At 42.8% G+C, this 71,855-nt stretch overlaps 4 protein-coding genes and 1 non-coding gene across 5 annotated transcripts; 3 read left to right on the forward strand and 2 right to left on the reverse strand.

The window, feature by feature from the left end:
• Positions 1-25,168: 25,168 nt before the first annotated feature.
• On the reverse strand, positions 25,169-25,361 carry LOC124705107. Its single transcript, XR_007003949.1, has one exon. It is a non-coding gene; the product is annotated as a U2 spliceosomal RNA (small nuclear RNA).
• A 7,568-nt stretch (positions 25,362-32,929) lies between these two features.
• On the forward strand, positions 32,930-36,371 carry LOC124701619 (ADP-ribosylation factor-like protein 8a). Its single transcript, XM_047233712.1, has 5 exons — positions 32,930-33,104; positions 34,848-34,929; positions 35,001-35,155; positions 35,858-36,019; positions 36,105-36,371. The coding sequence occupies exons 1-5, from the start codon at positions 33,067-33,069 to the stop codon at positions 36,220-36,222; spliced, it is 555 nt and encodes a 184-aa protein (XP_047089668.1). The 5' UTR covers positions 32,930-33,066; the 3' UTR covers positions 36,223-36,371.
• A 988-nt stretch (positions 36,372-37,359) lies between these two features.
• LOC124696114 (surfeit locus protein 1-like) lies at positions 37,360-42,008 on the forward strand. The gene is made up of 6 exons (XM_047228889.1): positions 37,360-37,509; positions 37,603-37,706; positions 37,810-38,054; positions 39,693-39,870; positions 40,529-40,812; positions 41,584-42,008. Exons 1-6 carry the CDS (start codon positions 37,374-37,376, stop codon positions 41,651-41,653), a joined length of 1,017 nt encoding a protein of 338 aa, XP_047084845.1. The 5' UTR covers positions 37,360-37,373; the 3' UTR covers positions 41,654-42,008.
• Positions 42,009-48,999: 6,991 nt separating this feature from the next.
• On the forward strand, positions 49,000-52,729 carry LOC124701620 (protein NPGR1). The gene is made up of 5 exons (XM_047233713.1): positions 49,000-49,263; positions 49,352-49,628; positions 49,864-51,080; positions 51,164-51,311; positions 52,151-52,729. Exons 1-5 carry the CDS (start codon positions 49,060-49,062, stop codon positions 52,483-52,485), a joined length of 2,181 nt encoding a protein of 726 aa, XP_047089669.1. The 5' UTR covers positions 49,000-49,059; the 3' UTR covers positions 52,486-52,729.
• Positions 52,730-66,054: 13,325 nt separating this feature from the next.
• Positions 66,055-68,179, reverse strand: LOC124701621 (40S ribosomal protein S3a-like). Its single transcript, XM_047233714.1, has 6 exons — positions 68,059-68,179; positions 67,856-67,961; positions 67,033-67,170; positions 66,768-66,953; positions 66,479-66,679; positions 66,055-66,382 (listed from the first exon to the last, which is right to left on the reverse strand). The coding sequence occupies exons 1-6, from the start codon at positions 68,115-68,117 to the stop codon at positions 66,284-66,286; spliced, it is 789 nt and encodes a 262-aa protein (XP_047089670.1). The 5' UTR covers positions 68,118-68,179; the 3' UTR covers positions 66,055-66,283.
• Between the last annotated feature and the right edge of the window lie 3,676 nt (positions 68,180-71,855).

Raw genomic sequence — 71,855 nt, forward strand, 5'->3', positions numbered from 1 at the left:
GATGAACCACATAGCTACGGTAAAGCCCTCAACCCCGGGGGAGAATTACTCCCTCCTCATCATGGAGACTGCGATGGCGGTTGATGTCTACTCACACTTCTTTTCCTGTAGACAGTGTTGGGCCTCCAAGAGCAGAGGTTTGTAGAACAGCAACAAGTTTTCCCTTAAGTGGATCACCCAAGGTTTATCGAACTCAGGGAGGAAGAGGTCAAAGATATCCCTCTCAAGCAACCACCGCAATCACGATACAAGGAGTCTCTTGTGTCCCCAACACACCTAATACACTTGTCAGATGTATAGGTGCACTAGTTCGGCGAAGAGATAGTGAAATACAAGTGGTATGAATGTATATGAGCAGTAGTAACGGCTCCAGAAAATAGCTTGCGGCGTGCGGTTGATGGTAGTAATATTGCGAGGAAGTAAAGATGCGGTAAAACGAGTAAATTAGCGATGATTGCAGTATTTGGAAACAAGGCCTAGGGATCATACTTTCACTAGTGGACACTCTCAACATTGATCACATAATAAAACCACTCTACACTCTCTTGTTGGATGATGAACACCATTAATTGTGTAGGGCTACAAGAGCACATCAATGCCGGAGTTAACAAGCTCCACAACATTCGATATTCATATTTAAATAACCTTAGAGTGCATGATAGACCAACGCAATTATACCAAGTACTAACATAGCATGCACACTGTCACCATCAGGCTATGAAAGGAGGAATAGATCACATCAATACCATCATAGTAATAGCTAACTTCATAATCTACAAGAGATCGCAATCATAAACTACGCCAAGTACTACATGATGCACACACTGTCACCATTACATCATGGAGGAGGAATAGAGTACTTTAATAACATCACTAGAGTAGCACATAGATGAATAGTGATACAAAGCTCATTGCAATCATAAAGGAATATAAATAAGCACTTCACTATGCTATTCTGAATTACTCTACGGCAAGATAACATCCAACTCAAATCATAACTCGGTGAATAAGTATTCACGTGAAATATAGCCTAAGAGACCCACACGGTGCACACACTGTCACCTTTACACACGTGGGACAAGGAGTCTCCGGATATCACATAAGTAAAATCCACTTGAATAACATAACGACATCTAGATTACAAAGCATCATATGGATCTCAATCATGTTAAGCAGCTCATGAGATCATTGTATTGAAGTACATGGAGAGAGAGATTAACCACATAGCTACCGGTACAACCCTTAGCCTCGATGGAGAACTACTCCCTCCTCATGGGAGACAGCAGCGGTGATGAAGATGGCGGTGGTGTCTATGGAGATGCATTCCGGGGGCACTTCCCCGTCCCGGCGGTGTGCCGAAACAGAGACTTCTGTCCCCCAGATCTTGGCTTCGCGATGGCGGCGGCTCTGGAAGGTTTCTCGTACCGTGGCTTATTCGTATCGAAGATTTAGGTCAGGGGGCTTCTTATAGGCGGAGAGTCGGAGTCGGAAGGGCTGCGGTGGCTCCACACAATAGGGGGGCGCGCCCCCCTGGGCTGCGCCGGCCACCTGTGTGGTGGCCCTGTGGCCCTCCTCTGGTCCCTCTCGGGTGTTCTGGAAGCTTCGTGGAATTTTAAGATGTTGGGCGTTGATTTCGTCCAATTCCGAGAATATTTCCTTACTAGGATTTCTGAAACCAAAAACGAGCGAAAACGAGAGCCGGCACTTCGGCATCTCGTCAATAGGTTAGTTCGGAAAACACATAAAATCATCATAAAGTGTGAACAAAACATGTAGGTATTGTCATAAAACAAGCATGGAACATCAGAAATTATAGATACGTTGGAGACGTATCAGCATCCCCAAACTTAGTTCCTACTCGTCCTCGAGTAGGTAAACGATAAAAGAATAATTTCTGAAGTGACATGCTACCAACATAATCTTGATCCAATAATGATGTAAAGCATATGAACTGAGATCAAATCACTCAAAGCAAATGTCTATAGTTGATATAAGAGATGATAATGCAAAAGTTAAACAAGCTAGAAGTTTTCATGAACTATTGCTTCAAAGACATGAAACCGTACAAAGTTCATTAAAGATGTGTTAAGTATTCAGCGTAGAAGTTCTATCCTTCATTCCAAGCATCAAGTAAATTTTCACAACATAAGAAGGATTCGGTCAAGTAAACATAAACATGAACGTCATGAATCAACTGTTTCGAAGTCTACTCAACCGGTGAGCGCAAGCATTTGGTATTAGCACCAGGATGTTATGGCATAAAGAATGTTAATGGGGGTTTGGAAGGCCAAATGGAAGAAAGTCTCACAAAGCTATAAGTGATCATTAGACAAGAGTAAGTCTTATGATCGAAGCTATGCAAGGAGTAGTGATTTCCATGCAACGGATGGACATAGAGCTATATGTGTATGAAATCTCTCCAATGGAACTAGTGGGGGTGCATCCAACTTGGTTGCTCACGAAGACCTAGAGCACTTTTGAGGAAGCTCATCATTGGAATATACAACCCAAGTTCTATAGTGTAAATTCCCCACGTAGTTATACTAGTAAAACATGAAAACTCTCTCATATGGAGTATAGGTGCTAAACATGAGCACAAATGATGACTATGAATACTGCAGGTGCTAAAACATGAGCACAAGTGTGGATAAAAGATAGTAATGCTGCCCCCTTTTTCTTTATTCCTTTTTTTCTTTTTTCTTTCTATTTTTTTCTTTCTTTTCTTTTTCTCTTTTTGATGGCCTCCATGGCTCTTTTCACTTTTAGGGGCAACATCCTAATATGACAACACACTTTTTGGTACAAATAACTCATAATGAATGAAACATGATGTATAAAACTGTATGCCTCGCGCAGTGTAGCAGGATGTGCAATGATCTAGCGTAACATGGGTAAACCACACATCAGCTGTATAGAATCATGCAAAGCAATATGTAAATAATGAATAACAACAAGTCATGTAATGTACGATGGAAGTTGCATGGTAATATATCTCGGAACAACTATGGAATTGCTGTGGTAGGTAGGTATGGTGGCTGTTTTGAGGAGATGTATGGGCTTATGTGTAGGAGAACAAGAGAAAGTCCTCCCACGGGTTTGGATGTACCGGCGAAGTATGCACAATTCTCAATGTGAGCAAAAGGCAATGCACGAGTACCGAAGAGGCTAGCAAATTTGGATGGTGGAAGTGCCAAAAACCGTAGCTTAACATTAGTAAAAAAGAACTCACAAGCTTATTGCAAACAACTAGCGAGGTTCATCATTAAGAGCATGATTAAAATTTACTCCAAGGAGGGCCGTTCACGGTGGCACAAGTACCCCGCTAGCTCCCTCGACCTTTCAGCACAACTTAGTTATTACGATGAACTCTTAGACATGGAAAGCTATCAAGTCCAACTACACCTTCAACTATTTAAGTAGAGTTTGTAGTACGACACAAGCTTAAAGACAACAATCCACTACTAATTTTAACTTATTTATCCAGCAAGCCTTAACATCCAAATACCTCAAAACGTTTGCAAAGAATCAAGTTATCAAAGCTCAATGATCTACAAGATTATGCAAGTATTTCATTATACCACTACCACATGTAGCATTTTCTGTTTCCAACCTTCGCCATGAACATTAAAAGCTAAGAACACATGTGTTCATATGAACCAGCGGAGCGTGTCTCTCTCCCACACAAGCATTTATTCAGAGGATGCAAATAAAAAACGAAAATAAAAGCACACAGATGCTCCAAGTAAAGTACATAAGATGTGACGGAATAAAAATATAGTTTCAATAGAAGAAACCTGATAAATTGTTGATGAAGAAGGAGATGCCTTGGGCATCCCCAAGCTTAGACGCTTGAGTCTTCTTAAAATATGCAGGGATGAACCACGGGTGCATCCCCAAGCTTAGACTTTTCACTCTTCTTAATCATATATCATCCTCTTCTCTTGACCCTTGAAAACTTCCTCCACACCAAACTCAAAACAAACTCATTAGAGGGTTAGTGCATAATCAAAATTTCACATGTTCAGAGGTGACACAATCATTCTTAACACTTCTGGACATTGCCCAAAGCTTCTGAAAGTTAATGGAACAAAGAAATCCATCCAACACAGCAAAAGAGGCAATGCGAAATAAAAGGCAGAATCTGTCAAAAGCAGAACGAGTCCGTAAAGACAATTTTTTTAGAGGCACCAGACTTGCTTAGATGAAAATGCTCAAATTGAATGAAAGTTGCGTACATATCTGAGGATCACGCACGTAAATTGGAAGATTTTTCTGAGTTACCTACAGAGAACCCAGCCCAAATTCGTGACAGACAGAAATCTGTTTCTGCGCAGAAATCCAAATCTAGTATCAACCTTGCTATCAAAGACTTTACTTGGCACAACAATGCAATAAAATAAAGATAATCACAGTTTGCTACAGTAGTAACAACTTCCAAGACTCAAATATAAAATAAAAGTGCTGTAGTAAAATAAACACATGGGTTATCTCCCAAGAAGTGCTTTCTTTATAGCCATTAAGATGGGCTCGGTAATTTCAATGATGCACTCCCAAGAAATAAGAGTTGAAGCAAAAGAGAGCATCAAGAAGCAAATTTAAAACACAAACCCACTTCCTATGCAAAGGAATCTTATAAATAAACAAATTCATGAAGCATAATGCAACAAGCATAGAAAGACTAGACAAGCGCAACTTCAAGATTTTCAGCAAAAAGAGAGGTGTTTTAGTAACAGGAAAACTTATACAACCATATTGTCCTCTCTCATAAATATTTCCAGTAGCATCATGAACAAACTCAACAATATAACTATCAAATGAAACATTCTTATCATGAGTCTCATGCATAAAATTATCACTCTCCACATAAGCATAGTCATTCTTATTAATTGTAGTGGGAGCAAATTCAACAAAGTAGCTATCATTATTATTCTCATCAAGTGTAGGAGGCATAGTATAATCATAATAAAATTTACTCTCCATAGTAGGTGGCACCAAAAGACCACTATCATTATAATCATCATAAATGGGAGGCAAAGTATCATCAAAATAAATTTTCTCCTCAATGCTTGGGGGACTAAAAATATCATGCTCATCAAAGCCAGCTTCCCCAAGTTTAGAATTTTCCATATCATTAGCAACAATGGTGTTCAAAGCGTTCATACTAATATCATTGCTACTAGCATGCAAATAAGATTCCATAGGTTTTTTAATTTTCGCAGCAAACAATCCATGTCTTAACTCAGGAAATAGCTTCAAAAGCTCACAGTTGCTTTCCATTATGCCTTACTAGTGTAAAACAAGAAACAAAAAGATGCAATTGCAGGATCTAAAGGAAATAGCTTCGAGCACTTACAACGGCACCAGAAAATAACTTAGTTACCTGGGACCAGAGTGTGAGTGCCTTTTACCTTTCCTCCCCGAGCAACGGCGCCGTGAAAATAGCTTGATGTCTACTCACGCTTCTTTTCCCGTAGACGGTGTTGGGCCTCCAAGAGTAGAGGTTTGTAGAACAGCGGCAAGTTTTCCCTTAAGTGGATCACCCAAGGTTTATCGAACTCGGGGAGGAAGAGGTCAAAGATATCCCTCTCAAGCAACCCTGCAATCACGATACAAGAAGTCTCTTGTGTCCCCAACACACCTAATACACTTGTCGGATGTATAGGTGCACTAGTTCGACGAAGAGATAGTGAAATACAAGTGGTATGAATGTATATGAGCAGTAGTAACGGCGCCGAGAAAATAGCTTGTCTGGCGTGCGGTTGATGGTAGTAATATTGCAGGAAGTAAAGATGCAGTAAAACAGTAAATAAGCGATGATTGCAGTATTTGCAAACAAGGCCTAGGGATCATACTTTCACTATTGGACACTCTCAACATTGATCACATAATAAAACCACTCTACACTCTCTTGTTGGATGATGAACACCATTAATTGTGTAGGGCTACAAGAGCACCTCAATGCCGGAGTTAACAATCTCCACAACATTCGATATTCATATTTAAATAACCTTAGAGTGCATGATAGACCAACGCAATTATACCAAGTACTAACATAGCATGCACACTGTCACCACCAGGCTATGAAAGGAGGAATAGATCACATCAATACCATCATAGTAATAGCTAACTTCATAATCTACAAGAGATCACAATCATAAACTACGCCAAGTACTACATGATGCACACACTGTCACCATTACATCATGGAGGAGGAATAGAGTACTTTAATAACATCACTAGAGTAGCACATAGATGAATAGTGATACAAAGCTCATTGCAATCATAAAGGAATATAAATAAGCACTTCACTATGCTATTCTGAATTACTCTCTGGCAAGATAACATCCAACTCAAATCATAACTCAGTGAATAAGTATTCTATGAAATATAGCCTAAGAGACCCACACGGTGCACACACTGTCACCTTTACACACGTGGGACAAGGAGTCTCCGGAGATCACATAAGTAAAATCCACTTGAATAGCATAACGACATCTAGATTACAAAGCATCATATGGATCTCAATCATGTTAAGCAGCTCATGAGATCATTGTATTGAAGTAATGGAGAGAGAGATTAACCACATAGCTACCGGTACAGCCCTTAGCCTCGATGGAGAACTACTCCCTCCTCATGGGAGACAGCAGCGGTGATGAAGATGGCGGTGGTGTCGATGGAGATGCCTTCCGGGGGCACTTCCTCGTCCCGGCGGTGTGCCGGAACAGAGACTTCTGTCCCCCAGATCTTGGCTTCGCGATGGCTGCGGCTCTGGAAGGTTTCTCGTACCGTGGCTTATTCGTATCGAAGATTTAGGTCAGGGGGCTTCTTATAGGCGGAGAGTCAGAGTCGGAAGGGCTGCGGTGGCTCCACACAATAGGGGGGCGCGCCCCCCCTGGGCCGCGCCGGCCACCTGTGTGGTGGCCCTGTGGCCCTCCTCTGGTACCTCTCGGGTGTTCTGGAAGCTTCGTGGAATTTTAAGATGCTGGGCGTTGATTTCGTCCAATTCCGAGAATATTTCCTTACTAGGATTTCTGAAACCAAAAACAGCAGAAAACATGAGCCGGCACTTCGGCATCTCGTCAATAGGTTAGTTCCGGAAAACACATAAAATCATCATAAAGTGTGAACAAAACATGTAGGTATTGTCATAAAACAAGCATGGAACATCAGAAATTATAGATACGTTGGAGACGTATCAGCGGTGAAGATGGCGGTGGAGATCGCGGTGGAGATGCCTTCCGGGGGCAATTCCCCGTCCCGGCAGGGTGCCGGAACAGAGACTTCTGTCCCCCGAATTGGAGTTTCGCGATGGCGGCGGCTCTGGAAGGTTTTCTGGTGTTTCGTCAATCCGTCTCGATGTTTTAGGTCAGGGAGGCTTAAATAGGCGAAGAGGCGGAGTCGGAGGGGCCACAGGCCCCCATCACACTAGGGGGGCGCGCCCCCCGGGCCGCGCCGCCACCTTGTGTGGGGCCCCCAGGGCTCCCCTCTGGTCCCTCTCTGACTCTCTGGAAGCTTCCGGGAGAAATAAGGTTCTGGGCATTGATTTCGTCCGATTCCGAGAATATTTCCTTTGTAGGATTTCTGAAACCAAAAACAGCAGAAAACAGCAACTGGCACTTCGGCATCTCGTCAATAGGTTAGTTCCGGAAAACGCATCAAAATGATATAAAGTGTGAACAAAACATGTAGGTATTGTCATAAAACAAGCATGGAACATCAGAAATTATAGATACGTTGGAGACGTATCAGCATCCCCAAGCTTAGTTCCTACTTGTCCTCGAGTAGGTAAACGATAAAAGAATAATTTCTGAAGTGACATGCTACCAACATAATCTTGATCATACTATTGTAAAGCACATGAAATGAATGCAGCGATTCAAAGCAATGGTAAAGACAATGGATAAACAAATGAACCATGTAGCAAAGACTTTTCATGAATAGTACTTTCAAGACAAGCATCAATAAGTCTTGCATAAGAGTTAACTCATAAAGCAATAGATTCAAAGTAAAGGCATTGGAGCAACACAAAGGAAGATATAAGTTTCAGCAGTTGCTTTCAACTTGTAACATGTATATCTCATGGATAGTTGTCAACATAAAGCAATATGATGAATGCAAATATGCAAGTATGTAAGAATCAATGCACGGTTAACACAAGTGTTTGCTTCTAAGATGGAAGGAAATGGGTAAACTGACTCAACATAAAAGTAGAAGAAGAGCCCTTCGAAGAGGGAAGCATGGATTGCTATATTTGTGCTAGAGCTTTTATTTTGCAAACAAGAAACAATTTTGTCAACGGTAGTAATAAAGCATATGTGTTATGTATAAGATATCCTACAAGTTGCAAGCCTCATGCATAGATTACTAATAGTGCCCGCACCTTGTCCTAATTAGCTTGGATTTACATGGATTATTATTGCATAACATATGTTTTAACCAAGTATCACAAAGGGGTACCTCTATGCCGCCTGTACAAAGGTCTAAGGAGAATGCTCGCATTGGATTTCTCGCTTTTGATTATTCTCAACTTAGACATCCATACCGGGACAACATAGACAATAGATAATGGACTCCTCTTTAATGCATAAGCATTCAACAACAGATAATATTCTCATAAGAGATTGAGGATTGTTGTCCAAAACTGAAACTTCCACCATGGATCATGGCTTTAGTTAGCGGCCCAATGTTCTTCTCTAACAATATGCATGCTCAAACCATTCAACTCATGATAAATCACCCTTACTTCAGACAAGACGAACATGCATAGCAACTCACATGATATTCAACAAAGGATAGTTGATGGCGTCCCCAGGAACATGGTTATCGCTCAACAAGCAACTTATTAGGAAATAAGATACATAAGTACATATTCAATACCACAATAGTTTTTAGGCTATTTTTTCCATGAGCTATATATTGCAAAGACAAAGGAATGGAATTTTAAAGGTAGCACTCAAGCAATTTACTTTGGAATGGCAGATAAATACCATGTAGTAGGTAGGTATGGTGGACACGAATGGCATAGTTTTTGGCTCAAGGATTTGGATGCACGAGAAGTAATCCCTCTCAATACAAGGCTTAGGCTAGCAAGGTTGTTTGAAGCGAACACAAGTATGAACTAGTACAGCAAAACTCACATAAGAACATATTGCAAGCATTATAAAACTCTACACTGTCTTCCTTGTTGTTCAAACACCTTTACCAGAAAATATCTAGACCTTAGAGAGACCAATCATGCAAACCAAATTTTAACCAGCTCTATGTAGTTCTTCATTAATAGGTGCAAAGCATATGATGCAAGAGCTTAAACATGATATATATGAGCACAACAATTGCCAAGTATCAAATTATTCAAGACATTATACCAATTACCACTTGTAGCATTTTCTGTTTCCAACCATATAACAATTAACGAAGCAGTTTCAACCTTCGCCATGAAAATTAAGAATAAAGCTAAGAACTCATGTGTTCATATGCAACAGCGGAGCGTGTCTCTCTCCCACACAATGAATGCTAGGATCCAATTTTATTCAAACAAAAAAAAAACAAAAACATACAGACGCTCCAAGTAAAGCACATAAGATGTGATGGAATAAAAATATAGTTTCACTAGAGGAACCTGATAATTTGTCGATGAAGAAGGGGATGCCTTGGGCATCCCCAAGCTTAGATGCTTGAGTCTTCTTGAAATATGCAGGGATGAACCACCGGGGCATCCCCAAGCTTAGAGCTTTCACTCTCCTTGATCATATTGTATCATCCTCCTCTCTTGATCCTTGAAAACTTCCTCCACACCAAACTCAAAACAACTCATTAGAGGGTTAGTGCATAATCAAAAATTCACATGTTCAGAGGTGACACAATCATTCTTAACACTTCTGGACATTGCTCAAAGCTACTGGAAGTCAATGGAACAAAGAAATCCATCCAACATAGCAAAAGAAGCAATGCGAAATAAAAGGCAGAATCTGTCAAAACAGAACAGTCCGTAAAGACGAATTTTTTAGAGGCACCAGACTTGCTCAGATGAAAATGCTCAAATTGAATGAAAGTTGCGTACATATCTGAAGATCACTCACGTAAATTGGCAGATGTTTCTGAGTTACCTACAGAGAACCCTGCCCAAATTCGTGACAGGCAGAAATCTGTTTCTGCGCAGTAATCCAAATCTAGTATGAACCTTACTATCAAAGACTTTACTTGGCACGACAATGTAATAAAATAAAGATAAGGAGAGGTTGCTACAGTAGTAAAAACTTACAAGACACAAATATAAAACAAAATTGATGTAGTAAAATAAAAACATGGGTTATCTCCCAAGAAGTGCTTTCTTTATAGCCATTAAGATGGGCTCAGCAATTTTAATGATGCACTCCCAAGAAGTAAGAGTTGAAGCAAAAGAGAGCATCAAAAAGCAAATTCAAAACACATTTAAGCCTAACCCACTTCCTATGAAAAGGAATCTTGTAAATAAACAAATTCATGAAGCATAATGCAACAAGCATAGAAAGGCAACACAAGCGCGGCTTCAAGATTTTCAGCATATAGAGAGGCGTTTTAGTAACATGAAAACTTCTACAACCATATTTTCCTCTCTCATAAAATTTTTCAGTAGCATCATGAACAAACTCGAAAATATAACTATCAAATGAAACATTCTTATTATGAGCTTCATTCATAAAATTATTACTACCCCAACATAAGCATAGTCATTCTTATTAATTGTAGTGGGAGCAAATTCAACAAAGTAGCTATCATTATTATTCTCATCAAGTGTAGGAGGCATAGTATAATCACAATAAAATTTACTCTCCATAGTAGGTGGCACCAAAAGACCACTATCATTATAATCATCATAAATAGGAGGCAAAGTATCATCAAAGAAAAATTTCTCCTCAATGCTTGGGGGACTAAAAATATCATGCTCAGCAAAACCAGCTTTCCCAAGCTTAGAATTTTCCATATCATTAGCAACAATGGTGTTCAAAGCGTTCATACTAATATCATTGCTACTAGCATGCAAATAAGATTCCATATGTTTTTTAGTTTTCGCAGCAAACAATCCATGTCTTAACTCAGGAAATAGATTAAAAAGCTCATAGTTACTTTCCATTATGCCAAACTAGTGAAAATAAAAACAAGAAACAAAAAGATGGAATTGCAGGATCTAAAGGAAATAGCTTCGAGCACTTACAACGGCGCCGGAAAATAGCTTAGTTTCCTGGGACCGGAGTGTGAGTGCCTTTTACGTTTCCTCCCCGGCAACGGCGCCAGAAAATAGCTTGCTGGCGTGTAGTTGACGTGGGGGTTAGAAATCTTATTCCTTCACGTCCCCGGCAACGGCGCCAGAAAATAGCTTGATGTCTACTCACGCATCTTTTCCTGTAGACAGTGTTGGGCCTCCAAGAGCAGAGGTTTGTAGAACAGCAGCAAGTTTTCCCTTAAGTGGATCACCCAAGATTTATCGAACTCAGGGAGGAAGAGGTCAAAGATATCCCTCTCAAGCAACCCTGCAATCACGATACAAGAAGTCTCTTGTGTCCCCAACACACCTAATACACTTGTCAGATGTATAGGTGCACTAGTTCGGCGAAGAGATAGTGAAATGCAAGTAATATGGATGTATATGAGTGGTAATAGCAATCTGAATAAAATATGGCAGCGAGTAAACATGCAATGAACGATAAATAAACAGAGATTCGATGTTTGGAAACAAGGCCTAGGGATCCTACTTTCACTAGTGGACATTCTCAACATTGATCACATAACTGAAACTACTCTACATTCTCTTGTTGGATGACAAACACCATTAATTGTGTAGGGATACAAGAGCACCTCAATGCCGGAGTTAACAAGCTCCACAACATTCGATGTTCATATTTAAATAACCTTAGAGTGCATGATAGACCAACACAATTATACCGAGTACTAACATAGCATGCAAACCGTCACTGACAGACTATGAAAGGGGGAATAGATCACATCAATACTATCATAGTAATAGTTAACTTCATAATCTACAAGAGATCACAATCATAACCTATGCCAAGTACTACATGATGCACACACTGTCAACATTACATCATGGAGGAGGAATAGAGTACTTTAATAACATCACTAGAGTAGCACATAGATGATATTCAACTAGATCACAAAGAGAGAGATGAACCACATAGCTACGGTAAAGCCCTCAGCCCCGGGGGAGAATTACACCCTCCTCATCATGGAGACAGCGATGGCGGTGAAGATGGCGGTGGAGATGGCGGTGGAGATGCCTTCCGGGGGCAATTCCCCGTCCCGGCAGGGTGCCGGAACGCAGACTTCTGTCCCCGAATTGGAGTTTCGCGATGGCGGCGGCTCTGAAAGGTTTTCTGGTGTTTCGTCAATCCGTCTCGATGTTTTAGGTCAGGGAGGCTTAAATAGGCGAAGAGGCGGAGTCGGAGGGGCCACGGGCCCCCCTCACACTAGGGGGGCGCGCCCCCCCCTGGGCCGCGCCGCCACCTTGTGTGGGCCCCCGTGGCTCCCCTCTGGTCCCTCTCTGACTCTCTGGAAGCTTCCGGGAAAAATAAGTTTCTGGGCATTGATTTCGTCCGATTCCGAGAATATTTCCTTTGTAGGATTTCTGAAACCAAAAACAGCGAGAAAACAAGAATCGGCACTTCGGCATCTCGTCAATAGGTTAGTTCCGGAAAACGCATCAAAACGATATAAAGTGTGAACAAAACATGTAGGTATTGTCATAAAACAAGCATGGAACATCAGAAATTATAGATACGTTGGAGACGTATCAGGATCATACTTTCACTAGTGGACACTCTCAATAATGATCACATAATTGAACAATTGGATAACTTCTCTTCACTTGTGCTACTCTGAATTACTCTCCTATTGGAATCACTAATCATCACGTAGTGGCTACGAAAGCTCCACTCAAAGTTCATCAAGTACTTGACAAACACCAGTCATAGGGATATCCTCATCAAATCATAATCCAAGATAATACCATTGCAATTTAGACCGAGTACTAACATAGCATACACACTGCCAGGTGTGGGGCCGCGCCCCCCTATGGTGTGGCCGCCTCGTGGCCCCTCTTCGTCTCCTCTTCGGTGTTCTGGAAGACTCCATGGAAAATAAGACCGTGGGCTTTTGTTTCGTCCAAGTCCGAGAATATTTCCTGTGTAGGATTTCTGAAACCAAAAACAGCAGAAAACGAGAACCGGCGCTTCGGCATCTTGTTAATAGGTTAGTCCCGGAAAATGCATAAAAATGATATAAAGTATGAATAAAACATGTAGGTATTGTCATAAAACTAGCATGGAACATAAGAAATTATAGATACGTTGGAGACGTATCAAGCATCCCCAAGCTTAGTTCCTACTCGCCCTCGAGTAGGTAAACGATAAAAAGAATAATTTCTGAAGTGACATGCTACCAACATGATCTTGATCAATACTATTGTAAAGCATATGAGATGAATGAAGTGACTCAAAGCAATGGTCTATAGTTTGTTAACAAATAGATAATGACTAAACAACTGAATCATATAGCAAAGACTTTTCATGAATAGTACTTTCAAGACAAGCATCAAAAAGTCTTGCATAAGAGTTAACTCATAAAGCAATAGATTCTTAATAGAAGGTTTTGAAGCAACACAAAGGAAGATTTAAGTTTCAGCAACTTGTTTCAACTTTCAACATGTATATCTCATGGATAATTGTCAACACAAAGTAATATGATGAGTGCAATAAGTAAGCATGTAAGAATCAATGCACACAGTTGACACAAGTGTTTGCTTCTAAGATAGAAGAAAGTAGGTAAACTAACTCAACATAAAGTAAAAGAAAGGCCCTTCGCAGAGGGAAGCAGGGATTAAATCATGTGCTAGAGCTTTTCAAGATTTGAAATCATATAGAGAGCAGTAATAAGTCATAAGTGTTATGCAGAGGTGTTCTGTATGTTGTCAAGCGTAATGCGTCAGTGGGAACTCTAACCCACCTTGTCAATTAGTCGGACTTTCAAAGAGTGGCTCTCATTGAAGGACGTTATCTCTACCAAGTGTCACAAGGTAGATCATCCCTCTTCTCTTTGGTTTACGGATATGTCATTTTGAGTTTTCAATTTATGGATAGACACTCAACTCCCAGGACCTCTTTCTTTCACAAGCCATGGCTAACCGAATCCTCTTGGGTGCCTTCCAACATTTCACATACCATGGAGGAGTGTCTATTTGCAAAATTAAGTTGCTTCACCGATGAATCGTGGCGAAAAACATGTGAAGCAGAATTATTAATGAAAGTCTAATTAATTGTGTTTGGACGAACCTGCATAGCAACTCACATGATATTGCAACAATTATTGGATAAGTTGATGAAGTCCACATAATCCATTGGTGAAAGTCTCATACAAGCAACGTATATGACTAAGATACAAAGCACCACATACTTACCTCATGAGCTATTAAACTACTTGACCACAAACTAAGTATTGCATAGATAACTTTTGAATTATTTAAAGGTAGCACATGAAGTATTTACTTGGAGTGGCAGAGAAATACCACATAGTAGGTAGTTATGGTGGACTCACATGGCATAGGTTTTGGCTCAAGGTTTTGGATGCATGAGAAGCATTCTCTCTTAGTACAAGGCTTTGGCTAGCAAGGTTGTTTGAAGCAAACACAAGTATGAACCGGTACAGCAAAACTTACATAAGAACATATTGCAAGCATTATAAGACTCTACATTGTCTTCCTTGTTGCTCAAACACTTTTACCGGAAAATATCTAGACCTTAGAGAGACCAATCATGCAAACCAAATTTCAACAAGCTCTACGGTAGTTCTCCACTAATAGGTTTAAACTACATGATGCAAGAGCTTAAACATGATCTACTTGAGAGCTCAAAACAATTGCCAAGTATCAAATTATTCAAGACAGTATACTAATTACCAGATGAAGCATTTTCTGTTTCCAACCAAATAGCAATAAATGCAGCGGCTTTCAACTTTTGCCATGAACACTAAAAGTAAAACTAAGAACACAAGTGTTCAAATGAAAAAGCGGAGCGTGTCTCTCTCCCACACAAGCATGATAGGATCCGATTTATTCAGAGAACTAAGATAACAAAACAAAAATAAAAGCACACAGACGCTTCAAGTAAAGCACATAAGATGTGACAGAATAAAAATATAGTTTCACTAGAGGTGACCTGATAAGTTATTGATGAAGAAGGGGATGCCTTGGGCATCCCCAAGCTTAGACGCTCGAGTCTTCTTGAAATATGCAGGGATGAACCACGGGGGCATCCCCAAGCTTAGACTTTTCACTCTTCTTGATCATATTATATCATCCTCCTCTCTTGATCCTTGAAAATTTCCTTCACACCAAACTCAAAACAATCTCATTAGAGGGTTAGTGCATAATAAAAAATTCACATGTTCAGCGAGGATACAATCATTCCCAACACTTCTGGACATTACCCAAGCCTACTGAAATTTAATGGAGCAAAGAAATCCACTCAAACACAGTAAAATAGGTAATGCAAAATAAAAGGCAGAATCTGTCAAAACAGAACAGTCCGTAAAGACGAATTATTTCGAGGCACTTAACTTGCTCAGATGAAAAAGCTCATATTGAATGAAAGTTGCGTACATATCTGAGGATTACTCATGAATTTTTACAGAATTTTTAGAATCTCCTACAGAGAGAACAGCTCGAATTTGTGACAGCTAAAAATCTGTTTCTGCGCAGAAATCCAAATCTAGTATCAACCTTCTATCAAAGACTTTACTTGGCACAACAATGCAATAAAGTAAAGATAAGGAGAGGTTGCTACAGTAGTATCAACTTCCAAGACACAACAAAACAGTAGTAAAACAAATAAAAACAACATGGGTTATCTCCCAAGAAGTGCTTTTCTTTAACGCCTTTCAGCTAGGCGCAGAAAGTGCAAATCAAGTAACATCAAGAGATGAAGCATCAACAGAGGTGTTTAGAGTTTTCTCAACTATGCATTGTATCTTATCTATGTAAGAAACTCCTTTTTCATCACCTTTAGGCTTACTATCCTCCTCAAATAAATTTTCAGGAACAATCCAATCAAAATTCTTTTCTAATGCCTCATGCATTCCTTTGAGTTTATAAGGTATTGGTATTTTAATCTCCCCCTCACAATTGGCTTTATTAGTGTATTTTAGCCTATCTTTTTCCCTCCTTTCAAGGATATTTGCAAAATTGGTACAAAATTCTCTAAGAAGGGTTTCTAAAGCAAAATATTTCTTCTCTCATTCTTCCATATCACCGAGTGTAAGAAACATATGTTGCATTATTGGATTAAGATTAACAAATCTAGCTTCCAACATGTGCACTAAAGATGCAGTAGCAATTTCATAATTAGGAGCAAGTTCTACCAAGGATCTATCTTCAAAATCTTTAACTCTACTAACATGAGTGAAAAATTCTTCTATATTATCTCTTCCAATGATAGACCCACTTCCTACCGATATATCTTTCAAAGTGAACTTAGGGTGAAACATGATGAAATAAACAAAAGTAAACTGATAAAATAAAGTAAATGCAAGTAACTATTTTTTTTGTGTTTTTGATATAAAGAAAGCAAACAAGACAGAAAATAAAATAAAGCAAGACAATAAACAAAGTAAAGAGATTGGGTAACGGCGCTAGAAAATATGTTGTTGTCGTGGGAGTTGGAAATCCCTGGGGTGTGACTTTTCTTTAGATCCCCGGCAACGGCGCTAGAAAATATGCTTGATGACGCGTGAAGCACACGTCCGTTGGGAACCCCAAGAGGAAGGTGTGATGCGTACAGCAGCAAGTTTCCCTCAGTAAGAAACCAAAGTTATCGAACTAGTAGGAGATGAAGGCCACATGAAGGTTGTTGGTGAAGGAGAGTAGTGCGGCGCAACACCAGGGATTCCGGCGCCAACGTGGAACCTGCACAACACAATCAAAATACTTTGCCCCAACTTAACAGTGAGGTTGTCAATCTCACCGGCTTGTCTGTAAACAAAGGATTAAACGTATGGTGTGGAGAATGATGTTTGTTTGCAAGGAACAACATAGAACAATGATTGCGATGAGGTTGTATTTCAGATGTAAAAGAAAGGACCGGGGTCCACAGTTCACTAGTGGTGTCTCTCCAATAAGATAAATAGCATGTTGGGTGAACAAATTACAGTTGGGCAATTGACAAATAGAGAGGGCATAACAATGCACATACATATCATGATGACTACTATGAGATTTACTTAGGGCATTACGACTAAGAACATAGACCGCTACCCAGCATGCATCTATGCCTAAAAAGTCCACCTTCGGGTTAGCATCCGCACCCCTTCCAATATTAAGTTGCAAACAACAGACAATTGCATTAAGTACTATGCGTAATGTAATCAATACAAATATCCTTAGACAAAGCATTGATGTTTTATCCCTAGTGGCAACAGCACATCCACAACCTTAGAACTTTCTGTCACTGTCCCTGATACGTCTCCGACGTATCAATAATTTCTTATGTTCCATGCCACATTATTGATGATATCTACATGTTTTATACACATTATATGTCGTATTTATGCATTTTCCGGCACTAACCTATTAACAAGATGCCGAAGAGCCAGTTGCTATTTTCTACTGTTTTTGGTTTCAGAAATCCTACAAAGGAAATATTCTCGGAATTGGACGAAATCAACGCCCAGGGTCCTATTTTGCCACGAAGCTTCCAGAAGTCCGAGGGAGAGTCGAAGTGGGACCACGAGGTGGCGACACACCAGGGTGGCGCGGCCCAGGCCCTGGCCGCGCCGGCCTGTGGTGTGGGCCCCTCGCGTCGCCTCCTAACCTACCCTTTCGCCTACTTAAAGCCTCCGTCGCGAAACCCCCAGTACCGAGAGCCACGATACGGAAAACCTTACTGAGACGCCGCTGCCGCCAATCCCATCTTGGGGGATTCTGGAGATCACCTCCGGCACCCTGCCGGAGAGGGGAATCATCTCCCGGAGGACTCTTCATCGCCATGATCGCCTCCGGAGTGATGAGTGAGTAGTTCACCCCTGGACTATGGGTCCATAGCAGTAGCTAGATGGTTGTCTTCTCCTTATGTGCTTCATTGTCGAATCTTGTGAGCTGCCTAACATGATCAAGATCATCTATCTGTAATGCTATATGTTGTGTTTGTCGGGATCCGATGGATAGAGAATACTATGTTATGTTGATTATCAATCTATTACCTATGTGTTGTTTATGATCTTGCATGCTCTCCGTTATTAGTAGAGGCTCGGCCAAGTTTTTACTCTTAACTCCAAGAGGGAGTATTTATGCTCGATAGTGGGTTCATGCCTCCATTAAATCTGGGACGGTGACGGAAAGTTCTAAGGTTGTGGATGTCTTGTTGCCACTAGGGATAAAACATTGATGCTATGTCCGAGGATGTAGTTATTGATTACATTACGCACCATACTTAATGCAATTGTACTGTTGTTTTGCAACTTAATACTTGGAAGGGGTTCGGATGATAACTCTGAAGGTGGACTTTTTAGGCATAGATGCATGTCTGGATAGCGGTCTATGTACTTTGTCGTAATGCCCAATTAAATCTCACAATACTCATCATATCATGTATGTGCATTGTTATGCCCTCTCTATTTGTCAATTGCCTGACTGTAATTTGTTCACCCAACATGCTATTTATCTTATGGGAGAGACACCTCTAGTGAACTGTGGACCCCGGTCCTATTCTTTACATCAATACAATCTACTGCAATACTTGTTCTACTGTTTTCTGCAAACAATCATCTTCCACACAATACGGTTAATCCTTTGTTACAGCAAGCCGGTGAGATTGACAACCTCACTGTTTCGTTGGGGCAAAGTACTTTGGTTGTGTTGTGCAGGTTCCACGTTGGCGCCGGAATCCCTGGTGTTGCGCCGCACTACATCCCGCCGCCATCAACCTTCAACGTGCTTCTTGGCTCCTCCTGGTTCGATAAACCTTGGTTTCTTTCTGAGGGAAAACTTGCTGCTGTGCGCATCATACCTTCCTCTTGGGGTTCCCAACGAACGTGTGAGTTACACGCCATCAGTCCCAGATTCAATGGAGGCATGAAACCACTATCGAGCATAAATACTCCCTCTTGGAGTCACAAGTATCAACTTGGCCAGAGCCTCTACTAGCAACGGAGAGCATGCAAGAACATAAATAACACATATATGATAGATCGATAATCAACTTGACATAGTATTTCATATTCATCGGATCCCAACAAACACAACATGTAGCATTACAAATAGATGATCTTGATCATGATAGGCAGCTCACAAGATCTAAACATGATAGCACAAGAGGAGAAGACAACCATCTAGCTACTGCTATGGACCCATAGTCCAAGGATGAACTACTCACGCTTCAGTCCGGAGGCGGGCATGGTGATGTAGAGCCCTCCGGTGATGATTCCCCTCTCCGGCAGGGTGCCAGAGGCGATCTCCTGACCCCCCCCCCCCCGAGATAGGGTTGACGGCGGCGGCGTCTCTGGAACTTTTCTCGTATCGTGGCTCTCGGTACTAGGGTTTTCGCGACGGAAGGAATAAATAGGCGAAGGGGCAGAGTCGGGGGACGCTCGAGGGGCCCACCCCATATGGCGGCGCGGCCAGGGGTGGGGCGCGCCCCCCTATGGTGTGGCCGCCTCGCGTCCCCTCTTCGTCTCATCTTCGGTGTTCTGGAAGGCTCCGTGGAAAATAAGACCGTGGGCTTTTGTTTCGTCCAATTCCGAGAATATTTCCTGTGTAGGATTTCTGAAACCAAAAACAGCGAGAAAACAGGAACTGGCGGTTCGGCATCTTGTTAATAGGTTAGTACCGAAAAATGCATCAAAATGATGTAAAGTGTATATAAAACATGTGAGTATTGTCATAAAACTAGCATGGAACATAAGAAATTATATATACGTTTGAGACGTATCAGCAACCAAAACCATCCAGTAAAAGGCTGCCGAGTTGGGCCATCCCAAGCCCGAGAAACCTCCCAGGGGCCCAAAGGAGATAAAGATCCATCATCAGAAAGAAAACCATTCCCCTAAGAAACCTTTCCTGTTTTCTGCTTTAGATTCTCCTTTCAAACTGATGCAAAGGACATATATTATCTCCCACCAAAATCAAAAAATTCATATCCGTTTGTCCCTTCAACCTGTCCTCAAACACCTTGGGACAACCAACCAAATCAGAGGGTCTAATGGGAACCATGACTTTGATACTTACTTAAGAATTGTGTTAGTTATTAGTATGAAATCTAGTATGCTTGTTAGTTGTGTTCTATGTTACATGTGCTGTGTGCTAGCTGCGTGCTATGGTAAGCTCACCAAATTTGAAAGAGGTGGGCATATACCACTTGTGTGTTCCCCAAATGGAAACAAGGTGGCAATCAAACACATGTGTGTTGCGGAAATTCAATTTGTAGGCAACCAAACAAAGTAGCACCTGCCAGCAAACAAACTTAAAAACATGGCTTAAAGGCCATTTCACATGGGCTATGCTCCTCGAGGCCTCCCCGGGGGTGTAAAAATAGGCCCTAGGTCTCTAAATTTTCCCTCTTGGTCCACTCTTCTGCACTATTCTTTGTGCCACTTCCTTTTCCAATACCATGATGAGTGGAAGCAATTGACTTACAGAGAGAGGAATATTTGCTTTATTTACCGGTGTGCTAAATCCCTCCATCTTTCAGCTGAATTTGCAAGGTACTGATAGGTTGCATTGATGAAAAAGACACCACATAATAAGCATTTGAAACCATAAGCACTCAGATGTAGTGTTGGTTCTAGCTCAAACTCTCACAGCTTGGATTATTTATGCTAACAGTTTAATTGATGAAAATACTAACAGTTGAAATGGACATGCTAAATATCTAACTTATAATCTACTAACGAAACTATAGTTTTCTGAACATTGTGACACAACAACTAGTTAACTGCAACATAAATAATCCATCCATTGGCCATCCACATTAATTCTGCAAACGAGTATTTTCTTGTTGTCAGTTCGTATCAAACTAGCTACTTATTTGATAGTCCCTACTTGAGGTACCTACGCAGCACTTGGAGATAGCCCGACGACTTTGCATCACAAGGAAATCGAGTCAGGTAGACGTGCATACCTTGTTATCAAGTGTACGATGGGCGGCGTTTGGAGATCAAGCTACAACCAACTATAATCGATCGGGATCTTGTGCACCACAAACTCACCGTCATTACTAACCGCGGGCCACCGCCAGAGCAATCTGATACCTGCAACTGCAGCCGATCATGGGTAAGAATGTGGGTTTCGGTCGTCTAGTAGTTCCAGGCAAGGGTGCCTGTGTAAATTACTTGTAGAGGAAGCGGGCATGTTTTCAAAGATTACCGCAAAATCATCTCTAACGCTATGATTTTGATCGTCCGGTCAAAAATGATCTGATGCACGGATACAGGAAACGAGGGGATTCATAAGATACAACGCCCAAAATTAATTTCTATAAGAATAAAAATGATATATAAAACAAAAGACTAGCTGACACACCTGGCCGTGGGACTTCATATCACTAGGTGGAAGCTGGTAACACGCTCCTAAAATAATCATTTTCATGAAGAATAAGAATACTCATATAAAAAATGACATCAACATCACTGATAAAAGATACCTTATGCTGCTAAAACATTTATATATGTGTTTACAAAGAAACCTTACGCTCGTTGAGCCAAATAAAATTACATTAAAATTACATAGTATTTATACTAAAATTTATTACTTATTTATCACTCTTTTATATCAAACTATATTTAAAAAAAAAGTCTATCGACTACCTTGCTAACATAATTAGCCATGTATGGATGTTGTTAAATTTCAATTCTGATGTTCTTTGTTACACAATTGTATTTATATTACTTGAAAATACATATGTTGTGTGCTAAGTTTAAAGCATGATATGTAACAAAAGTCAAATATATTTTCCTTCTCGGTCCATTTCCTCCAAAAACAACCATCAAATGCAATCCCCATAAACAAGATATACATACAGTTGCATGAATGATATTGTACATATATATGTGTATAATTGTTCTTGTGTATTTTTATTTCCGTACATTACATATGTTTCAAATGATCCTACAAACATCTAATAAATATCTTGATAATATATTTTTACCATATGGTCACGTATAACCACATAGAAAATTCTAGAGTCTATAATGACATAATACTTCGGATGAGGTTGTCACAGGGTCATTGGCATGTTTCTTTGTTGTTTTTACGGTCAAATATTTCTTATATTTTTTCAGAACACCAAATGTTTTTTACATGTTCTGCTGAGTTTGAGTGACTTGGTATTGAGTTGGCATCTCTCATAGTAATCACTGCGAAAATGTAAATCATGCATATATTATTGCTTCCTTACATATTTTCTATTTGGTAAGGTTGATGAAATGTGGGATGTACCAACTACCAGACTATAGTTGTGGGGATTGGAAAACAAAACCTAACTATCTGGTGAGCCTCATCGTTGTTTGCCTATATCAAACAATGTTTGAACTCGACATTACCGATCACTGATGTTTCGGCGGAACAATTTGTGTAGCTTCATTCCACATGCCCTAATGCCCAATGCAAATATCGACAACTTCCGACAAAACTTGTCTGCCTACAATGTGTTACAAACAATCAAGTAAGCCACACATCATTCTTTATCACTAGGGCTTCAGACATTGGAACACTAGATACTTCCGGAATAAGAGCACATGACGGCAACAACTAACTTTCCCAATCTACTCCAAATGATCGCACCTGTTAGCATGACCCCGGTGTCGACATAAAATGTCGCATCAACATTGAGGTTCAAAGATTTTTTTTAGCCGGGCAAGCCTATGAATGAACTAGTCATCGATGATATCCATTGTGTGGACTTGCTTAGACAAATTGTACTTCATATTCTTTTAATGCGAATCTCCACTTTTCACCTTAACAAAATAACAGTGTCAAATAGATAAAACTAACATAGACTACTTCCTCTAAAAAAGCTAACTTAGACTACTTCCTTAAAATATAACGAAGAGGGAATATATAGAGCAGAATATGTATTTTGAGCTTCAAAGTCAGCGACGGAGAGTTACATGGAGACAAAGTCAACGTACCCCAAATTTGAGTACTGAGAATGATTATAGTCTTCCTTGGAGAGGTCATCGTACATAGACCTAGCCACAAAATCGAATGCTAAAAAAATCCATAATATTAGTCACCCGCGCCACAATCTTGGAAGGGAAAACAATTCAGCAATACACGAGCATAGTCCTTGCAATTATCTATACCTACTAATAAAGGAAGGAAGGTTTCTCCCCATTTTTTCGTCCGTTTTTAAATTACACCTACTTTTCAGTTGTATTTACAAGTAATGCCACCGCTTATGTAAAAAACCGTTCATCCCTGAGAGCGTAGAAAGGAGAAACACGCGGCGAGGGGTCATGTCGTGCGTGCTCGGCTGAGCCTAGCTAGGCCGCCCGAACGAGTTCCCCTTAGGAACGTCCCATGGGCCTTCTCTTGTGGGACGCAGGCCAAGCCTCAAGTTGACGGGCCAGTGGATGAGAGGTCCTTTTACCAGTACGTATTAAAAAAAGGAAGCAAGCGATGATTAGTACCACCTCGCTCCCGTGCATCGAGTCCAATCGGCTTAAATACGACATTCTTAATTATGTTGGCAAGTTGATTGGAATCAACGGGACCCCTTGGAATCCCAATGTATTGATTGCTGGCGTGGCTACCTTGGCTCACGAAGAGATCTCATATAAAGAGAGAGGCTTAAACAAAGATTTCCTTGCACGGTGCAGGATATAAAGGAGAAGAAGCACGTCTACTCGTATATTGAATTAAACGAGATAGTCACATGCATGTTGCACAATTAAAGGATGGTATCATATGAGGGGAAGATTAAACAAAGATTGCCTTGCATGGTGCAAATTTAATTCAGAGCAAGAAGATGAGTCGATTGGATTAAACCATGAATTGTGGAATTAATATTGCAACCCATATTAATTAAAGCGATGGATTAGAGCTTTTGGACTTCTTGTTTTTTTTGTGACTTTAAGTTTTTTTTTCGCAATTTTACGAGACGAATTGTTATTTTACTGCAGTATACATCTAAATTTGTCCGGCCTTAACAACAAACTGGCATCTTTACTATAATAATAAATAAATAAAAGATTTGTCTCTCTATTTTTGCCCTCGATTCTCGCAGAAATTACAACCCGATCACTCGCAAGTTTAGAAAACATTCGTCACATCTCGAACAAACCCTTCAAAAAGAGCCATCATAGCCGAATGAAGGTTCCATGAAATCCCCGCCCTGTCTCTGGTGCGCTCCCGCGGCCGATTCTCCGTCCCTGCTTCCTTTGAATTTGATCGGCTACAACGCCGTCATCTTCCTGCTACTGCCCTATCTCTCCCATGTAGCGCCACCTACCAAGACCCTGTGTCCTATACAACATTTAGTGTGGATTCAAGCGTCGGTGTACAACGGCCAAGCAAATGAGGGGAGAGGGGGCTTTAGGAGGCGTGGCGAACGCTGGCCGGTACGATGTAGTGGAGCATGGCCACCGATAGCGCACCTCGTTGGTGAGGAACCAGAGAAAATTTGCGGCCGTAGCAACGCACGGGTTCTGTACTAGTTTTTTACAAAATCATGTATTGCTAATTTAATTGTGTCGCAAGCACGTAAGGAATGCTACAAAATCATGTGTGATCAGTGCTCACGCGAAGAATAACCTCACCGAGCGTGACACATCAACCCGCCCCGCCAGTTGGTGCGCGTGATGCGAATGATACGAACAGCCCCTGTCCTGGCTGTACTGTGTTAGAAAAAGATACGCACAGTCCCTGTGAAGCATGCACGACAAACGATAAGTCTCCTCACGTACGAAATCGATGGTCGTGTTGATGAGAGGTCGTCCCGTACGCGTGAACTTCCGGTGTGATTCGGTTCTGGTCATCTGGTTGTTTGGCTCTCCCTGTACAGAGGCCTGTACTTCAGCCTCACCAACTTTTTAAGTCTGATTTAAAAATCAAAGCTTGTACTTTATATGTACTAATTCGAACTTTCCTATCCATATGACGAAATTTAAGCAAAACTTCAAATTGATTTGGTTGGGGTGCGCCTGGCCCGGGAAGTAGTGCAACGCCCGGGCGACACGTAAGGGCCCCAGTGGCCACTGTGTTGGACCCTTCCCCACAAAAAATAAATTTAATATCGTTGTGGACACATGGCCCACATATCAGATATTAAACTGATAAGAACAGATACTACACTTGATCTTAGCCAAAAGGCCGAGAAAGGTATGCTTTGGAACGGCAGCCTCCGCCTCTTCTTATAGCCTCGTCGACCGGCGCGAGCGTTGCTCGCAAGCGAGGTGGGACTAATCGATCGAAGAGCTGCGCGGTACGTACGTTGGGTGAGCTGCCTCCTGTGCGTCGCTGTCGTTCGGGAGGCTGGAAGCCCAGGACGAGGATAGCAGCCCATATGCTTGCACAGCCCAGTGATGGTAGCTGACCACAGCTATGTACTGAATCTCACCTTCAAAAAAAAAAAAAAGCTATGCACTGAAACGGATTTACATGCTGAAAAAACGAAGCTAATCCTAGGACTACGCTGTATTATTTCCTCCAAACAATCCTATAAAAAAACCTCCAAACAATACAAATGTGGCCTGGACTTAGCTTTTTATCAAACTGTATGTATGACACGAACTAGCATAAGCTCAACCCAGGGATGAAGATTTCTTGCTCCCGAGCTCCAGTGCTCCTGGTTAGTTTAAAAAATTCAAAATCATATTTGTGAGTTTCAAAAAAAATTGAAAAAAACATTCGAATGTAGCTCATGAATTATCCAACAAACGTGTAAAATATCACTTTCAAATATTTTGTATCCTGAGCTGTACAAAAATAACAAAAATGTAGATCTGTAGAAGTATGTTTGAAATCTCAAAATTTTATCAGATTTGTCATTTTTGTGTAGCTCATAATACAACAAATTTAGAGTCACGATTTTACATGCTTGTGGGATACAACACTAACTATGTGCCGAATTATTTTCATATTTTTTTGAAACTTTTAAACCATGATTTTAAATGTTTTTTAACGGGCGAGAGCACTGGTGCTCGAGAGCAAATGACACTTTCCGTCAACCCAGTCCCCGTTGTCTAGGACAATCGTGAAATCTCCTACCTTTGTGCCTGACGATGTGCGCTCCTTGCCGTCGTCCGGGCTGACTCCATGCGCTCCTACCACTGTCTCCAATACGGAGTACATAGCTTGTATAAGAATACCTTAAGCAAAAAAGGATGGACCACATGTAATTGCAAAAAAATGTCTCGATCGTAAACCAATCACCAAATGTATGGGAGTTCCTGTTTGATGTGTTTAGCGTCCCTTAAGGCACCTCGCCATCGATGTCGCCAGCATAGCATGTTCATCATCATCGCCGCCTCATTGCTTATCGTTGACCCTAATGTCGCCAACGTCGGCCTAATACCCTGCTCATGTGCCATGTTGCTTGAGTTGTCGACTCTATAGGTTCTACACCGCCCTCGACCTCCCACTAAACTACCTCGTGTTCGACGTCACCGACGCTCCCCGTACCCGGAAAACTATATGTACCCTAAGGCTTTATCACCGACAAACTCCTCGTGCCTAACCCCGCCCTCCTAAGTCCATTCCTCATCTGCGCATGACGCCAGTCCATTCGCACCATCCCCTTCTCTGGCTGGGTCAACCAATGCACCTCATTTTGGTCTTCTCCGGTGACCATGGTGCCTTGTGTTCCTCATTTGCAATCGCACCCTTTCGCTAACATGATAGGCCCATGCGATGGACTCACGTGAGCATCGATGTCGTAACTAACATATGGGGTGTCATATAAAGAGTTGCTACAATGTGTTGCCTATAAATGATCGTTTCGGTTTCAATTGGTCCGCCACATTCCCTCCGTGAGAAGTTGGTGGTGCCATCATTTTTGTCTATATTTGCAATAAATTACTACATTTTCTCCATGTAAATGTGAAACTCTAAAAGGAAGATAAAATTACCACCTTTATTTTATGTTTCTTATGTTCTACGCCTTCGGTCCCAAAATGTAAGGTGTATAGGATTAGTCAAAAGTCAACGTTTCTTAAGTTTGACCAAGTTTATGCAAAAAAATATGAACATCTAAAATACTAAATCAGTATCAATAGATGCACCATAAAATGAAGTTTCAATAATATAGATGTAGATATTTTTCTTAAATATTTGGTCAAAGTTTGTAGGATTTGACTTTTGACTAATCTTATATGCCTTATATTTTGGGACGAGTATTTGTTTCTTAGCAAAGTTCGTCTTTCTTTTCACGCATTTTTAGAGGTAGATGTGGCATTTGTTAGGGTGGATGGACTCTATGGTAAGATTTCATCCTCTAGTACATATCAATGATAAAAGAAGAAAATCGTAAAAATGACTCCTATGCATCACAAGATCTTGTTGCCCCACCCTACAAAAACTTCATCAACTCGCCGTTGCAATATTTTATGTATTTATCATTGCTATCAGAGAGGTTAGGTTGCCAATGTTTGTGCCATGACCTTGCTAAAAAGACAGAGGTCTCATAATTGATAGATTTGTGAGAAGAGTGGAGCGATAAGGCATCAATGTTGTATCGCCAAACACGTCCATCGACATGGACATAATGTCACGTACGTGTAGTGGCAATTTGATCAATGCTAAAAGACCAAGCGACGATGACAACAAGAATTTTTAAATAAATGGTAAGACAAGTCAAGCGGACCTCATTGTCAAATAATATGAAGAAGCCATGCTAAGGATACAAAAGTTGCTGAAAATGGAGGGATGGGTGTAAACAAAACAAAAATATGGTATATGGCAATCAAAATATGTCATGGGCAACAAGTAAAGGACGGAGATCCGAGACATCAAATATGACCCCCTTTACCCAATTATCTCATAGTGCATAAGTGTTCTTAAACTAAGAAAAAATCTTATATTTGTTACAATTTGGTTTTGTTCTATTGCCTTGGACCTAGAATTGCTAGTCTAGAATAAATGACTCATAAAAATAGAACAATACATTTACCAAGTCTCGTAAAATTGCATATAATTTATACTATTTTTATAATATATGTTTATAAAACACACGGCAGACTCCATGAGACTTCTAAAATTACATAGTATTTATACTAAAATTTTATACTTGCTTATAACTCTTTTATATCAAACTATATTATTTGTTTAAATCTCTCCATTACTTAGTATCATAGTTAACCATGTATCGTAGTTAACTTTCAATTTTGATGTTCTTTCTTATACAATTGCAATCTTATTATTGGAAAATACATATGTTGTGTGCTATGTTCAAAGCATATTCCTAACAAAAGTCACATGTATGTTTCCTTCTCAATGCATTGCCTCTTAAAAGAATGTTCAAATGCATTCCCAAAAACAAGATAAATGCATGACCCCATATATTAAATTGTGACACATCCATGCTAGTCTGCATATATAATATGTATGATTGTTATCGCAAATATTTTTATATCCTTACATTATATATGTTTCAAATGATCTTACAAACATGTAGTAAATATATTGATAATAATTTGTATCATATGACCATGTATAAATCATATAGAAAATTCTAGAGTGTATAATGTTCGTATGATGATGTTGTCATGGTGTCATTGGTATATGTTATTTTATTGGTTTTTTGGGGTCAAGTTTTTTCCAAGAATACCATATGTTTCTTACATGTTCTACTGACTTTGAGTGAACTGGTATTGAGCTAACATCTCTCATAGTAAGCATTGATATAATATGAATCATGCATATCTTGTTGCTTATGTATATGCGTTTTTTTTATTTGGAAATGTTGATGCAATGTGGGATGTACCAACTAGGACCATACAAATGCTTCCTCGGTTTCTCAAGTAACAATTCATCTCAACAAAATTAAACATATGAAATAGTCATACATGAACATAAATATATTAGTTCAACTAAGATAGAGTCTCGTTCAAAAAAAAAACCTACGAGTCTGATGCAACATGTAAGTTGTTTGTTAAGGACGGACAAAAAAACTTTTTGAAGGGAATGTCGTGGCCATCATGTAGGTATCAAGATTACAGATCATTGATGTTGTGGCAAAACATTGTGTGTAGCTTTAATCCGCATACTCTGATGCTGAATGGAAAAATTGACAAGACGAAGCCAATCTTCTTACAATTAAGTAAGCCAAATATCATTCTTCATCGCTAGGGCTTCATCCATTGCGACACTAGATACATCTGGAATAAGAGCACAAGTCTCATTCTGCCCCAAATAATTGCACCGATCGGCCCAACCTTCGTGTCGACACAAAATGTTGCATCAACATTGAGGTTCAGAAAGTTTTCAGCAGTCTAGCTTAACAAATGTTGCATCAACCTAACCTTCATCTAGGCATGAATGTTCCATCTCGTAGACTTTGCTCCAACAAATTATAATTCATAGTATTATTTTAATGTGAATTAACTTTTTTCACCTTATGCAAATAACAATGCCAAACAGATAAAGACCGCAACCAACTAACTTACACTACTTCCCCTAAAAAACTAACTTAGACTACTTCCTACCCTAAAAATTAAAAAATCTAACGAAAAGGGGAGATATAGAAGAATATGTTTTTTTTAACAGAGATAGAGTATGTATTTGGACACGGGCCCTTGCCCATGAGGCTCGTGCTCCGCCCGTCGAGGCCCGAGTGCCAGCCGATAGACACCATATGATTGCCGTATGCCAATAATACCCTTCTCTTTCCCCCTCTCTTCTTCCTCCTCCTACTCACGCATGGCCTCCCTGTCGCCAACGTGTTAGGCCCATGCGATGGACTCACGTGAGCATCAATGTCGTAACTGACATATGGGGTGTCATATAAGAGTTGCCACAATGTGTTTCCCATAAATGATAGTTTGGGTTTCAATTGGTCCGGCACATTACCTTAGTGAGAAGTTGGTCTGTGTCATCATTTTTTTCTATATTTGCAATAAACTAGTACATTTTTTCCATGTAAATGTGAAACTCTAAAAGGAAGATAAAATTACCACCTTTATTTTATGTTGCTTATGTTCTACTCCCTCCATCCCAAAATGTAAGGTATCTAGGATTAGTCAAAAGTTAACGTTCCTAAGTTTGACCAAGTTTATTAAAAAAAATGAACATATAAATTACTAAATCAATATCAATAGATTCACCGTAGAATAAATGTCCTCAGTGTGTACATTAAATATTAAATATTGTGGTTGTTGATGTTTTTCTTTAAAAAATTATCAAAATTGGTAGGATTTTATTTTTGACTAATCTTAGATGGCTTACATTTGGGGACGATTATTTCATTCATGGTAAAGTTCATCTTGCTTTTTCACGCATTTTAGGGCTAGATGTGGCATTTGCTAGGGTGGATGGGCTCCACAGTAAGATTCCATCCCTGGGTACATATTATAATGGTAAAAGAAGACTCAAAAACAACTCCTATGCATCAGAAGATCTCATTGACCGACCCTACAAAAACTTTACCAACTTGCTGCTGCAATTTTTATGTCTTTCTCATTGTTATTGACGAGGTTAGGTTGCCAATGTATGTGCCATAATCTTGCTAAAAGAACAGAGGTCTCATATTGATAGATTTGTGAGAAGAGTGGAGCGATAAGGCATCAATGATGTATCGTCGAACACGTCCATGGACAAATGGACATAATGTCAGCTTTGTGGAGTGATAAATTGATGAATGCTAAAAGACCAAGAGACAATGACAACAAGAATTTATAAATAGATGGTAAGACAAGTCAAGTGGATCCCATAGTCAAATAATATGAGTAAGCCATACTAAGGACACAAAAGTTGGTGACAGTGGAGAGATGGGTGTAAACAACCAAAAATGTGGTATCTGACAATACAGAAAGATAGCATGGGCAACAAGTAACGGGCAGAGATCTGAAACATCAAATATTACACCCTTTACCCAATTTTTTCATAAATGCATAAGTGTTCTTCAACTAAGAAATACTTTTATATTTTTTTATAGTTTGGTTTGCTTCTATTGCCTTTGACCTAGACTTGACAGTGTAGCAATTTGTTAGCTCGAAATAGTAAAAATTGTTTAGACACTTTAAGAAATAGTTAGATTGTTGGGTACAAGAATAGACTGTGAGTCTAGGTCTATTAAATCATTAACATACATTAAAATTAATTTGCGGAATAATAAAATGGACATATAAAACAAAATATTAGCCGACACAATCATCTAGGACTCCTAAAATAATTGTTTTTTTACGAAGAATAAACTACTCATAAAAAAAGAACAATACATTTACCAAGTCTATTAAAACTTCATAGTATTTATACTATTTTTTAATACTTGTTTATAAAACACACGGCAGTCTCCAGGAGACTGTTAAAATTACATAGTATTTATACTTAAATTTTATACTTGTTTATAACTCATTTATATCAAACTATATTATTTATTTAAATCTCTCCATTACTTAGTACCATAGTACCATGTATTGATGTAGTTAACTTTCAATTTTGATGTTCTTTCTGGTACAATTGTATATTTTATTACTGGAAAATGCAAATGTTGCGTGCTACATTTAAAACATAATCCTAACAAAAGTCACATGTTTGTTTCCTTCTCAATGCATCGCCTCTTAAACAATCTCCAAATGCATTCCAAAAACAAGATAAATGCACGACCCCATATATTAAACTGAGACACATGCATGGATGATAGTCTACATATATAAGAGAATCCGACATATATAATATGTATGATTGTTCTCATAAATATTTTTATATCCTTACATTACATATGTTACAAATTCTCGTAAATATTTTTAAATCCTTACACTACATATGTTACCAATGATCTTACAAACATCTATTAAATATCTCGATAACAATTTCTATCATATAACCACGTATAAACCATATAGAAAATTCTAGAGTGTATTATGTCATAATGTGGGTATGATGATGTTCTGACGGTGTCGTTGGTATATGTTACTTTATTGGGTTTTTTCAAGAATACCTTATGTTCCTTGGGAGTGGATTTTGTACACACACATGGGTGTGAGTGTGTTATGTGCCGTCGATTTATTCCCCGAGATTCCTGCTCACCATGGTAGGTGAAAAAATAGCCCTCTCTCGCTGAATCTCAAACCAAAACAAACGGTGACGAAAACACCCACTCCATGCATATAAGTACAATAGTATTTTCTATATGTTTCTTACATGTTGTACTGAGTTTGAGTGACATGGTATTGAGTTAATATCTCTCATAGTAATCATTGAGATATGAGAGATATTAACCCAATAATGTCTACACGCTCGCCGTCGTACTCTGCTCCCACATCGACGCTGCCCCTCCTGAGCATGTCCCTGACGAAGTCTACAGCGCGTGCAGTCCGTCTCCCTTACAAAAATAACCTTTTTTCACCTTGCAAAAATAGCAATGTCAAACAGATAAAGCCCGCAACAACTAATTAACTTACACTACTTCCCCTAAATAAAAATAACTTAGACTACTTCCTATCCTAAAAATTAAAAAATCTAACGAAAAGGGAAGATAGAGCAGAATATGTTTTATTTAGCAGAGATAGAGTATGTATTTGAGCTGATAGTCAGCGACGATAGTCAGCGACGATTACTGATTAGTTACGTGGACACGGGCCCTGGCCCCCGAGGCCCGTGCCCCGCCCGCCGAGGCCCGGGTGCCAGCCAACAGCATATGATTGGAGGACGCCAATAATACCCTTCTCTTCTCTTTCCCCTCCCTTCTTCCTCCTCCTACTCGCGGCCTCCCTGTCGCCCCGCCCCGCCCCATCCATCCAGATAAAGCAACAAGCGCGCGCGGCCATCTCCACCACCAAATCCTCCTCCGCCTCGAGATCCCGTCGCCCCTGCCACCCACCGCCTCCCCGCCACCATCCACCTCTTCGTCGAGGAGCGCGCGCGCGGCCGCCATGGGGTTCTGGGAGGCCTTCCTCAACTGGCTCCGCAGGTATGGTGGCTCTACAAGCATACGCCCCGGGCGGGCGGGTTCAGGTTCTCGAGTTTGACGCCCTGGGCATTGCGGGGCGGGCGAGGGGCCCGGAGATCTGGGGATCCCGGGCTGGTCTAGGATTAGCAGCCTGCTGGATCGGGTGCTTGCTGCGGCAGGTAGAGCGGTATAATCTCCCCGTATATTTCGCGTATGGTTAGCACGTTGCTGCGATGGTAGGTTGGCAGGGAACTTTGACCTCTATGAATGTGATGCTGGTTAACAGCAGCATGTTGTTATCCGAGTATTTTAACCTAATCCCCGTAGTCATAAGGAAAATCTGTTCCTCTGGTTGTTTTACGTGAGCAGCGTTCGGATTATGGAGTTTGGTATCTTCATATGGCTGCAAATTCTCGCGACCCGTCGACTACACATGGCGGTCACGTTACTGATTCAGCATGTCGATCGGAGTATTTCCTGAACACGCTTGCCCATCGATATGAGAGACGAAGGGGCACAGAATTGGTCCCTATTATTTTTTAAAGGGGTCAATTTGTTCCATTCTAATATTGCGCAGAATGCGGAATCGTGCTTGGCATTTCCTCATGATCAGGGCATGGTCGGTATTTTTTATGGTTATCCTACTTTATCGCGGACTCTATCCTGTCCAGAGGAGAAAAAACCATTTCTGATATGCATAATTTGGCCAGACCATACATGCTCTGACACGTGGTGAATTATGTCCGTTAGACCGTTACGTTCTAATGAACTTGCCATTCCGGTCATTCTATTCTTAGCAACCTGGTTCCCACTTGTAAGTGACACGTGGTAGATTCTGTCGGTTTTGTTGTTACGCCGACTAAGATAGAGCTACCACACGTGGCAAGCAATGACTCGTCGTCGTGGTAATTTCCAAACGCGTAGTTTGTGATGATTTGTCGGTTCATGCTTATCTTCATTAAATTTGCCGACGGTAGAATTTGCCCAAGGTCAGCGGTGCTTTTCTTGAAATTCAATCATTGGGATGGAAAAGAGTTGCCAGTAGGCTGTATAGGCTATGATTTATTTCAGTTCTACCTACCAGACAGGCAGGCTTTGCTTTGATATGCATATAAATAAGGGGCTTGGATCTAAAGGATGTCTTCCACATGTATCGTGGACTCTATCTTGTCTAGAGGAGAAAAAACCATTTCTGATATGCATAAATTTGGCCGGACCATACATGCTCTGACACGTGCTGAATTATGTCCGTTAAGTCGAAACTAACTTGCCGTTCCGGTCATTCAATTCTTAGCAACCTGGTTCCCACTTGTAAGTGACACGTGGTAGATTATGTCCGTTTTGTCGTTATGCTGACTAAGATAGAGCTACCACACGTGGCAAGTAATGACTTGTCGTTGTGATAATTCCCAAACGCGTAGTTTGTGATGATTTGTCGGTTCATGCTTATCTTCATTAAATTTTCCGACGGTAGATTTTGCCCAAGGTCAGCAATGCTATTCTTGAAATCCAATCAGGATGGAAAAGAGTTGCCAGCAGGCTGTATAGGCTATGATTTATTTCATTTCTACCTACCAGCCGGCAGGCTTTGCTTTGATATGCATATAAATAAGGGGCTTGGATCTAAAGGATGTCTTGCACACGTATCATTAAGTGCTGGAGCACAATTTTGACTTGTGTACCTAGAAAGGAATGGACATACATGATTATTTACTCATTCTTCATCGGAGTTTGATTCAAGTATTTACAATTTTTTGTCTACAGCCTCTTTTTCAAGCAAGAGATGGAGCTTTCCTTGATTGGGCTCCAAAATGCTGGGAAAACTTCGCTTGTGAATGTCATTGCTGTAAGTTTGATGCTTTCTTGCCATTCCCTTACTTGAGTTGTGCTGATTGATCATGAACATCTGTTCTGCAGACAGGAGGCTTTAGTGAGGACATGATTCCTACAGTAGGATTCAATATGAGAAAGGTGACCAAAGGAAATGTCACAATCAAATTGTGGGATCTTGGAGGACAACCAAGGTTCCGGAGCATGTGGGAGAGATACTGCCGTGCAGTTTCTGCAATTGTGTATGTTTCTTTGGTTCCTTATATTCCTAATTTGTGTCAAGAAATGCACTGCCTTGTTACTGACCAGCTGTCATGCTTAGCTGTTGTTTGTTGCACATGCATTCTATTTTATTAAAAAATGTTTCGTTGTAAATTATTATGCGAATTTATTGAACACTGCTAAATACACAGCTGAATTATGTTGAATTTACTCAATAGAAATATTTGGTCAATTTAATCAGTACACATTGTAGAACCAAAATATTTTGCATTGACATTTTATTGGCATCTGCTTCCTGTAAAGTTGATTCAAAACAGTTTGGGTACCTCAAGGCACAGATCATTCGTTCTCAGTTGTAATAAGAGTATATAAAGACTACTTTAAGGTTCTTTTAATCTACCTTCGTTGTCCTTAATTCTTTTGGTGTCATGTCTAAATGCGGGTTTGTCTTGTGTCACATTATTATTACCGATTAGGCCATTCATTTTAGAAAACACTGATGGCTTGTTTATTTTTCCTGACCTTCTCAATTTGCTTAGTTAATATATGTGCTAAAGCTTGTGCTAGCTGCGGTCTACTATTTTGATTCATTCCCACTTGATGTCATTGATAGATAACTATTTTACCTGGTAGCTCTATCATTAGTTTTTGTTGAAGGTCTACTGTATACGTAATAAACTACGGAAATTTGATGTTGATTTTCTAAACAATTGCATCTACAGGTATGTTGTTGATGCAGCAGATCGTGAGAACATGGCTATTGCCAAAAGTGAGCTCCATGACCTGCTGAGCAAGCCATCTTTGACTGGTATCCCTTTACTGGTCATTGGCAACAAAACTGACAAGCCTGAAGCTTTCCCCAAGCAAAGTTTCACAGAAGTGATGTAAGTACACACAGAAGCTACTACGGATTGATACAAATTACTCATCAATGAATACTATCTGATGATTCATATGCTCTTTTTTCAGGGGCCTGAAGGCAATGACTGACCGAGAAGTGGCCTGCTTCATGATATCATGCAAGAACTCAACCAACATTGATTCTGTCATCGACTGGCTCATTAAGCACTCAAAGAAGAAGAATTAATCTATTGATTTTGAAGTGCTCCAGATTCTCTCTCTAATTTTTGAATGTTGCTTAGCATTGGGGATGTAAATTATGTGAGAGGTCTTAATCAGAGAGGTTATGTTAATAATTTTGTAACCTGTTTTAGCAATATATATTGTTAGACTGCATCTGGTATGTGTGTGCTCTGGTAGAATGCTACAGCCTACAACTTACAAAGAGCAGTTGCATACTTGTTGAATTTGAGTCTTCACATGGTGTGCGCATTTATTGTCAATCCGATAAAACTTCAACACCGAAAGCAATTGAACTCTGCCAGCCACTACCTGCTGATGCAAAAAAAAAAGAAGTTCAAAAGCACTACTCCTTTTCTTCTCCCATCAAGTTTTGTGTGATTTGTCAAGGTTTCAGCCCCCCATCCACACCCACCACCTCCCCTTTTTTCTGCCTTTTCCTATAGTTGTTTTGGGGTTTTTTTTTTGAGCAAAGCATTTTTTTAAAGAATTTCATAGTAACATAAAAACTTACAGATATCTTTCTTACTAGCTCTTTGGATTGTAGGAATGAGCTCTTTAGCTCGAGTAGAGGATTCTATTGCTGATTGTTTTTTTTTCTCTTCTGTGGAGTAGTTTAGTTCATATGATCGAGTACTTTCTAGTTTCCGAAAAAGAACATGGACCAAATTTATATGCGCCACTGGAAAAATGCATGATTTTTTTTGGAAAGATTTGGCCCATGAATTTTTTTTATAAAACAAGGAAAAGTTTTATATGCTCAGGGTACAAAGATTATGCCATATATATATAGTATTACCTTTGTTCATAAAAGGATGTCGCAAATTTATCTAAATTCAAATGTATCTAGGGAGTAGATTTTTGACGCCTATGATTTCCAATACTGGAATTTCCTTTGACTTCCAACACTAAAGCCAGCTTCGTAGGAAAAATTTAGCATACAATCCTACAATTTTCTTATGATCCTTTAATGATTAATTAATTTTCGTATGAATTAATTTGAACTAAACCATGAATACATGATTTGAATAATTACTCAACTATAAATCTTGTCTCATCGTCCTTTTTACAAAAGCATTCCAAACATATGCCGCTTGAAAGAAAAATCTGAAGCCAAGGCGGGCGAGGCGTCGGTTCCCCACAATCGTAGAGACAAACATGGCGGCGGCGGCCCTCTCCAAAACCCTTGGCCGCCGGCTGCGCGGCAGCGGGCACCGCCTCCTCCCCTCGCGGCCCTGCACTTCCCACGCGGTCCAGCCACCACCTCCGCCCGCCGCCGCACCGCCATCCCCAGGTCTCCGCTCTTACGCCCTCCCGAAATGCCTTCAAAGCATCTGCGGAATCAAGCCGCCGCCGCGTTCTAACCAGATTCGTTTCCAACGCGCAGGGGCAGGGACGGAGGCGAGCGCGTGGTCGAAGCTCTTCCTCTTCGCCCCCGGCGCCATCACCTTCGGCCTCGGCACATGGCAGCTCTTCCGGAGGCAGGAGAAGGTCAGATGAGATCACACCCAACCCTTGACCCCATTCCCTCCCTCGTTTGGTGTGTGCTTACCCTAGAAGTCCTCACTCTGTCCTGTTTCCGGCGCCGTCTCAGAAAGAGATGCTGGATTACAGGACGCGGAGGCTGGAGATGGAGCCCGTACCGTGGAACGAGACCGTCTCCTCTGCTGCCTTGCGTGATCCCGCCGAGCTGGAGTTCCGGAAAGTCGTGTGTGAGGGTGATTTCGACGAGGAGAAGTCGGTGTTCATCGGGCCTCGCTCCCGGAGCATCTCCGGTGTGACAGAAAACGGGTACTATGTGATCACTCCGTTGAAACCTCGGCTGACTGAGCCTGGCAGGTAAATTATTGTCTGGAACAGCATTGTGCTGTTGCAGTGAGACTCTAATTTCTTCACATTGTTCATTTCCTTTTCATCGCTGAAGGAACATCTTAGTTCAGTTCTACACTTCCACTTGAACAAATAACCATTTCCAAAGTTCGACCATAGTAATATATACTTTAGCTGTCTGTGGTTTTCATACATTTTAGCCTAAATTTACTTCTTTGTGCAGCCCACATTTATTTACAGGCAAAGATAGCATCAGCAGGAAAAGCATGAATTAAACAGTGAAATTAATTACTATGTAGTATATGTTAAAAGAAATTTAATACAAGGGAAAGTGGTTTGTAATTTTTGTTTGCGAAATATTCAAACACTGAATTCAGATAACCTAGCCACTTAGAAACCAAGTGGAAAACAGCAGCTTGCAAAATGCAAATACATATTGTGTTTTGCATACCTGGAGTTTTATTGCCTAGAAGTGAAGCATCAGATCTTCGTCTTGGAATTCTCATTAGCTGTTCCCCTGACCACGTTTGTGTGTCTTAATTAGTGTTCTACGATGAAAGCAACTCTAGTTTAAAAAGGAGAGAAATTAAAAATGTGGAAATTAATTTTGTATGATAATTTATAGGTCATATACCTCTACTTATTTGTGGACACCCTTTTATTAAATATATGAATAAAAGGCTATATACAAGTCTGTCAGATGACCAACACTAGTTGTTAAATTGAACTTTAAAAATATGAAAGCAGCCTTCACTTGAGCTTTTGTGTGTGCCAAATTCTATCAAGCCAGTATCTGCAAAGTTATGAGTGATCAAGCTGCAACCGCATCACCTAAGACTGGGTGGGCTTTATCTCCCACACATTTTGATTACAACAAAGTAGAAATATCCGATGGTATATTGAATGTCTTTATCGTAGAAATAAAACATAATTTCTCACCACTTCTCATTTTATCTAAAAAATTATGTTTCTAAGAAATGTTTTGTCAGTTTGCAGTTACCTATCCTTGTGAATAGAGGGTGGCTTGTAATTTTTGTTTGCGAAATATTCAAACACTGAGTTTAGATAGCCTGATCACTTCGAAACCAAGTGGGAAACAGCAGCTTGTAAACACATTGTGTTTCATATTTCTGGAACTTAACTGCCTAGAAGTGAAACATCAGATCTCCGTCTTGAATTCTTGTTAGCTGTTCCCCTGACCAATTTTTGTGTGTTTTAATTAGTGTTCCACGATGAAAGCAACTCTAGTTTCTAAAGGAGAGAAAGATAAAAGGAGGAAATTAATTTTGTATGATAAGTCGTATACCGCCACATATTTGCGTACAGCCTTTTACTAGATGTAAATAAAAAGGTTATGTACAAGTCTGTCAGATGACCAACACTGATGGTTAAATTGAACTTTAAAATATGAAAGCAGCCTTCACTTGAACTTTTGCTTGTGCCAAATACTATCAAGCCTATATTCATGCTAGGACCAGTATTTATGAGCGATCAAGCTGGTGAGCTTCATCTTCCACACATTTTGATCACAACAAATTAGAAATATCTAATGGTATATTGAGTGTCTTCACCGTTGAAACAAATGATAATGTGTCACCACTTCCCATTTAATAAAAAAAATTATGTTTCTAAGAAATGTTTTGTCAGTTTGCAGTTACCTATCCTTGTGAATAGAGGGTGGGTTCCTCGTGGCTGGCGCGAAAAAAACATACGGGATCACCAGGATTTTGGTGAAACTTTAGATGTGAAAGAAGCCGACGAAAAGACAGATGAAAAGGGTACTTGGTGGAAATTCTGGTCTAAGAAGCCTGAAGTTTCTCCAGAGGTGAGTTATTCCAACCTTTTTTCGTAGTTTGCAAACTGTTACATATATAAGCCAATGTTTGCTCATATGTCTGAGTGACATCTTTTGTGAATTCTGTAAAAGATAACCCTGTTTTGGGACATTTTAAAATAACTTGTATGCATAATTTTAACCTAGCCTGCTTTTCATCATCGTAAATGCAGGTATTGATGGTTGCTAGAATATTGAGTATGAAAGTGCGCTGGTTGTTTTGCTCTTATACCAATTTAGAATCAATGCATGCTGACATAATCATATACATATAAAAACCACCATGGTTGCCATCACCTTATTTTATGCATTTAGGAATCCCACGTACTCCCTCTGTATAATCAAAACTCATCATTTTGGACATGCCTTGACTAAGATTATCATTTTAATTACTTAGATTTTCAAAAAAAAAAATGCATGCATAGATTTGCCCCGTAAAGTATCACTAGAATCATGTAAGTTTCCTTGTTTTTACATATTACAATATGAATTAGTGGCCAAGGTTACATCTTGAAGACCATGCCAGTGTTCGAAATGTCAAGTTTTAGTGATATGGAGGGAGTATATTATCATTACCTTGTTTGATGTATTTATTCCCCATTTAATCATTTACACATGCACAAAACTGATCCCATCTTAATCTTTACAGATTGAAAAACCTGTAAAGCCTCCTGTAAGAGTTATTGGAGTAATCCGAGGAAGTGAGAACCCCAGCATATTTGTTCCACCTAATGAACCGATGAATGGCCAGTGGTTTTACGTGGATATTCCCATGATCGCACGTGCCTGTGGACTCCCTGAGAACACTGTTTACATAGAAGATGTGAATGAAGATATCTCTGCAACTAATCCTTATCCTCTTCCAAAAGATGTCAATGGTTTGATTCATCACTCAGTGATGCCAGATGACCATCTGAAATACACCTTTACATGGTAAGTGCCCCCAATTCATCAACCCCACTCGGGAATACTGAGTATATAACAATGTTTCCAAGTGTCACCTTATCAAGGATAATGTGCATACCATTTTGTGTTAGTTATATATTAGGACTGCTATTCCTAGAAGCATTATGCTTTCTGACTTCTATCAAGAAAGTTCGTTGGCAATTTCTGGTTGTATCGGACATATACAATAGCTTCAAGGTTTACTGAAGCTACAATTCCTATTGATGGTATTATATGAGTTTGTGTGACAGTCCACTACCGTTAGATGATAGTTGGCATTCACTGTCCAAGCACATTTGCGGTGTAACTCACTTATCCTTTTCTTCTCTGATTTGAATTGCTTATCCATTGTTGGGGGATTCGAGCAAAAACCTTGGTTGGATTAACATATCCTGTGTCAGCCATCTTTCAGTCATCTTTCTACTTACAACATTGCATGTGGTACTTGCAGTAATAGCAGCATACTGCTGTGCTGACTTATAGAATTACAGGATGTTCTTCCACTGTCTAACATTTTGACTGAAGCACTTGAATCTATGATATTTCTTTTAAAATGGACTTAGTGTAGGAAAGAAATGAGTTGCATAAATCAGAGAATATATATGGGAACACATAAATGGGTGTTATAATCTTGAACTCTTCTAAGTCGCCCAGTCTAGAAGCGCAACATGTCATCAGCTGAGAAGCACATGGTATTGATTCTAATTTTGCAGTTCCTGTTGACGTTTCGTAACCAGTTTTATCTCTTGCTATTACTAGGTACACTCTTTCTGCTGCTGTGACTTACATGGCTTCAAAGCGGATAAAGCCAAAGAAGATGAGGCTATAGCAGGACTGGAGTCTGATAACGATCTTGCCTGCATCGTGTGCTTATTTATGAAGCTCAACTTCCTGCTGATGAACAAACGTGTGCAAGTATTACGTATGTAATCTCTGGCAGCAGTTAGACAATTATTTCCGCATTTGATATCCGCAGGAGTCAGCTGGCTCGGACAATACAGAGCTACAGAAGTTTGGGTAGCCTACCATCCTCGGAAAGGAAGACATTGCTGAAGTTCTTTGTAGGCGTGTTTATTTTTTTGGGTTTTTCTTTTTGGGGATTGCCCACAGGCCACAGATAGCCGATGTGTAGGGTTGGCCCATTATTAACTTTAAAACGACAAGTCATTTTCGATCACCAGAAGGCTGCTTCGAAACCCTCAAAAAAAAAAAAAAGCTGCTTCGAGGTCAGCTGAGCAGGAAAGCCAACAGCGTTTGCCCCCTTGGGAATCTCATCCTGCTGGTTCTTGCTTTAGAATTTCTGCAGTATTTCGCCGAATCTATGTCCAAACAATAAACACAGCACAGTTGTCCCTCTGGCCAATGTATGTATTCTTCGCCTCCATTTTTTTGGGGAATGCATGTAGTTGACTGCGATGCACAATTCTTGGCTGCTGGTGCCCGTTTTCCATCTGCTCTCTGGTCTGGTGGCCGTTGTTCTAGCAGGCTGGTGTGGATGGAGCCAAAGGGTTTGTGCCTTTGTGGTACCCTACAGTAGTACTATGCGTTGTCTGGCGAAAGCAGGTCAGCAATGCATGTGATGTGATGCCAGAGTGTACTGGGTACCTTTTGTTATTAATATTTAGAGTGCACCTTGATGGTTGTAGACTGGCAGCTAGGCTTGCACGGTAGCACGCCGTGCTGCTTAAATGGCCGTCTTTTCTGCCTAACTGATTGAACAACCAGGCAGCCTGAACAACCGTTACCTTGCAATGACACTCTGTGGTTAGCTCCCGCCATTTATCAACACCACGACACCAAACATGCGGTACCTAGAGATCACGCTAATCATAAGGCGAAAACAGACACTCCCAACAAGAAAGATGCTGGCTTAGGGCATCTCCAGCGGCGCGACGCATTTCGGACGCCCAAACGGACGCGTCGTGTCCGTTTGCATCGGGCCAAATGGTCGAAACCGTCCGGGCGTCCGTTTGCGTTGGGGTGGCTTCAGCGGCACGACGCATAATTTTTTTTCATTCATACCCCATAATTTACATGATAAAAAGGACATAAAAAAACCAGAAAGGCGTGCTAAAATACGCGGCCGTCTGCGGTCGTCGTCGGCCGACGAGGTCAATCGAGTCGCGGCGTCGGCCATGGAAGCTCGTACGCCGGCGGTGGAGGAGGTACCGCCGCACGGGCAGGAGGCTGTGGCCAGGGATCCCACACTGGAGCAGCAGGCGGAGCGCGGACGTTGGAACGCGTCGGCGTGGCCGGAGGAGTCGCCAGCCTGCGCGAGTGCTGACTCGCGGAGCTGGATTGCGACGTCCCACAAAGCGAGCTCGTTGAGCTCGTCCTGCTCGCTGTTGGCCAGTGCCATAGCAATGGCCTGCTCCTCTGAAATGTCCGGCGGCTGGGTCTCCGGATCCCACGCCGGTCCGCCGTCGTCGTGGTCATACTGCGACATGGCCACGTCGCCGTCCTCGTCCTCGTCCGCGTGCTCGTGGTCGTTCTCTTCTTCTTCGACGGTGATCTCGCGCTCGAAGTAGGCTACGTCGGCGAGGTAGGCAGCGCGGCGCCGCGCGTTGAACTCCCACGTCCCGAAGGAAATCCAGTTGTAGGAGTTAAGCGCTTACGCCGGATCCTCCCGCAGATCCGGCGGCAAGATCGCTCGGCGACGGCGCACCTCGTCCCGCCGCTCTCGGCCCTGGCGCAGCACGGGGGGGGACCGGCACGCGCCGCGAGTTCGAGTACCAGCCCCTCCCGGCAAGTTCGCGTCCGGCCATGGTACCGGCCGGTTTTCCTCCCATAGCTGCCGCGCGAGGTCAACGCGGACGTACCGGCCGAGCCGTGCCTTCTTGCCGGAACGCGAGCCGCTAGCCTCCTGGTCGTTCTTCGTCTTCCCGGAACGGCTAGCATTTCTTCCCCATGGCGTTGGTGTGGTGGGTAGTGTGGGATTTTGGCAATGGTTTTGGTCGGGGAAATGGGCACCGGCAGCGTCCCTTTAAGAGGCTCCGACGCCATCTCGCCTTCAATGGCTCGCCGAGTGCAGCGCCTACTAGGCTGCGCACGCTCGCGGAAGCCAAGGCACGCCATTAACGCGGCCCTGCACAAGGCTGGCAGCGCGCCACAGAAGTAATACCGCGGAAGACGAAGCAGTTATGCCGCTGCAAGGCGGGCCCGCGCGAGAACCGAGCGGACACTTTGCGCGTCCGTGCAACGTCCGCGGAGACGCAAACCTGACGCATATTTGGGCCAGGTTTGCGTCTCCCCGCGGACGGCCCGATCACTTTGCGTCGCCCCGCTGGAGGTGGTGCCAGACGCATTTCCGATCACAGCGGACACAAACGATCGCTCAGCGTCCGTTTCTCTTACCAGTCATTACCCACAACCAATTGCTCTAGGAGGAGACACATGTTTGTGCCCACATAGGATTCTTCCCTTCCATGCTTCGTACGATTACCATGGATCGGCATACATTTTTGCAATGCGGCATGTGTCCTCCGTGACCCGTAACTCTCATCTCATCTCGGGGGGAACAAGGTGTCACATGACCCGCAGAGCGGCCATCACCGCAGCAATCGATAGATCAAAAGGGGGAACATGACAAGATTGCGACTGCAGTGGGTCGAGGCCAGTAGAAACCAGCAGCCCGTCATCGTCGTCTCCCGGTCACCGTCGCTGTGCTGAGGTGGGCGGTGGCTGTAGAGCAGAGCAGGGAGACAGGTCTGGAAGGGGGTCGAAAATGTCAAGGCCTAGCCGTCCTAGACTGCTGCTGTAGTCCTTCCTGGAGCTGGAGCTGCTGCTGTGAATCATGGCAGTGATCTCACTGGCACGCTGAGCTTCTCCTCTGGATTCTTTTGTCAATAAAGCAGAGCACGCCGCCCGCCCCGGCTCTGCTCTGCACCTTGGAGTCCTTCCTTTCCCACGGCGCCGCAGAGTGCAGGCGGTTAAATACGCCCGGTCCTTTGATCCTTAAATTATTCAGTACTGGAGTACTCCTACTGTACTAGTAATGGCAAAGCTAACCAATTATTTTCGTCTCGCATGGACGGGGCATCCAGATTCAGACGCAATGTAGGAATTCTAACGTCGTCATCTCCAACGGGGCAACGCATTTTTTAACGCTCAAAATGTCCGCGTCCGTCAGTTTGTCTTTGTCTAAATGGGTGAAATCAACCGCGTCTATTTGCGTCAGGTGGCTCCAACGGCACGTCGCATTTTTTTTCGATTTTGCATTTTTTTAACATAAAAACATAATTTACATAGTAAAAGATAGAAAAATAAAATAAAAACCTAAAAACGGCTGCGCCTACTGGTCGTCATCATCGATGTCGATCACGACGAGCTTCGATACCGGCCACGGCCGGTTGGGAAGCGGCGAAACATACGCCGGTGCCGCCGGCGGTGGTGGAGGTGGAGCAGCCCGCGCCGATGGTGGCAGTTGAGCAGCCCACGCCAGTGATGGATGTGGAGGCCCCCACGGGTTGTACGGTGGATGACGTGGGCATAACCCTTCGGGTAACCGACATTGCCCTACCCTATACGATCTAGCTGGAGGCCCATGAAGGTATTCGATAACAAGGCGGGCCAATTGGATAGCGAAGCGGAAGATTCCTTGACGGGCAAGACAAGGAAGGAGCCGAACAAGGAAGGTTTAGAGATAGAACTATTGTAAAATCTAGTCGTACTCGGTTAGACCTCTTGAGACCTGGCCTCCTATATAAAGGCCAGGAGAGGGGCTGCCGAGGGACACGTACAATTTTAGCCACCAGAAGTCTAGAGCTAGGTCGCCGCAGCACTTAGCCTCTCGACGAGATCTCAGCCGAACTCTTCGGCACCCCATTGTAACCTAATATTCTCATAATCAAGATCAGACAGGCAGGACGTAAGGGTTTTACCTCATCGAGGGCCCCGAACCTGGGTAAATCGCTCTCCCCGCTTGTCTGTGAACCGATGTCTCGTGTCAGCTTACAGGATTCCATCAACCCTATGCCCCTATCGGAGGGCATTGCCGAGGAGCACCCTCGACAGTGGAGGTGGAGGCGGCGGTTGCACCGGTTGCGTGGACGAGTCCTCGAGCGCCGTCGTAGGGCCTCTTCCTCTGTGAGGCCCGTCGGCATGATGCCGGTGACGTACAGGCAGCGGCGGCTGCACCGGTCGGTCCACCTCCGAGACGAGGACGCCGAGCGTCGCGATCTAGTCTTCCGTCATCGTCTCCGGGTACTCGAACTTTCGGCCCTCCGCCACGGTCAACTGCCATTTCTGGAAAATGCAATCGACGTAGTCGTCCTTGGCCTCCTCGTTGTGGTAGGCCAGAGCGTCGTTGTAGTTTTCGTCATCGTCATCCTGTGCAGGCGCCGGCGGCTGCCGTGTTTGACGACGAGGCGGCGGTGGATGGTCAAACGGGAAGTCCCCTGTTGCCGAGGAATCATCCTTCTCTGTCTCATGCCAGGTGGATCGGCGCGAATGTCCGGTGGTAGGTACCGCCGGCTGCGCCGGATCTCGGCGCTTCTCTGTGTCTGACGCGCAGGCACGGGCGGGACAGACACCCGGAGGTAGCTGACTCGCCAGCCCGCCAGACACAAACTTGGCAGGAAACCATTTCGATTTTTCTTTTTAAGAATTTGCGACGTGTCAAGTTTCACAGATCCATTTCCATGGAAAAATTGGAGATTTCTCAGCAACAGCCCTTAATTAATGTGTGGCTTGTGGGAGTACATGGTAGTTCCGTCAGTCACTTCGGGTTGGACTTGGGTGTGCGTCACGCCAGGCTGGGGTGGGCTGACGCTGACGAAAAAGTAGGGGGTAAAATGGTAAAAAGAGCCCGTCTCGTGCCTTCCTAGTTCCTACTACTCCGCCACAGCCCAGAGGCGCGCAGAGAGAGAAAGAGAGGGAGAGATCCTCCTCGCGTCGCGTCCCCGTTCACACCTCAATCTCACCACACTGCTGGCCGCCGTTCGTTCGCCGCGGCGCGTAGGAGGAGGATCCTTCCCGCCGCCGTCGCCCGCGCTTCACAGTACGTGCTGCGCTTCCTCCCACCCTCCTCTCAACCTCTTCGGCGCCTTTGCTCCGGCACGCCGCCTCCCTTCCCGCGGGCGTTGCCGAGGTGGTTACGGGCTTACGTCCGTGCTTCCGTTCGTGGGTGTTGTTTCGGTGTGGTGTGGCGCGCGGAGGATCGGCGCCTCGTCTTGTTTCTCGAGTAGTAGTTGAATTCTCGGGTGACTCGCTCTTCTGGTGGTGAGTGCATCGGTCGCCTGGATGAATGTGGGTCGGCTGCTTCGACCCAGGAGGGCGTGAGCAGCAGAGCATCACGGGGTTTCAGTTTGGTAATTTGGTGTTATTTTCACTGTGGGTTTCGTGAGTTTGGCGGTGTGAGGGAAGGGAACGAGGGTCGATCGGCGGCTTGGGTTGCGGTGGAACTTCGCGTAGTTTCCACTTTGATGGCGAGTGCGTCGGAGCGACCAAGGAGGGCATCGGGAGGATATCATGGGCTTATAATTGGTAATTTTTGGTCTGTGCGCGCCTGCTTAATTTCACTGTTGGCTGCACTACTGCAGGCCTGCAGCTCTGCTGGCACCGCCATGGTAGTTGTTTTCTCATCTTGCCGTGAGGTTCCTTTGGGAATGTGGGAGGAATCGCTAGAATTCTGCTTTGGTTTGTCGGTTCCTCAAGTAGGAGTCTGGTGGATGGTGGCATTGCTCACTTGTTGCTAGCAGAGTATCAGTGTCGCTATGCTGTTGCTGAAAACGGTGGTGGTATTTGTAGGAGATGAGGTTTTTGGACTGTCATCTTTCTGGGAGCTCACACACTTGCAACTGTCTTTCTGAAGCATCCATATGGCTTTCCAAATATTTCGTGACCCTTCCTGTTGGTTCAGTGAGTATTTTCCGATACCAACGTGTTAGTTGACTTCTTATTTCGGGGGCGTGGTTTGAGAATAAATCGTGCCTGCACCCCTCTCGAATGTGAGAGCAATTGCTAGAATTCTGTTTTCGTTCGGCCATTTCCTGAAGAAGCAGGAGTACTTCTCTGAATTTTGAGGGACCGGTGTATGCAATGCATGATGGATAGTGGCATTGCTCAATTGTTCCTAGCTAGTAGAGTTTCGGTGTCGCTATGATGTTGCTGTAAACGGTGGTGGTATCTGTAGATGAGGTTTTGGGCTGTCATCTTTCTGGGAGTTCACACTTGCAACTGTGTTTCTGAATCGTGCATATGCCTTCCCAAATATTCCTGAGGCCTTCTGTTGGTTCAGTGTATATTTGCTGACACCACCATGTTAGTTGCCTTATTTTCTCAGCAGTGTGGTTCGCAAATAAATCGTGTTTGCACTCCTCGGCAATGTGTGAGGAATTGCTAGAATTCTGTTTTCGTTCGCCATTTCCTGAAGAGGCAGGAGTACTTCTCTGAATTTTGAGGGACCGGTGTATGCAATGCATGGTGGATAATGGCATTGGTCAGTTGTTGCTAGCTAGTAGAGTTTCGGTGTCGCTATCATGTTGCTGTAAACGGTGGTGGTATTTGTAGATGAGGTTTGGGGCTGTCATCTTTCTGGGAGTTCACACTTGCAACTGTCTTTCTGAAGCATGCATATGCCTTCCTAAATATTCCTGAGGCCTTCTGTTGGTTCAGTGAATATTTGCTGACACCACTATGTTAGTTGCCTTATTTTCTCACCAGTGTTGGTGCAAATAAGTCATGTTTGCACTCCTCGGGAATGTGAAAGGAATTGCTAGAAATCTATTTTCGTTCGCCGTTTCCTGAAGAAGCAGGAATGTTCTGACGTAGTATGCTTTATAAATTATGAGGGAACCAGTGTATGCAATGCTTGATGGTGGCATTGCTCAGTTGCTGCTTGTAGAATTTCAGTGTTGCTGTGTTCTTGCTGAAAATGATAGTGCCTTTTGTAGGACAGTAGGAGATGAAGTTTAGGGCTCGTGATCTTTCTGGGAGCCAAGAATAAAACATTGTTTGGACATGATTTGATAGTTTGATCTGGGAATGGAATCGCTAAGCCGATTTCAAGATCTGGTTTGCCTTTATGTGATACTGTGTTTTTTGTAGCTAACTTGCTGTACGGCGTGCTATTACTGCATGCTTATTACAATGTGTATCTGAGCACCATTCATATTTCCCTTGCCAGGTTCTCTGGTCTACTTGATGAATATTTAATACCATTATCCCCAAGGAAGATCCTAAGAGAGAGAGAGGGGAACTTACATTTGTTTATGTAAATTACCCGTGTGGCAGAAAATGGCTGCGATGATGTTATGCACGTGCAGCGGGGACCAATCCAAATTTGAAGAGATGCCACGATCGCCGGAGTCTCTTGCGACACGGGACTTCTCAGCAAGTGCTTCTTGTTCGAGAACAGGAAACCGAGAAACAACACCCGATGATAGCCAAGTGAATGAAGTGGAATCAGACTTAAGAGAGACTCTTTCACTAAATTATGAGGTTTGGCCAAATCTTTCTCTCTTCAAGGAAGAGATAAGTTGTTTTTTTCTGATTTGCTCACTGTTAGATTTATCTGACTATATAACAGGAGGCCCGAGCATTGCTAGGTAGACTGGAATATCAAAGAGGGAATTTCGATGCAGCATTGCAAGTCCTTCAGGGAATTGATATAAGAAGCCTGAAACCACGAATGACCACAGCTATTACTGAAAGTGCCAAGCCTAGAGTTTCTCCACGTTCTTCAAGAAGGAAAACCTCACAAGTGAATGGAATGGTAGTGCATATGTCAATGCATTCTGTAAGCCTACTTCTAGAAGCCATATTGCTTAAAGCAAAATCCTTGGAAAGTCTTGGCAGAGTGACAGGTACTGACTGGATTTCTCTCTCTATTGTTTCTTGCCTTTTACTTTAGCACCACGGCTTGAAATTATGCAGGCCTTTTTCTAATGTTCATAAGATTAAATAGAAACTGAAACCTATGTAATTGTATTGGATAAAGCCATATGCTACTTCTGTGTGTACGCTATGCATATGCCTCAATTCAAACCCCTACACATCCAGTATGAATATTTTTCTGATTCAATGGTATCTTCATGACAGATGCTGCAGAAGAATGCAGAACCATCATAGACATTGTAGAATCTGCATGGCCGAGTGGCGTTCCTGAAGGTACTTCTGAAGAGAGCAAGTTGATAGATATGTTCCACTCGGCTCTAGAATATCTTCCTAACCTATGGATGAGAAGTGGTTGTTTTGAGGAGGCCATAATTGCATATCGGAGGGCTCTCGGAAGGCCCTGGAATTTAGATTCTCAAAGGTCTGCTAACTTACAGAAGGACTTAGCAGTGACTCTATTATACTGTGGTATTGAAGAGAAGTCAACTCAGGAGTTCAATCAGCAACAGAACATGATAACCCCTGAGAACAATCTTGAGGAAGCAATTTCACTACTGTTCGTACTTATCAGAAAGCTAGCCTTCCAGCAAATAAAGTGGGATCCTGACCTCGTAAATCATTTGACATATGCCTTGTCATTATCTGGCCATTATGAAGTCTTAGCCAGACATCTAGAGATGTTGTTGCCTGGAACCTATAGCAGATCAGAAAGATGGTACATTCTCGCGCTTTGCTACAGTGCAGCTGGCATGGATGATAGTGCCTTAAACATCATAAGGAATGGTTTCCGTGTGCTACAGAGAAAGGGAAAACCTCATATTCCATCTCTTCTTTTAGGAGCCAAACTATGTTGTAAGAACCCAAAGCATGCTTCTGAAGGAATAGAATTTGCAAATAAAGCCATGAAGTCTTTCACAAGTCATGACCTACATTTCATCAGTGTTGTAAATCATTTTCTTGGTGTCTGTTATGGACCTTTTGCTAGGTCCTCCACCTGTGACTCGGAAAAAATGAGATTGCAAGATGATGCACTGAGGTTGTTGCAGGATGCTGCATCACTAGCGAAGTATAGTCCTGAAATACTGTACAGCCTTGCTTGGGAAAATGCAATGCAGCGCAAACTGAATGCAGCTATTGAAAGTGCGACGGAATGTCTTGAACTGGTGGCAGGAAGTTCAGTTAGTACCTGGAAGTTGTTGATTCTAGTGTTGTCTGCACAGCAGAATTTACAAGAAGCCGAAGCTCTAGCAGATTTAGCACTAGATGAGGCCGAGGAAGAGGAGCAAATGGGTATTTTGAGGCTAAAAGCACAGATTCAGGCCTCCCGTGGACAATTCAAGTCGGCGGTGGAATCTTTAAGGAGTTTGCTTGCAATCATTCAAGCAAAGAAGGAAGTTTGGAAATCGACCCCATATGATAAGGTGCAGCAACTTTCACTTCTTATTTTAAGTCAAATGATCATATGACGTGTCTTCTTTTCTTAATATCAACTTTCCCCTCACAGGTTAAATCACTGCATAAGTTAGAGATGGAAGCTTGGTTAGATTTAGCCTCAATATACACAAAGCTTGAATCATGGCATGACTCAAACATCTGTCTTGACAAAGCCGAATCCATCAATTCCTTCAGTTCAAAGTGCTGGCATGTCAAAGGTGAATATCATTGCCTACTTAACTCCGCTATCATTTATGGCTGATTGTGCTCCACATGAGGCCTGGTTTTGGATGCTTCATTGTAGTAAGCTACATGCCTAACATAAAAGATTTTACCAGATTAATTAAATAAGTTTTCTCATCCACCCAGGGCCAACCAACTTTTACCAAAATTTCTCCATACCTTAGTTTGACATCTAAACCTTAACACTCCAAATAGTATCAGGACAACCTGTTCTTACTGAAACAACTCCACACCAGTAGTCCAGTACACACTGCACAACCTTTTCTCCATACCTTGTGTGCTAAAAGAACACCAACTTTACCAGTCTCAGATTTACATGTTACATGACGATCACCCTGCATTTAATGATGGTTAAACTGTTGAGCAAACTCTGTGATATTAAGAGTCTCAAAAGCTCGTGGTATTTGTTTGCAATCAGCTTTGACTTTTGGGTCGGTCACATAGTTGAGGTTGATATTATCTGGGTGTCCTTAAGTAAAAGTTTCTGCTATTTACACTAACCAAACATTAAGAGCTTGTCAGGCTCTCACAACAGTAAAAATGTTTGGAAGTTAAAGGAGATAGGATATGTTATCTACATTAATCACTATATGTCCATTCAACATTATTTGCATATTTGCGGGCTACGGATCTAGTGACACATTGCATGTGAGGAGCAAATAAAAATGTGATGGCGATTCCAGATATCTGAATGGATTGCCAAGGGCCTGTGTATGTTAGATTCATATCGTTGTATTGTAGATCGATTACTGCAGTTACTATTGTTCATTCTGCCCTATGATCTTCAGAAGTGCTAACACGTATTACTTTCCAGGCCTTATATTGGAGGCTCAGTCCTTGCACCAAGAAGCCCTTGCGGCATTCTCATTCTCCCTCTCCATCAATCCAGACTATGTCCCTAGCATGGTTTGTATGGCTGGAATTCTAAGAAATATTGGAGGGAAGTCATTGCCCATCGCGAGAACTTTCCTGCGCAATGCCATCCGCCTAGAGCCAACAAACCATAAAGCCTGGCTGGGGCTTGGTCTTGTCTCGAAATCCGAAGGATTGCTCCTTGAGGCTGCCGACTGCTTCAAGGCCGCCTACGAGCTCCGAGAGTTGTCGCCGATTCAGGACTTCTCCGAGCAACTTCCCATCTTGCTGCAATAGAAACCCATTGCCTTGCCAGATATCAAAAGAGAGAAAAATCCATTGCCTTGCGCCCATGCCAAATAGCACAGGTTTTTGCTGCAGAGATTGTGCCTTCTTGTTGCGCCCTTTCTCTGCAACCGGTAAATTATGTGAATGTAGTATACCAATTTCTTTAGATGGACATCCTAGCCCATATTGTCTTATGGAAGAGAAGCATAAATGGTAAATTATGTCAATGTAGGTATATCCATTTCCTTAGCTGGACATCTGTTTTATGGAAGAGAAGCATAGATGGTAAATTATGTGAATGTAGGTACTATATCATTTCCTTAGCTGGACATCCTTGACAATTTTGTTTTATGGAAGAGAAGCATAGATGGTAAATTGTGTGGATGTAGGTATATCCATTTCACTTAGTGTTGCAACGTTGAGCATCCTTGGCTGGACATCCTTACAAATTTTGTTCTGTTGAGAAAGCATAAATGAAAGACATGCTGCAAGTCCGATCTTAGCTTTTGGCCGGGCAGGTTTGCATTGCTCAGAAAAATGTTTCCACATAATGAAACTCATAAAACAAGGTGATCCAGTCCGAAGCTACAGCCTGCTGCCCACTGCCGTAGGTGATGCGGTGCTTGGATCTTCTTGACAAGATTCTCCATCGTCCGGCCAAGGTTTGGGTGGCGAGTGCATCTCCTTTGACCTTGTTACGCTCCGTCTTGCGCCGCTTCTTGATCTTAATTAGAATCTCCGTTGTCTGGCTGTCACGCTGATGAGCTGCTTAACGGTAAGGCCATCGAGGTTCGGGCGGCGGCCGAGCATGCGTCGTGGAGGAGCGTGGTCTTGCGTTGGCTGGCGCTCCGCCTTGCGCAGCTGCTTCCGCATCTTGCCTCTGCGCTCCTGGACGTAATCCTCCCCAAGTCCCCATCCGTCTTCTTCCATTGGTCGATGTCTGGCATGGACTTCAAACGCTTGATAATGGGCATCACCGCATCACCACCGGGAGGGACGGCCAGACCTGCACCTGCGACGACTCGCCCTCGTGAAGATTATGAAGTAGATGTAGACGGCGCACAGGATAGCTCGCCCGCCTTCTTGATCACGCCCACAGTGCTTTTCTCGCAGGTTGATCTCCGGGTTTGGTTGTTCACGAGTACTCCATGATCACCTTCATGCGAGCAGATTATCGAAGTTTTTTTTTTAAAGGGGAGCAAAAGATTTGCCTCCATTTATTAAATAAGTAAGGAGAGTCTTGACAAGACAAAATAAAAAATGAAAAACAGAAGCTCCTAAGCGATTACTCTCCCGTTATTACAAAACTCAAATGCTTCGCACACACGGCGCTTCAAAGTTTAGCCTCGTCCTTAATGATTTAAAGTAAGATGTTTGGGGCGCGGATTTATTGTTGAAAACTCTTGCATTAGGCTTCTTCCATATTGTCCAAGTGAGTAAGTGACAAACATGGTTATGGAAAACATGACTTTTCGGTTCTTCATTGCATTGCACAACATCATCTTTCACCACTCCCTAAGGGACGCATCACCTGCCCACTCATGAGTGCGGACGGAGGGAATCCCAAGCCAACTCTTAACCATATCCCAAAGCCTCTTGGCACAATTGTCCCAACCCCTTCTCTCAAGACGATCCGCCGTCCAAATTCTATTGCGGATGGCCAACCAAGCGAAGAACTTGACCTTTGGATGGGCCCAAACATTCCACACCATCTCGTTCATGTTTGTTAATGTGGCTCCCAAGAATTACGCCTTGTAAGCGGATGTCGTCGTGTACTCCCCATTCGAAGTGAGGTTCCAAGTGATGGAGTCTTGTGCGTCCTCAATAAGTTGAAAGGCAATTTAATTGCACCCAAATCCGGATGTACTCATGAATGTGATGGACGGTCAAGTTGGTGTCCATTTTTATTTTGGTAATCCAAGCGTTATTGGTAAGTGCATGCTTGACATTCCATTTCTTCCTCGTGGAGGCCTCATATATGAGCGGGGCAATATCTTTAGGCTTTTTTCCGTTGAGCCACGGGGAATCCCAAAAAGGAGCAATCTCCCCATTACCAATGGAGATAGTGGTGGATGCGTAGAAGAGGTCCATATCCACCTCATCACAAGGTGTACCCATGCCCACCCAAAGCTTACCCGGGTCACGCCATTCAAACCAAGGCCATCTCAACCGGAGAGCCCTCGCAAATTTCTCGAGATGTAGGATGCCCAAACCACCAAGCTTCTTGGGTCTACAAACCGATTCCCAATTCAACTTACACTTTCCCCCGGTGACCTCTTTGGTGCCGGCCCAAAGAAAAGCACGCTCGATTTTATTCATGGAAGTGATGCACCCCGGTGGGATTTTGAGCGGGGTTAGATGGAAAATTGCTTGGGACGTGAGGACGGATTTGACAAGGGCCCCTCTACCGGCTGCATTGATATTTTTCCAATCCCAAGTAGCAAGCTTGCTGGCCATCTTGTCTTCTAAAGGTTGAAAATCGATCATCTTAAGCTTCCAAACCGATAGGGGCAGCCCCAAATACTTGATTGGGAAGGAAGCTCGGATCACCGGAACCCCCTCAAGCACCTCGTCAATGTCAATATATTGACATCTAATGGGAATGCCCATGCTATTTTGGAAGTTTGTGAGGAGACCGGTAGCCTCTCCGAATAAGGCAAGGATGGAGGAAAGATTTTGAATGTCCTCCTTGGGATCCACAAAAATGGCCGCATCGTTCACATATAGAGATGTTCGAATAATTGTTCCTCTTCCTCTTATCTTGTGAAGGAGCTCATGTTGGGTGGCCAACTCAAGTATTTTTTGGAGTGGGTATATGGAAAGGACAAATAGGAGTGGAGACAAAGGATCGCCTTGTCTCAAACCTCTTCCATGCAAAATGGGAGCGCCGGTGAAAGTGCATGGAGCCCCCATGTGTGGTTTTGGTAATTAATGATAATCCATATGGACTAATGTTTGCATTGAGTTATATTTGTAGGAGTTGTCCATAGGCAATGCTTGAACCATATGTTGGCTTCAAGATTGCAGTAAGGAGCAAATGAAGAAGATCAAGTGTCAAGTATGTCTTGAAGATGAAGATGAAGTGAGCTCTCAAGGTTAACTTCAAGACATCAACGAAATGAAGTGCAAGCTCAAGATGAGCCAACTTGAAGAGATCATATGCTTGAAGCTTGCCATGAAGAAATGAAGTGCAAGTTCAAGATGAGTCAACTCGAAGAGATCATAAGCTTGAAGCTTGCCATGAAGAAATGAAGTGCAAGTTCAAGATGAGCCATCTCAAAGAGATCCTTTGCTTGACTCTTGCCATCCATATGGTGATCATGGATATGTGAAGATGCGCCAAAGAAGAAGCTCTCCCATGGTGGATTATGGGGAGAAATCCACAAGACTTCGTCAAGCAAGCACAATCAAGAAAGGCGTTCCATCTAGTTGAGGTCAAGACCGTCATCATCGAGCTCAAGTGGAATGCGCAAGTATAAGGTTTGCTCTTGATAGGGTTTCTTTCTCACCGGTCTCATAGTGTAGTTGAAGACCGGTTTATAGTTTAGTTGTCGTACTATCAAGAGGGCTCTCGAGTGAGTAACTCGATCATATCGTTCGGAGAGAGCTCAAACCTTTGCATCCTTGCATCATCTTTCTTGGTTGTTATTTGGGTCTTATCCATGTGATGTTTTAGAGATTGTGCTTATTCTCATGACAAGCTCTAGTTCATTGAAAACGGATTTCGCATAGATCACTCGTTGCGTTTTCGAGTTTGGTGATTTTCTCGGTTTCTCATGTTGAGGTGTTGCACCTCTAAATATAATAGAAAATCACCCCCCACTAGTTTCCATATTTTCAACAAAATTGGTTTCACTCTATTCGGAGCTACCAATCTTAAGTTTTGGATTTTACAAGGTAGCAGGTCTATATCACCAGGCCGGATTTTCCGGGCCGGATATTTGCAAAATATCCGGCCCCTGAAAATCGGCTAAGGACTTTTGGCAAAGTGGCTCAGTGATACCCTGGATAGGGGCCGGATTTTTGGCCGGACTTTTGCCCGGATTTTCCCAGGGCCGGATATTTTAGGGGGCCCGGATTATCCGGCCCTAACTTACAACGGATAATCCGGCCCTCGATTTGTCCCAACGAATCGATTTTCTTGTGGGGTATAAATACCCCCCTTCTTCCTCCTTGGGTTGTTGCTTCTCTCACTCTCTCTCTCCTCCATTGTTGATCTTGAGAAGCTTGCCCTATCTCTCTATCCCTCCATGATTCGTGCCCCCTTTTGAGGGAAAAGAGAGAGGAGATCTAGATCCACACTTTGACCAAACCAAATCATCTATTTGTGAGTGAATCTTTGGGATCTAGATCTTGGAGAATTTTGTGTTCTCCTCTTTGTTCTTCCTCTCCTATTCCCCCAGTAGCTTTTGTAGCTTTGTTGGAATTTGAGAGAGAAGGACTTGAGCATGTTTGTGGTGTTCTTGCCATTGCATTTGGTGCATCGGTTTGAGTTCTCCACGGTGATTCGTGGAAGTGAAAGCAAGAAGGTTGTTACTCTTGGGTCTTTGGACCCTAGACGGCTTAGTGGCCTTTGTGGCATCTTAGTGGTGTTTGATACGTCTCAAACGTATCCATAATTTCTTATGTTCCATGCTACTTTTATGATGATACTCACATGTTTTATACACATTATATGTCATTATTATGCATTTTCCGGCACTAACCTATTGACGAGATGCCGAAGAGCCGCTTGTTGTTTTCAGCTGTTTTTCGTTTCGAAATCCTACAAAGGAAATATTCTCGGAATTGGACGAAATCAACGCCCGGGGTCTTATTTTTTCCACGAAGCTTCCGTAAGACCGAAAGGATCACGAAGTGGGGCGACGAGGCGCCGCCACACTAGGGCCGCGCGGCCTAAGTGGGGCCGCGCCGCCCTAGCGTGTGGGGCCCTCGTCGCCCTCCGACTCCGCCCTTCCGCCTACTTAAATCCTTCGTCGTGAAACCCCCAGTACCGGGAGCCACGATACGGAAAACCTTCCAGAGACGCCGCCGCCGCCAATCCCATCTCGGGGGATTCAGGAGATCGCCTCCGGCACCCTGCCGGAGAGGGGAATCATCTCCCGGAGGGCTCTTCATCGCCATGATCGCCTCCGGATCGATGTGTGAGTAGTTCATCCCTGGACTATGGGTCCATAGCAGTAGCTAGATGGTTGTCTTCTCCTCATTGTGCTATCATGTTAGATCTTGTGAGCTGCCTATCATGATCAAGATCATCTATTTGTAATGCTACATGTTGTGTTTGTTGGGATCCGATGAATATTGAATACTATGTCAAGTTGATTATCAATCTATCATATATGTTGTTTATGTTCTTGCATGCTCTCCGTTGCTAGTAGAGGCTCTGGCCAAGTTGATACTTGTAACTCCAAGAGGGAGTATTTATGCTCGATAGTGGGTTCATGCCTCCATTGAATCTGGGACAGTGGCCGTGAAAGTTCTAAGGTTGTGGATGTGCTGTTGCCACTAGGGATAAAACATCGATGCTTTGTCTAAGGATATTTGTGTTGATTACATTACGCACCATACTTAATGCAATTGTCTGTTGTTCGCAAACTAATACCGGAAGGGGTTCGGATGATAACCTGAAAGTGGACTTTTTAGGCATAGATGCATGCTGGATAGCGGTCTATGTACTTTGTCGTAATGCCCTGATTAAATCTCATAGTACTCATCATGATATATGTATGTGCATTGTTATGCCTTCTTTATTTGTCAATTGCCCAACTGTAATTTGTTCACCCAACATGCTATTTATCTTATGGGAGAGACACCACTAGTGAACTCGTGGACCCCGGTCCATTCTTTACATCCGAAATACAATCTATCGCAATTGTTCTTTACTCGTTCTTCGCAAACAAACATCATCTTCCACACTATACATCTAATCCTTTGTTTACGAGCAAGCCGGTGAGATTGACAACCTCACCGTTACGTTGGGGCAAAGTACTTTGATTGTGTTGTGCGGGTTCCTCGTTGGCGCCGGAATCCCTGGTGTTGCGCCGCACTACACTCCGTCACCAATGACCTTCACGTGATCCTTGACTCCTACTGGTTCGATAAACCTTGGTTTCTTTCTGAAGAAAAACTTGCTACTGTACGCATCACACCTTCATCTTCGGGTTCCCAACGGACGTGTGTTAACTGCACGCATCAAGCACTTTTTCTGGCGCCGTTGCCGGGGAGATCAAGACACGCTGCATGGGGAGTCTCCCACATCCAATCTCTTTACTTTGTTTTTGTCTTGCTTTACTTTATTTTATTTACTGCTTTGTTTGCTCTTTATATCAAAAACTCAAAAAATTTAGTTGCTAGTTTTACTTTATTTACTATCTTGTTTGCGTTCTCTATATTAAAAACACAAAAAAATTAGTTACTTGCAATTACTTTATTCTGTTATCATGACTAGTCCCGTAGTTGTTACTCTATCACCTGAGGAATTGATCTTTACTTTTAAACAAGGTGGTGAAGAGAGTTTTAAAGAAGCTTGGTCTAGAATTTTTGATTCCTATAGTAAAACTGAACCTAAAATGACTCTAAGTTTGCTTCTTAGTAACTTTTATTTTGGGCTTATTCTTCGCTATAGATATGCCTTAGATGTTGTAGTGGGAGGAGATTTTCTTCACTGTGATGGGGATCAAGCTTTTAATGCCATAAGAAAAGTGGTTACATCATCTAGCTCCGCTAATAATTTTGATTCATCTCTTGCTAGCATTCATAATAGATTAAACACCCTCGAGACAAATATATCTTGTTTAAAGGAAGGGTACAACCAGATTCGCGAATATTATGATTATGTTCCAGTAAGTTTTGAACCTTCAATGTGGGTGCCTACTATTAAAACTACTATTTGTGGTGAAACTTTTCATGCCCGTTGTGATATTATGTCTGAGTTTTGCCTTATGCCTAAAAGAATTTATGAATCTTTGTCACTTTGGGAACTTACTGAAGGAGGAGAAGGAATAACTCTTACTGATAACTTTGTTATAATTCCTATGGGTATAGCTGAAGGGGTGTTCACAACCTTTCTTGGAAGAACGGTATCCACTGATTATCTCGTTGTTGAATGTGTAGGGACAGGACAAATCACACTTGGAAGGTCCCTGCTGAAACTCGTGGGAGCAATCATAGATGTGGGGAAAGGCACTCTAAATTTTACCTCTACGCCCGGATACGGTCATATATTCCCTAAACCAAAGAGTAAGAATAAGAGTAAGAAGAGTAGGCGCAAGGCCCCTGGTAAGAATGTTAATGCTTCATCTCTTGATAACACTTGATTCACACTTTCTGCGCCTAGCTGAAAGGCGTTAAAGAAAAGCGCTTATGGGAGACAACCCATTATTTTACTACAGCACTTTTGTTTTATATTTGAGTCTTGGAAGTTGTTACTACTGTAGCAACCTCTCCTTATCTTTATTTTATTGCATTGTTGTGCCAAGTAAAGTCTTTGATAGTAAAGTCAATACTAGATTTGGATTACTGCGCAGAAACAGATTTCTTGCTGTCACGAATTTGAGTAGAATTCTCTGTAGGTAACTCAGAAAAATCTGCCAATTTATGTGCGTGATCCTCATATATGTACGCAACTTTCATTCAATTTGAGAATTTTCATCTGAGCAAGTTAAGTGCCCCAGAAAAAATTGTCTTTACTGATCGTTCTGTTTTGACGATTCTGCCTTTTATTTCGCATTGCGTGTTTTGCTATGTTTGATGGATTTCTTTGTTCCATTAACTTTCGAGTAGCTTTGTGCAATGTCCGAAGTGTTAAAAATGATTATGTCACCTCTGAATATATGAATTTTCAATTATGCACTAACCCACTAATGAGTTTGTTTCGAGTTTGGTGTGGAGGAAGTTTTCAAGGGTCAAGAGAGGAGGATGATACAATATGATCAAGAAGAGTGAAAAGTATAAGCTTGGGGATGCCCCCGTGGTTCATCCCTGCATATTTCAAGAAGACTCGAGCATCTAAGCTTGGGGATGCCTTCATCGACAACTTATCAGATCACCTCTAGTGAAACTATATTTTTATTCAGTCACATCTTATGTGCTTTACTTGGAGCGTCTGTTTGTTTTTATTTTTGTTTTGTTTGAATAAAATCGGATCCTAGCATTCTTTGTGTGGGAGAGAGACACGCTCCGTTGTTGCATATGAACACATGTGTTCTTAGCTTTATTCTTAATGTTCATTGCGAAGGTTGAACTACTTCGTTCATTGATATATGGTTGGAAACGGAAAATGCTTCATGTGGTAATTGGTATAATGTCTTGAATAATTTGATACTTGGTAATTGTTGTGCTCATATAGATCATGTTTAAGCTCTTGCATCATGTACTTTGCACCCATTAATGAAGAACTACATAGAGCTTGTTAAAATTTGGTTTGCATGATTGGTCTCTAGAGTCTAGATATTTTCTGGTTAAGGTGTTTGAACAACAAAGAGACGATGTAAAGTCTTATAATGCTTACAATATGTTCATATGTGAGTCTTGCTGCACCGTTTTATACTTGAGTTTGCTTCAAACAACCTTGCTAGCCTAGCCTTGTATTGAGAGGAATTCTTCTCGTGCATCCAAATCCTTGAGCCAAAAACTATGCCATTTGTGTCCACCATACCTACCTACCACATGGTATTTCTCTGCCATTCCAAAGTACATTACTTGAGTGCTACCTTTAAAATTCTATTCTTTGCCTTTACAATACATAGCTCATGGGAAATAGCCTTAAAAACTATTGTGGTGAAGAATATGTACTTATGTATCTCATTTCTTAATAAGTTGCTTGTTGAGCGGTAACCATGTTTCTGGGGACGCCATCAACTTTTACCTTTGTTGAATATCATGTGAGTTGCTATGCATATTCGTCTTGTCTCGAAGTAAGGGCGATTTTCATGATCAAATGGTTTGAGTATGCATATTGTTAGAGAAGAACATTGGGCCGCTAACTAAAGCCATGAATCATGGTGGAAGTTTCAGTTTGGACACAAATCCTCAATCTCTTATGAGAATTTTATCTCGTTGTTAAATGCTTATGCATTAAAAGAGGAGTCCATTATCATGTTGTCTATGTTGTCCCGGTATGGATGTCTAAGTTGAGAATAATCAAAAGTGAGAAATCCAATGCGAACTTTCTCCTTAGACCTCTGTACAGTGCGGCATAGAGGTACCCCTTTGTGACACTTGGTTGAAACATATGCTATGCAATGATAATCCATGTTAATCCAAGCTAATTAGGACAAGGTGCGAGCACTATTAGTATACTATGCATGAGGCTTGCAACTTATAGGATGTCTTATACATAACACATATGATTTATTACTACCGTTGACAAAATTGTTTCTATGTTTTCAAAATGAAAAGCTCTAGCACAAAAATAGTAATCCATGCTTCCTTCTGCGAAGGGCCATTCTTCTACTTTATTGTTGAGTCAGTTTACCTATTCTTTCTATCTCAGAAGCAAACATTTGTGTAAACTGTGTGCATTGATTCTTACATGTTTACCTATTGCACTTGTTATATTACTTTGTGTTGACAATTGCCCATGAGATATATATGTTGAAGTTGAAAGCAACTGCTGAAACTTATATCTTCCTTTGTGTTGCTTCAAAGTTTTCTACTAAGAATTTATTGCTTATGAGTTAACTGTTATGCAAGTCTTATTGATGCTTGTCTTGAAAGTATTATTCATGAAAAGTCTTAGCTATATGATTCATTTGTTTACTCATTGTCTTCATCATTGCTTCGAATCGCTGCATTCATCTCATATGCTTTACAATAGTATTGATCAAGATTATGATAGCATGTCACTTCAGAAATTATCCTTGTTATCGTTTACCTACTCGAGGGAGAGTAGGAACTAAGCTTGGGGATGCTTGATACGTCTCAAACGTATCCATAATTTCTTATGTTCCATGCTACTTTTATGATACTCACATGTTTTATACACATTATATGTCATTATTATGCATTTTCCGGCACTAACCTATTGACGAGATGCCGAAGAGCCAGTTGATGTTTTCTGCTGTTTTTGGTTTCAGAAATCCTACAAAGGAAATATTCTCGGAATTGGACGAAATCAACGCCCAGGGTCTTATTTTTCCACGAAGCTTCCAGAAGACCGAAAGGATCACGAAGTGGGACGACGAGGTGCCGCCACACTAGGGCCGCGCGGCCTAAGGGGGGCCCGCGCCGCCCTAGCGTGTGGGGCCCCTGTCAGCCCTCCGACTCCGCCCTTCCGCCTACTTAAATCCTTCGTCGCGAAACCCCCAGTACCGGGAGCCACGATACGGAAAACCTTCCAGAGACGCCGCCGCCGCCAATCCCATCTCGGGGGATTCAGGAGATCGCCTCCGGCACCCCTGCCGGAGAGGGGAATCATCTCCCGGAGGGCTCTTCATCGCCATGATCGCCTCCGGATCGATGTGTGAGTAGTTCACCCTCGGACTATGGGTCCATAGCAGTAGCTAGATGGTTGTCTTCTCCTCATTGTGCTATCATGTTAGATCTTGTGAGCTGCCTATCATGATCAAGATCATCTATTTGTAATGCTACATGTTGTGTTTGTTGGGATCCGATGAATATTGAATACTATGTCAAGTTGATTATCAATCTATCATATATGTTGTTTATGTTCTTGCATGCTCTCCGTTGCTAGTAGAGGCTCTGGCCAAGTTGATACTTGTAACTCCAAGAGGGAGTATTTATGCTCGATAGTGGGTTCATGCCTCCATTGAATCCGGGACATGTGACGTAAAGTTCTAAGGTTGTGGATGTGCTTGTTGCCACTAGGGATAAAACATCGATGCTTTGTCTAAGGATATTTGTGTTGATTACATTACGCACCATACTTAATGCAATTGTCTCGTTGTTTGCAACTTAATACCGGAAGGGGTTCGGATGATAACCTGAAAGTGGACTTTTTAGGCATAGATGCATGCTCGGATAGCGGTCTATGTACTTTGTCGTAATGCCCCGATTAAATCTCATAGTACTCATCATGATATATGTATGTGCATTGTTATGCCTTCTTTATTTGTCAATTGCCCAACTGTAATTCGTTCACCCAACATGCTATTTATCTTATGGGAGAGACACCACTAGTGAACTGTGGACCCCGGTCCATTCTTTACATCTGAAATACAATCTACTGCAATTGTTCTTTACTTGTTCTTCGCAAACAAACATCATCTTCCACACTATACATCTAATCCTTTGTTTACAGACAAGCCGGTGAGATTGACAACCTCACCGTTACGTTGGGGCAAAGTACTTTGATTGTGTTGTGCAGGTTCCACGTTGGCGCCGGAATCCCTGGTGTTGCGCCGCACTACACTCCGTCACCAACGAGCTTCACGTGATCCTTGACTCCTACTGGTTCGATAAACCTTGGTTTCTTACTGAGGGAAAACTTGCTACTGTACGCATCACACCTTCCTCTTGGGGTTCCCAACGGACGTGTGTTAACTGCACGCATCAGTGTTCTTGGGGACTCCAATTAAGTTGTGGAGATTCTTTAAGGGCAAGGCCTTTGTGGCATCTTAGTGGTGTTCTTGGGGACTCCAATTAAGTTGTGGAGATTCTTCAAGGGCAAGGCCTTAGTGGCAATTTATTGGGAGCCTCCAATTAAGTTGTGGAGATAGCCCCAAACTTTGTGCGGGTTCGGTGACCTCCCTAAGGTTCCATAGTGGATCGAGGACATCCCTTTTGGTGGGAATTCTCGAGGAGAATACGGTGGCCCTCGTGCATTTGGAGTGACTTGTCCTCCACACCGCTCCAACGGAGAGTAGCACTCGCAAGAGTGTGAACTTCGGGATACATCGTTGTCTCCGCGTCACTTCGGTTATCTCTATACCCGAGCTCTTTACTTATGCACTTTACCTTGTGATAGCCATCGTGCTTGAAGTTATATATATCTTGCTATCACATAGTTGCTTGTATTGCTTAGCATAAGTTGTTGGTGCACATAGGTGAACCATAGTATATAGGCTTTGGGCTTGACAAAGTAAACGCTAGTTTTATTCCGCATTTGTTAAACCCATCTCGTAAAAGTTTTAAACCGCCTATTCACACCCCCCCCCTCTAGGCGACATCCGTGTCCTTTCAGCCGGCCACCCCATTTAGGAGGACCCTTGAAGAGGCGGTGCAAAGCAAGGCGGTGATCCAATCACGGGACTTGGGCGGGAAATTGTGTCTCTTAAGAAGCTCAAGAATGTAGTCCCATCTCATGGAGTCAAATGCTTTACGGATATCAAGCTTGAAGAGGAGCGAAGGGATTTTGCTCTTGTGTAGCCTTCTTGCAAGGTTTCTCGCATACATGAAGTTGTCGTGGATGCTTTTTTTATGAAGGCGCGTTGGGCATTGGACACAAGGTCACACATTAGAGGGGCAAGCCGGGTAGCCATCATCTTGGCAATAATTTATTAGATGGAGTGTATCAAGCTAATAGGCCTATAATCATTGACCTCCTCGGACCCCTCCTTCTTCGGCAAAAGAACAATCTTGGCCGAGTTGGCCCATTGAAGATGCGCGGTATGGAGATTGTTGAATTGATGAATGGCTCCCATAACATCCACCTTGATGATGCCCCAACATTTTTTTAAGAAGGCTCCAGTAAACCCATCGGGGTCGGGAGCTTTATCGGAAGACATTTGGGATATAGCATTAAGCACCTCCTCCTCCGAGAATGGGTCGTCAATTCCATCAAAACTCATATTGCCAAGGTTGAGATTATCCCACTTCAAGTCTCGACTTCTACATGCCCCATAACCGAGGAGAAATTGTTCTTCCGATAAAGCTCAAGACTTTTCTAGCACTTTGCTTTTTCTTAGCTCTCTCCAAAATTGCAAGGCTAACGACCCTTCTCTTTAAACCCGCTCGAAGTTCCCTCTCATCCGGGGAAAGAATCCTATTCTCTTGGCAATGTAAGTTGAAGAATGACAAGAAGTTACGTAGCTACAAATAGAAGGGAAATGGCATACTGTGTTCTTATGCTAGAGTATCGGATGAACAGATTACATACATCCACGTGATCAGAAAGGAATTATTCTGGCAGATCTGCTGGTTAATGCATCTAAATTCTTATATCCATGTCCACTGATTTTCTTTTTTTTTTTGAGCGGAACGATTTGTAGCTTTATTTATTGTTCGGAATGTTTGCAGCAGGATCACTTGGGGGATTCGAAAACCACACATACTATGTGGATCCTCTTCAAGAGGATTTGTTTGATGATCATGGGTTGCTGACCACTACATGCCCCCTGGTTGATCTCGTTGATTACATTCAAAGAATCTGATCTTAAACAGTTGCCGAAAAACACATAAATTCATCCCTACTGCCAGTTAGCATGGCAACCATCTGAAACAAAGAGTTATACAACTTTGGCATACATTAATCTGATTTTAGACGAGAAAACGTCAAATTGTGGTTTTGACTAATGAAATGCATGCGCCCGGGTAGGTGAACTCCTATGCCAGCCTACGGTTCACACTGAAGAGGAATGGACTTCAAGCTAACAACAGAGGAAATACTCGAACAAATACTGAACAGAAAATACTAAACATTTAGTTTGAACCATCATAACCTCCATCCAGAAAAATCACAAACAAAACAAGGCAGAATAGCTGGCTAGGAATGTCGACAGAGAACTCAAGAAATATCAGCCATCAAAACTGACTAGGGAAGTTCACGACATCCACCTACAGGTGGTGGTACATCATATATCATGTTCTAAATATTAAGCAGCAAAACAGGCGATGGGGACTACTCTCTCTACTCAGCAGCAACCTCCTCAGCACCGGGGACAACCTCGTCTCCCTCGGCAGGCCTGTCAACCTTCATGCCAACATCCTCCTTGTAGTCACCATGAACCTGGAATGGGCAAGAGAAGTCGCATTAGAAATTGAGTAGACATGGACAAGAGCACTGAACTGAACCACAGTGAATATGATGCTGGGAGACAATTACCTCCATGAGCTTCCCCAGGTCGAACTTGGGTGCCTTCAAGATCTTCACCTTGCGGACATACACGTTCTGGAGCGGGAAGATGCCCGCTGTCTGCTTCTCGATCTCCTTTCCGATCACCTCAGGTATGAACTTCTGCACCAGCTCCTTGAGGTCACAGCTGGCAGCCTGGTTCACCATGATCTCAACCATCTTGCGGCGGATCTACAAGATACAATGATATAAGTAAATAAGCTGCTCCATAATTGTCAAACAGTGATACACACAGGTGAGAAAAGAGAACCAAATTTACCTGTCTGATCTGGCTGGCTTGGGCGTAGCAGGTACGCTTCACCTGGTTGGGGCGTCTCTTGGTGAAGCCAATGCAGAACATGCGGAGCATGTAGTTGTCAGTAGTCTTCACGTCCACATGAGCCTCAATCAGAGACTGCCATTTCCTCACAAGAGACCTGAGCTTGTCAGTGGTGAAGTCCATGCCCTGGAAAACAAGAATAACTGGTTAGTAAAACAAATATACAAAAATAGCAGCAACAGTATGAAGGTATAGAGAACAATACCCAGAAGTTTGTAAGGACATTCATCCCCTGGACATCCTCAGCACGGAGTCTGATCTTCCTGTAAGCCTGGTCCTCATCGTTGTTAAGATCAGCTAGGGACACTTCAAAAACCCTGTGCTTGAGACCCTCAGAGGCAATCTGAAACAAAGATTAAAGGATTAGCAATAAGCTAGTACTGTAGGGATTACTAAACCAGAGAGCTTAGATGTACAATTCAAAACATGTATAATGACAAAAGATCTATCAACAACATATTAGTACCTCACAAAATATGCATATAAACTTCCAAGAGCAATGATCAATCAGAACACCACAACAGAATCATGTTGATTCCTATCAGAATACAGGTAGCTAGTGTACATAACAATAATAATTAATAGGCTATAACCAAAATTGGGCAAGTGTGAACGAATAAGCATGGTCTGATTATACATATATTGGGCTGAATGAATGCCAAACACCGCATTGAGTCATTGACAAGACAGATAACACATATAACTGCATAAAATAGTCAGTAGAGCTCAGCAAGAGCGTGTCTAGCTACGAGGGGTTGGATTAAAATGATTTAATTCCTTCACTTGCCTTCTTAATCCTTGGTAATACAAATATAAATCTACACATGTACGAGCACTGCAAAGGCCTAACATGCGTACTAGATGCTAAATAGACAGCCTAGTAGCATTCACTACATGTGAAAAGACTAAATCGCAATTCACAAATCATAGGCGAGCACGCAAACGACTATACAGCTAATCCCAGGAACAGACCGCATCAACGTCAAACAAATACCGCGCGCTCAGACGCAAGGTCGAGGAGAGCATACCTTGGTACCCTGTGTCCTGGACACGAGAGTCTTCCCAATGTTGCGCTGGCTGAAAATCAGCGGCGCCTTGATGTCGTACCACTGCTTCTTGGTGAACGGGTCGACGCTGCAAAATCAAAGAAAACCCATCAGCGCACGACGAAGAGAAGAACAGCGGGAACGGATCCTAGATCGAGGTAGAGCGGGGTGGGGGAGGCACTCACGCCTTCTTCTTAGAACCCTTCCTCCCCTTGGATATCCTCTTGTTCTTGCCGACCGCCATGGTTGCCGCTGGCTCGTGGAGTGGCGGCGCTGCGGCGTCTGGTGGCTAGAGCGTCGGGGATACTTGGGCGCGAGAGGAAACCCTACCGGGGCGACGGGTCCTTTATATAGTCCGCTTCGAGGGTTTCCATTCGATCGTGCGGTCGCGAGGGCCTGCCGGGTGGATGGACGGATTTGATGAGCGGAGCCCCATTTGGGCTCTTTGGGATGGTGGGGGTCCGTTTGGCCCAGTAGTACATGACACGGGCTTGGTTTCATTTCTTTTTGTTCTCGGCGCAACCAGAACTTGGGCTGGACAACAGGTTCTATCAAGGCAGTCTAGGCTGAACAAGTACAGCCCGTTGCACCTAAAACGGTATAGCCCCACGACAAAAAAAAAACGATATACACCATTGCCGTATCTTTCTTTTCACTTGTTTGAAATTTAGGGTTCTAGACTCTCTACCTAAAAAAAAAGGGTTCTACTCTCATTTCCGCCCCCCCCTCCTCTCTCTCTCTCCACCCCTCTCGTCTGAGAGTGTTTCTTGTCGACCCGACGCTCCTCCCCCTCTCCTCCAGCGGCTCTGCCGGCCGGAGTGGGTGGGGGAGGAGAGGCCGACCCTCTCTCTTGTACAGCAGTAGGTTTAGGTGGTCTACCCATATGGAGCCTGGCGTCATGCCATTAGGTTGGAGAGGTTTGCTGGATCTGTCTGGCCAGATCCGGTGTAGTTTAGGGTTCCTTCTTCTTGCCTAGTTGCTCCGGTGGTCGGAGATGCTTGTGAGGAAGAGGAGCACCTTCTCCTTCAACAAATCCAGTGTTTGTGATGGAGGTGGTCGGAGAAGGGGGAGCTCTTCTCTCTTGATGTCCATGTCGTGCAGTGGTGGCGATGGGAGATGGCAGATAGGAGTACTTTCCTTCTTCTGGCGGCGCCTTCACCGGTGGCGGTGGTTCTGCTTCGTCTTGTGCATCCAAGCTAGAGGTATCTCTGCCTCTGCTATCCATGGCCGGCATGGCGGCCTTGCTTCGTCAACCTCCAGATCGGAGGCCCTGCTTCATCCCACCTATTGGAGCTCGACGCGTTGCTGCTACCAAGTGGTGCGTCCTCGGTGGCTCCAAGGCGTCCAGCAGCGACAGATCTTCGCCGGAAATGGGTCTTCATGCACTTGTGCCCTGTTCCTCGGCGGAGACGCTTTGAGGATGTTGTCGGCTGGTGGTGGAGGCACTCATGGACTTTATTGTGTTTCTATCTTAAGTTCTAGGGTGTTTTTTGTAAATTGGCAGGCCTTATCCTCAAATTGCTGGATCTTTAGGGCGAGTGTTGTAAAAGGGCATGTCTGTAAACTTGTACCTGCCACATGTGTTTATTGAGGTTCTTCCGGGGTCTTCTAGATCCCTTCTTTGTGCAAAAAAATAGGGTTCTAGTGCTTCACGCTTCCCAAAGGTTTATGGTCACATATAAATAGCATATTACAAAAAAAATGGTGGGGAGGTAAGAAAGGGGAGCGGAAGACTGCATGGGTATCGTGGGAGGATATGACGCAACCAACGAACATGGGGGGAATGGGCTTTCGGGACATTGAGCCTTTTAATCTAGCATTGTTGGCTAAGCAAGCTTGGTGCATTACCCAAGACCCTACAAGTTTGAGTGCCCGTATCCTCAAGGCAATATATTTCTCGAATGTGTCTTTCTTTGAAGCAAACTTGGGTTCTTCGCCATCCCAAGTCTGGAGTGTGATCTTTGAAGGGAGGAACACTTTTCTCTAGGTATGATCAAACGGATTGGGAATGGAGAGAACACGAGCATTTGGGATGTTAATTGGATCCCAAGAGATTACAAACTAAGGCCGATATGTCCTAGAAGTAGGAACCCTCCTACTTGGGTCTGTGAGTTGATCGATCCTTCCTCAGGTCAATGGAAAGAAGATAAGCTAGAGGACCATTTTATCCAGAGGACAAAGAGGCAATTATGGCAATACCTCTTAGTACGAGGAGACAAGAGGATGTGTGGTCATGGTACTATGAGAGTAAGGGTCTTTTTACTATAAGATCAGCTTACCGTTTGCTAGTAGTTATTAAGAAACAATGAGGTGATTAAATTGATCACAGTGCGAGTGGTTCAAATACTGGAGCAGAAAAGAAATCCTGGGCAAATATGTGGAATGTTAAAATCCCATCAAAGGTCAAGGTTTTTGTATGGAGGCTAGCTCGCATGTCGCTACCAACTAGAGTTGTACGATTGCGGTGAAACATGGCTGGCAACAAGGTATGTGCATTGTGTCATGTTGTTGAGGACTCCTCGAGGCATGCGTTGCTCAACTGTAACATGGCACGAGTGTTTGGCACTAGCTCTTTGGATCTTTTGGCTTCTTGATACTATGAACCAAGCTGAGCTTGCAAGGGTTTTGCGCATGTTATGGGCAATATGGTGGGCACGTCGCAAAGCTATTCATGATAATGAGTTTCAGAACCCTATGTCAACCGTGTGTTTGGTAAACAAATATCTAGAGGAGCTGGAGGTGGCTTCGATGTATGCATCATCATCTACCAACGTAAGTAGTATCAGACCAAGGGAGAAGAAGAAGTGGTTTGCCCCTGAGGCATGTCAATTTAAAATCAATGTTGATGGTTATCTCGAGGCATGGGGACAAGGGAGCCGTTGCAGCAATCTGCCGAGACGAAACATGGAAGTATATTGGAGCATCTGCTGTGATGTACCAGGGGCAAAATGATCCAGCTAGTCTGGAAGCTCTAGCTTGCAATGAAGCTCTATCGCTTGCTCTTGATCTTCAGCTTACTAAAATAAAGGTTGCTTGACGTGGGCATTACCCTTCGGGTAACTGACATTGCCCTATCCTGAATTAACTAGTTGGAGGCCCATGAAGGCACTTGGAGGCAAGGCGGGCCACCTGGATGGCGTACCAGAAGATTCCTTGGCGGGCAAGACGAGGAAGCAGCCGAGGAAGGAAAGATTAGATTTAAAACTACCGTAAACCTAGTCGTACTCGGTGAGACCTCTTGAGACCTGGCCACCTATATAAAGGCCAGGAGAGGGGCTGCCGAGGGACACAATCAATCTTGGTAATCTTAGCCATCAAAAGCTTAGAGCTAGGTCACCATAGCACTTATCCATCTCGACGAAATCTCAGCTGAACTATTCGACACCCCATTGTAACCCAATATCTTCATAATCAAGATCAGACAGGCAGGACGTAAGGGTTTTACCTCATCGAGGGCCCCGAACCTGGGTAAACCGCTCTCCCCGCTTGTCTGTGAACCGATGTCTCGTGTCAGCTTGCAGGATTCCATCAACCCTAAGCCCCAATCGGAGGGCATTGCCGAGGAGTACCCTCGACAATTGGCGCCGTCTGTGGGAAGCCTGTCGGCACAAGGCAGGTCATCGGCAATACCAGTCACATCTGCGGCGTTCATACTCGAGTCACCAACACCACCAGATCCAAAAGACCCGATCCGCTGCTGATCCTTTGAGTTCGTACCACATCTTGAGTCGTCGCACTCGACCCCTGCGGAATCGTGCGACGGCATGACCACAACTTTCGGAGGTGTCCACTTCATCATCGACTCCGGAGGCTTTCTTCGTCTTCCTAGGACAAGTACATCTGGCTCGAGGACCTCAGCCTCGGCAGGTGACGCACCGGCAGCAACCTTGGAAGTCCCATCCAGAAACATGCAAGGAGGCAGCCGAGGAAGTTTCGACCTCACGGCGGGAAGAAGGAAAAGACGAAGGGACCTGCACCGTGG

The sequence above is a fragment of the Lolium rigidum genome, chromosome 3 (genome assembly GCF_022539505.1).
Source record: "Lolium rigidum isolate FL_2022 chromosome 3, APGP_CSIRO_Lrig_0.1, whole genome shotgun sequence".
Lineage (NCBI taxonomy): Eukaryota > Viridiplantae > Streptophyta > Magnoliopsida > Poales > Poaceae > Lolium > Lolium rigidum.

Coding starts and splice junctions, on each gene's coding strand:
- LOC124701619 (XM_047233712.1), top strand. CDS start 33,067: ATGGGGTTCTGGGAGGCCTTCCTCAACTGGCTCCGCAG. Junction 35,156..35,857: donor CGTGCAGTTTCTGCAATTGT/GTATGTTTCTTT, acceptor TTGCATCTACAG/GTATGTTGTTGATGCAGCAG. Junction 36,020..36,104: donor CAAAGTTTCACAGAAGTGAT/GTAAGTACACAC, acceptor CTCTTTTTTCAG/GGGCCTGAAGGCAATGACTG.
- LOC124696114 (XM_047228889.1), top strand. CDS start 37,374: ATGGCGGCGGCGGCCCTCTCCAAAACCCTTGGCCGCCGGCTGCGCGGC. Junction 38,055..39,692: donor CGGCTGACTGAGCCTGGCAG/GTAAATTATTGT, acceptor ATGTTTTGTCAG/TTTGCAGTTACCTATCCTTG. Junction 39,871..40,528: donor AGCCTGAAGTTTCTCCAGAG/GTGAGTTATTCC, acceptor TAATCTTTACAG/ATTGAAAAACCTGTAAAGCC.
- LOC124701620 (XM_047233713.1), top strand. CDS start 49,060: ATGGCTGCGATGATGTTATGCACGTGCAGCGGGGACCAATCCAAATTT. Junction 49,629..49,863: donor AAGTCTTGGCAGAGTGACAG/GTACTGACTGGA, acceptor TCTTCATGACAG/ATGCTGCAGAAGAATGCAGA. Junction 51,081..51,163: donor AATCGACCCCATATGATAAG/GTGCAGCAACTT, acceptor TTCCCCTCACAG/GTTAAATCACTGCATAAGTT.
- LOC124701621 (XM_047233714.1), bottom strand. CDS start 68,117: ATGGCGGTCGGCAAGAACAAGAGGATATCCAAGGGGAGGAAGGGTTCT. Junction 67,962..68,058: donor AAGGGTTCTAAGAAGAAGGC/GTGAGTGCCTCC, acceptor TTGATTTTGCAG/CGTCGACCCGTTCACCAAGA. Junction 66,680..66,767: donor AAGCCAGCCAGATCAGACAG/GTAAATTTGGTT, acceptor TGTATCTTGTAG/ATCCGCCGCAAGATGGTTGA.